Genomic DNA, 63,058 nt, shown 5'->3' with positions numbered 1-63,058 from the left:
TTCTTTTACGATATTGACCTTCAACTTTAGGACTAATGGCGTGCCAAATGCCAATTACGTACCTGCGCTCAAACCGCGAGTACTCTGCGTGCTTTTTGTAATTCGGAATATGTTTTTTTTTTTTTTAAGAATATTGTACTTGCAACATGTAAAATAACAAAAAAATATATATATATATATACATATACATATATTGAAATTATAATAGAAATTAAATGTGTTACAGCTTAAATATGAAAATTTAGAATATCTAAATACAATAATTTAGGCTGCGTTTGGCTAAATATTTTTATTCATATTCTGGACCGGATTCTATAGATAATGTTTGTTTTATTATTTACACAATACTGTCCTGATAATTCAATCCTGACAAAATTTTTTTTTGACCATTATAGTTTGCTTTTTCACTTTTCTTCACTGCTTCACCATTTCACTTTCTCAGTATCCATTACCAGCTTCGTGCTTCACTTCTCAGTTTGCATTACCGTTTTCAATGCTTCACTTTCTTAGTATCCATCACCACCATTTCAGTTTCTGATAATCCATTACTAGGTTTAGTGCTTCACTTCCCAGTTTGCATTACTGTAACACCCCACTTGAGGTACGTAGTAAATTATGTTGTATGTGTGAATGTTTATTGTTTTGCTCTTATTTGAGATGGTATATTGTTAATATTGTTTGGTTAGCCCTTGGTGGAATGGATGTATTGGTTTGGTTGAGTGGTTGCCCTGAAATTGTAAAGACTTGGCGAAATCTTGGTGTTACAGACTTCGCCAGGGTGAAGAATAATCTTTGCCGTGGCGACGAGGTTCTGCAACCAAAGAGGTAGGTTCTGTAATTTTTCATCGGGGCGACGAAAGAGTCTTCGCCGCGGCGAAGAGCCGAATAAAACGTGTAGTGAGTTTCTAGAGAATTCTTTCCATAGGGGCAAAATGAGCTTTCTACCCTTAGTTAGCAGGAAAAGTGGGGAGTAAAATGTAAGAGAATTTTATAGAAAATATGTTAGAGTGGGGGTGTGATTGTAAGGATTGAAAGGATAAAGATGACATTTTGAAGAAAGAGCAAGGGCAATATGGGAATGAATGAATATATTTTGAGCTAAAAAGGGTTGAAGTTTCACAAACCCTTCATTCATTCTTCTTCCACCGCCTCTTCCGTTCTCCATTTCCTCTCAACTCTTCTTTCAATCTTTCAAGGATTTTTGAGGGGTTTTTAGTTGGATCTTGGTAGAAAATCAATCTAAGGCATCCTAAGGTAAGGATTCTTGCTTTAGATGTTAAATTTTGCATATATTTGTACATTGAAGGCTTATGGTTTTATTGTGCAAAGTTGTAGAGAAGAGACAAGCATTTAAAGGAAAGGAAAGTGCAAGTGTGATCTCTCCATTGCAAGGGAAGTAAATCCATCCCAAGTTGAAATTGAGAAATCTTCTGAGTAAAGATTAAGTAGAGATTTATATATGCATGCATATGTTAAGCTATTGAGAAATTGGGTTGAGATGAGTATTTGTTTTATGGTTGTTGATTACACTTCATTGATGAGAAGTGTTAATATGTGATGAATATGTAGTAATGAGAGGATGTAGTTGAGATGAAATTGGAGGAGATTGATAAATCTATTTGGAAGTGTTATTTTATGACAGGGATTATAATTTTGTGAGGGAGTTTTCTCCCATTTTGGATGGTTCAAGAAAGGGATAGAACCATAGATAAAGTAGAGTTTATGTTTGCACATTAGTTGTTTGATGAAATGCCTAAGAAAATCATGAGTAGTAACTTTAATTCTTGCAATATTGCATGTTGGCATTTCATGAGTGCATTAGTGGAGAAAATTAATTGTGCATTGAGAAGTGGCTTGAGAAAGAGTAGGAAACTATGTGTATGCACTACTCTACTCTAAGAGTAGAGAGAATGAGAAAAATACTAAACATGGGTCGGTGCTTTGTGATCTCCATCCGATAGTGATGAGAAATGGGTTGGTGCTTTATGATCTCCACCAAACAGTTACGAAAAGCAGGTTGGTGCTTTGTGATCTCCACCCGAAAGTCACGAAGAGTGGGTTGGTGCTGTGTGAACTCCACCCTGCCGTGCCTCCGGTAAGATGAGGCCGTGACATATAGCAGATAAGAGAGCTGTGGGAAAGAGAAAATAAATGAGATTAGAAAAAAGTGTAAGGAAAGAATTAAGAGAAAGAATTACGGGGACAATCAAGTAGAGGATTTACTTACTGAGCATTATTTTGTGCTCACCCTATTGTTTTCTTTGTGGATACATGATCTAGGTGATAACGCGGTTGGATGGGCATTGGCAAACGAGGAGCAATAGCTACACTGTCCACTGTTTTAATGGCATTTTGTAAATGATAAAGTTATTTTGTATAAAGAATGTTTATATGTAATAAAAGAAAATTTGGGTCCATTTACTTTTGCTAATATACATTATCCTACTTGATATATTTCTATGAGTACTCTAGTATAAAGCAGTCATTACAATTACCACCATTTCACTTTCTAGTATCCAGTACCAGCTTCAGTGCTTCACTTCTCACCGTGAACCCGTAAATCCCTCTGTCACAAACCCACATCCTAACCCAACGTGAACCCACCGTCAACCCACCACCGTGAATCCACAAATCCCTCTGTCACAAACCCATCGTGAACCCACCTCAGATCCTCAACCGTGAACCCGAAAATAGATCTGTGACACACAAACCCACCGTGACCCGATCTGTCACACACAAACCCATCGTGACCCGATCTGTCACACACAAACCCACCGTTACCTGATCTGTCGCAAACCAACCCATCGTAACCCGATCTGTCACAAACCCACACCCCAATCACACACAAACCCACCGTGACAGTGACCCGATCTGTCGCAAACCCACACCCCGATCACACACAAACCCACCGTGACCGTGACCCGATCTGTCACAAACCCACACCCCGATCACACACAAACCCACCGTGACCGTGACCCGATCTATCGCAAACCCACACCCCGATCACACACAAACCCACAGTGACCGTGACCCGATCTGTTGCAAACCAACCCACCCTGATCACACACAAACCCAACGTGACCGTGACCCGATCTGTCACAAACCCACACCCCAATCTGTCACAAACCCACCTCAGATCTGTGTACAAAGGGATGTTGTTTTGCGTTTTTTATTTGTTTGGCACGAATGGATTGTGAATGGGTTTTTGTTTTATTTGGCAATTGCACATGCATGGATTGTGAATGCATTTTTGTTTGGCACGGGAATGATTTTTTTTTGGTTTAATACGTTTTTGTTTTATTTGGCACAGGCATGAATCCTAATGCGCTTTTTTTTTTTTGGCATAGAAATTAATTGTTTTTTTGTTTAATAATTTATTTTTTATTTGGCACAGGCATGAATCCTTTTGAATGCGTTTTTGTTTTGTTTGGCACATGAATGAATTGTTTTAATAAGTTTTTTGTTTTGTTTGGCAGGTTTTTAATCTCGTGTACACACATGGATCCCTTTAATTATGTTTGATGTTTATCTGTCTCAGAGAAGGGAAAGAGACCTGCGAAGTATCCAAATCCAGTTTGTAAGTTTCTGTTTCCTATTTGTTTTCAAGACACCGAGACGCTATTTTTTTCATTTTTTTTTATTGGAAATAATTTGTGTTAATACTGTTTTTTTCTTTTCATTAATCCTTTTAATGAGCGACTTTAATAATGCGTTTTGTAATTGGTTGACTCAAATATTTTATTTGGATTTCACTAATTGATATATTTGTTCTGTAGATTCGACATCGTTCTTTAATCGTAACCAGAAATTACGCTCATATGCATAGATGTCAGCATAATTTGTCTCGACGTCGTAGGATTGATTATTACTTGCAGCAGAGGTGAAAGTTTTGACGTTTTTCTAGACTTGGAGTTCGTCATACACCCTGTTGGTCGACATTGTCTGTATCTTCCTGCATTGACGTCTTCAAGCAGTGTCGGATCGAACGAGGTATAAGTTTATATGTGTTTAGTTGATTACGTTAACATGTGAGTATTATATTGTGTAATGTGCTTGGTGATTCGTATGGTGCCCCAATGTTGGTTGTCCCTCACTGTACTGTCCTTAGATAAGTGATTTTGTGGCCTGGTCTGCTGAGATGACCCACAAATTTCTGGTCCTGTTATCTGAGCGGGCCAAAACTTCACATGGTACTGCAATAAAAACAGCTGATTACCAGGAAACGTTGGAAGACATATCATCATTGGCTGGCAGGAGACTCAACATCACACAATTAACCTCTAAGTTCTTTCGCCTGCGAAAAGTTTATCAAGCATGGCAGAAATTGTTGCAACACACGGGGTTCGGGTGGGATCAGGAGTCACAAAGTCCAACGTGTCCCGTTGAGGTTTGGCAAGAATATATCAAGGTAAATTTTCATATTTTTTAACTAATATTATTCAACGACATCGTAAATGTATGCATTTTTTCGAACTACTAAATATTAATATATTATTCTTTTAACTTACCAACAAAACTCACTGGCGCAATAATTTTACCACAAGGGACTTACTCACAAGGAGCTTTATGAAATAATATTTGAGAAGCAAACTGCCACTGGAAGATATGCGTACACATCTACATCCCAATCGGTGGAGACATCCAGTTATTCCAATCCCGGTGCGGTTCCTATGGATGATAGCGACTTTGAACTTGATCCTGATCGGACGACAGGGAAAAAATGGCCAAACACATCTAGCCATGGAAGAGCAAGAAATAAGAGGCACAGAAGCGGCCAGGGACAATCAATTGCGGATGCCATTTTTAGCTTGACGGACAAGCTTGCGGAGAAGCGGACTATGGGATCGAGGGCTGGCAATCGCAGTGTAGATGAGAGGGAAGAAGAGAACAACATTGCTCCATTTGATCCTTTTTCCATGAGCAATTGTATTGACATCATGACTGCCATGCAAGTACCGACATAGTTTTACCTGCTGGCTGTCACATACTTATATGAAAATCCAGGGTGGCGGGAGATATTCGTGAAACTCCCACTGGAGGAAAAGGCTAACTGGATTTATAACAATTTTCCCAATAATAAGTAGATGACACTATATTTCATAATTGTTTGGCAACAATTTTGTATGCGTCAGTGGGCAGTTGTCATTACAATTACAATTGATAACACTACTGTATGAACTTATTTATGTGATATTACATGTGTAAACACCATTTTCGATTGTCATTACAATTAAATATTGACTGTTATATTTTGCTAAGTAGTAAAACAACTGTTAATTGTTGATAAATGTGTTACAAATGTGTATTTAAATGGCGTCGTCTAGCCATACAGGAAGAAGACGATGTGCTATAGATGAGAGGGATGAAGAAGAAATACTGACAGATGTAGCTGTTGCACTCTACGGTGTTGCCGCGTTAGAAGCAAGTGGGCGTGAACCATGACATACATCTGTATTGACTGGTCATCAGTACATGTTGGAAGTACTCAACGGTCATCCTGACAGGATCTATGACAAGTGCCGCATGGACAAAGACTGTTTTACATTGTTATGTGATTTTTTGTCCGATCAAGGCAGATTGCAACCAGCCAGGAGGACGAGTTTGGAAGAACAAGTTATGATATTTCTAACAATCGTTAGAAAAAACGAGACAATCAGAATAATGATGGAGGATTTCCAACATTCGGGTGAGACGATCTCTAGACATGTTACCGCAGTTTGCGACGCTATATGTGAGTTGAAGACAAAGTTTATCAGACCACCTGACTTCAATGATGTTCCATGAAAAATATCAGCCAACAGAAAATATTATCCTTTCTTTAAGGTATTGCTTCATTATGTTTGCTATTAGTAGATAGTTAAGTTCATTGTGTTATTAATTTTTTTAGTAGGTTAATATTAGTAAAATTCAATTTTCATGATAGGACTGTATTGGAGCCATGGATGACACACATGTATACACTTCAGTTCCACGTGAATTTGCCGATAGGTACCAAATTCGTAAAGGATTGATGTCACAGAATGTAATGGCTGTATGCGACTTTAACATGATGTTCATTTATGTCGTTACTAGATGGGAAGGATCTATGCATGATTCAAGAGTTTTAAATTCAATTATTGACGATCCTAATTCTGGATTCCCACATCCTCCACCAGGTATAAGTATTTTCTTGACGTATTATAGCGTATTATCTCCATTGTTGAGGCCCTGTAATTCAAATAAAATGTCTGATATTATTATAGGGAAATACTATTTGGTTGATGCGGGGTATCCAAATAGAGATGGGTTCCTCGCCCCTCATAGGCGAGTGGCTTACCATATTTCTGATCACCGCCGTAACCGAAGGGGGTCACAAGAGTTGTTTAATTACAGACATGCTTCACTCCGCAATGTTATCGAGAGAACCTTTGGTGTTTTGAAAAGACAGTTCAATATTCTAAATAGAATGAACAATTACCCGCCGGACAAACAAGGGAAGATTGTTATGGCATGTTGTGTACTTCATAATTTTATCTGAATGTACAATATGGACGACCGTATCTTCGAACAAACCAATAATAGTACGGGTAATGAGCAAGTATATTATGATCGTCAAAATGGGGCAGAATATGACCGAAATGGAGAAGGACCGAGTCAACCGCAATAAGGTATTATAGACAACATGATGACTGTACGGGATAACATAACGAATGCACTGTGGACGGCACAGTGGACCATGTCATAGTTGTTAATGGAGTATACATGTAATAATGATTGTAAGAGTTATAATTAGTACTTTTATCATATATGTATTAATGTGATGTTTTTAAACAGTTGGATTAGTACTTGAAATTAATATGAATTTTTGTTTTTTAATATCTACGGGTGACAAAATTACCAATAAAATATTTAGTATTATTAAAATATAATTTGATAAGTTATATATATAATAATACATTATTTTAACAAAATGCAACAAAATATTATATTAATAAATCATTTATAAAAAATATATTAATCAAATATTCAACACAAATATCAAAGTCAAAATACTTTACCAAACACATATTCTGCAAATTCTATTCTCATAATCATAATCGTATCTAACTGTCTAATATTATCCCCAAAATTTTATCTAAATAATAAATCAAACGCACACTAACATATTATAAGAATTTTTATACATTTTAAAATAGTGTTACAAATACTGGAAGAATTTCGAAATCCGTATTAAAAATGAATTGAAGTTTCCAGAAAAAAGAGTAATGCTAGCCTTCAAAGCTTGGCGGTCTGACGGGCCTAGTCCTTACCCGGTTTAGGTCGGCTCTTGCTTGCCTCCTCCCGCTCTCTGTAGTATAAATTCCTAATCCCATTCGATCAACTACCTGCTATTTCTCACGAAATTTCTTGTTTAAGCCCGTTACCCTACTTCAAAGCTTCCTTTCTCTCCAGGTAATTTTCGCTTTCTCATTCGTTTAACTAGAAAAACTGTTTCAGTTTTTATTGGGTTTACTGAGAAATACTGCTGATATTGATGCAATTGTATTTTTTTAAGCTTTTCTGAAATCTTGTAGTTTCCATTCTGCTTTGTAGAGATTAACATTTACTTATTCGTGATGCTAAGAAATTGAATGTTGGTTTCTTTTCCTTTTTCTTATATGTTTGTTAGTAATCTGACGGGGCACTGGTGATTAACATTATTTGCTATAAATTGTGAAGTTAATGAAATTAAGCAAACGAATGAGAGGGGAAAGTGAGCAATTTCCGATAGTACAATGACACTTTGATCAAATTTTGTCAAAAGTTAGTTCTCGTTGAGAAGTTTTGTTTGTTATCCTTACGAATCATTCAGTTATTCATTTTTTTGGATATTGTAACACTTAGTTATTCTCATCGATTGTATTGGTATCTTTTCGAACCTTATTATTATGAAATCATTTTCTGATCTTTTCCTATTCTTCTTTGCAGGATCTATTGGTGATTAAGATTGAAGTCATTACCTTTTACTTACAGTTTAATTTATGGGTGATATCACGGATGATGTATCATTGTTGGGTATCCCTGTGCCAGTTGATGTCCTCCAGCCATTATTAACTGCTGCGAGCTCATCTTCTTTGAAAGAAACCCTAGAAATTCTTGTAGAATCTTCTAGAACTGGAGTTGGCCGCTCTGACCTTGCTTCCAAGAATATCCTTCCAACAGTCCTTCGGCTTATTCAATCTATCTGCTATGCCTCTTGTCGTCAATATCTTTTACTATCATTGAAGCTCCTTAGAAACCTCTGTGCTGGAGATATTACCAATCAGAATTTGTTTATTGAGTGCAATGGAGTTGGAGTTGTTTTAACAATTCTGAGGTTTACAGGACTTGATTCGGGTGCAGATTGCGGGATCGTTCGTATGGCTTTACAGGTTTTGGCAAATGTTTCGTTGGCTGGTGAAAGACATCAGCGAGCTATTTGGGGTCTGTTCTTTCCAAATGAGTTTGTCACTCTTGCTAAAGTACGAAGCCAGGAGACTTGTGATCCATTGTGTATGGTTATATATGTGTGTTGTGATGGCAGTGCTGGATTGTTTCCGGAGTTATGTGGAGAAAAAGGGTTGCCTATTATGACAGAAATTTTGGTCACAGCTTCTTCAGGTACAATGAGCTTCAAATTGCATTTTTCTTAGTCTCCATCCAGTTTTGTTTTAATGGTGTTTGTAGTTAGCTACCGATAAAGTAAGTACTGATTACCTGTATTTTCTTCTTTGTCTCACCAGTTGGTTTTAAAGAAGATTGGTTGAAGTTACTTGTTTCAAGAATATGTGTTGAAGAAATACATTTTCCTCTATTGTTCTCCAACCTATACCAAGTCAGTGCCCCTGTGCAACTTGAAGATCCTAACTTAATAGATAATACCTTTTCTACAGAGCAAGCTTTTCTTCTGAGAATTGTATCGGAGATAGTGAATGAACGAATTGAAGAAATCATTATTCCCATTGACTTCGCATTAAGTGTTCTAGAAATGTTTAAGAGATCTATTAGGGCTGTTGATTTTTCCTCAAAGGGCAAGTTCAGTCTTCCAACGCCCTCTTCCGCAATCAATGTTCTTGGATACTCGCTCACAATTTTAAGAGATATCTGCTCATTGGAGGGATTTGCAGGTTCTAGTTCTGAGGGTTCTGTTGATGTTGTTGATACACTAAAATCCTCTGGACTCATTGAATTGCTCTTATGTTTACTTTGTGACCTCGAGCCTCCAGCAATAATCAGGAAAGCTATGAGACTGAGTGAGAATCAGGATGGGACTAGCTCACACTGCTACAAGACCTGCCCCTACATGGGATTCCGGAGAGACGTTGTTGCTGTAATTGGCAATTGTGTGTATCAAAGAAAGCATATACAAGATGAAATTAGAGAGAGAAATGGGGTTCTATTGCTACTACAGCAGTGTGTTACTGATGAAGATAACCCATTTCTAAGGGAGTGGGGCATTTGGTCGGTTAGGAACTTATTGGAAGGCAATGCAGAAAACCAACAAGCAGTAATAGATTTGGAGCTTCAAGGGTCTGTTGAAGTGCCTGAACTTGCTGGACTTGGTCTCAAAGTGGAGGTGGATCAGAAAACACGACGTGCAAAGCTTGTAAATATTTCATCAAAAAAGTTCAAAGAATAATTTTCCTTCTTTCAGGCTAATTAGATGATTTATACTGATCTCCATTACACCTCCTACATTAATTTGATGGTTGCTTGGTTTCATTTTCAATCTCCTACCAGAAGACTTCTACTTTGCACACATTTAATCTTTTCTTGAGTATTGGCAACGGAAGTTTCTACAGTGAGGCATTTAATGTGCAAGATGGAACGACAAGCAGGACATTGAGGCAGGGGTTTCATTTGTTCCAAGTGAGAACTTGGAGGGTTACTTATATAGGGTGTGTTTGGTTGGGAGTAATCCCCTATTAATAAGGTATGTTATTTTATATTATTTGATTATCACGTTTGGTTGTCAAGTAATATAAGATTTCGGTAATCTTCCGAAACCAATAGTAATTACTATTGGTAATATAATTACCTCCATTTTCTTAGGTATTTTAAGATTATTTGGTAATCTTACTTTTGTTACCCCTTAAGGTGCATTTGGTTCAAGGAATGTTATATTATTGGAAATGTTATATTAATGAAAAGATAGATTACCTTAAAGATTACTAAAAATATTTAGGGAAATATGTTTGGTTAGGTTGGAATAAATTAGTGGGTATGTTATATTGATATGTTTGGTTCGGAGGTAAATGAATGAGTATATTATATAGATTACTAAATTGTCCTCCTTTTAAAATATCAATATAATAATAATAATTATTATTATTATTTGAATCATTTATTTAAACTCCTACATTTGAAATTTTACTAAAACACTCAAGTTATATAAAACTTTAATTTGTAGCAAAATCACCCCACCCATCTTATGCTATTGCCGACAACTAGCCACCAACGCTAACAATTGTTAGAATTACTCACGATCAATCGGATTTGGCCGATCGTGTGTCGGTAAGGTTGTTTTCAGTTGGCTATGAAAATGTTAGATCTTTGGTCGTGATTTGACTGTTTTTGGCTAGATGGTCGAAAATAGCTAGATCGATGCATGGCTGGCCAGAACTAGCTGACTCTGCATTGATATGCCGGTCGTCGTCGGTCTTGGGTGATTGGGGATATTTTGTGAACTTATAATTTTATTTTATTAATTTTTTTTTTTTTTTTTTTTTTGTGGCTAAGGTGTTTTAGTTAAATTCTTAAATATATGGGGTATGAGCTAATGGTTATTTTGTAAATATTTGAGGGGAATTATGTTCAAAATGATATTTAATTAATGATAAAATAAGTATAAAATCAAATTATCTTGGTAATCTTTTAATAACATTTCCTAATAAGGTAATTCGATTACTCTATATATTACCAATGGTAAATACTATTTGCAATAAAAAATTATTATAATATTTTATTACTTGCAAACCAAACAAGAAAATCTTCAAAATTAAATTAAGATTATCGGACTAATCTTATATGACACTTAACCAAATGCATCCTTATTAATAAAATTTTAAGACAATAATACCCTTGTTGTCTAAATAGTTTATAATAAATTTATGGACAATTTTAACCTCATATTCAGGATTTTTAAGACAGAACTACCCTTGTACTTCAATCAAATTACCCAAGACCATAGCCACCACCTTAGCCATCCAAGATTTTCATCGGCCATTAGCCCCATCGCCGATCGCCATCGGAAGTCAACGAAATGGGGCACAGTCGACCATATCTAGTCGGTTTGGCCAAATTTATGGTCGTGAAGCGGTCCCTGGCCAAAAACGACTTTGTCGGCGCATGGCTGGCCAGATCTGATAGGTCATGTGCCATTTCGACGACTGTCGGTGGTGGCTGGTGATGGTGGCTGGCTTTCGACAGTGGCTTGGGGTGATTTTGTTATAAATTAAAGTTTTATATGGCTGGGGTGTTTTAGTAAAATTTCAAATGTAGGGGGTTAAAAAAATTATTCAAAAAATAATAATAAAAATAATATTTAAAAAGGAGGGCAATTTAGTAATATATATAACATACCCACTAATTTATCATTCTAACCAAACATATCAATATAACATAAACTACCTCTAGGTAGCTTGAGGGTTCGTTTGTGACTCTTGGGTATATTACTCAAAATGTTATTAGTTCGAATCTCACGACTACTGATAAGAGGTAGTTATTGGAGGCTTATCTGACCATTAACTTCAAGGTCCTAAGGGACTAGTTCAGGTGTGCGCAAGCTGACCCGAGCACCTTCGGATACCAAAAAAAAAAAAAAAAAAAAAAAAAAATATATATATAATAATATATATATTTTTTTTTTTTTTTTATTAATATAACATTTTCAGTAAATACAACATTCTTTTAACGAAATACTCTCAAAATCTTTAACCGTGGATATGTTTTTTCTACTTGTACACTTGAATTATTTAACCAGAACTTTGATGTAAGGCACAACAAATGAGAGACGGTTACGCTTGAAGCTAAACAATGTCTTATTTACTGCTTTTTGATTAATGATTACTCACATTGTATAATCTCACCTATTTTGTTGAATCTATGGGAGTGATTTAACATTCAGTGAAATTTCTTATCATTTTTTAGAACAGAGTAAACGACATGTTCCCACCCAAAGATTAGCAAAAATTTAAGTTCCCACACCTGGTTTCATTTATCTCATATTCTCACCCTTAAATTAACACCATTAATGATTTTTGGGTTCTAATACAATATGGAGAGTATTATTGCAAAACTATCCTTACAAATAAATTAGTAAATTACTTTTTAACCCCAAATAAATTTGGATTTTTTCGGCAACCGCAAGGGAGGGGAAAATCGTGAGAAAAGGCCTAAATCTGACCAAGGCGGACAAGGCTAGGAGATGGATGGGTTTTGTTTGGGATGAGTGGGGGAAGGTAGTGGTGGTGACAGTGATGTCAAACGACACTAGAATATGGTTAGATCTGGATTTTTCCGGCAGCTGCGAGGGAAGGGAAAATCGTGGATAGAAGGCTCAAATCAAGCGAAAATGGAGGCGGACGTAGCTGGGGAATGGATAGGTTTGTCAGGGATGAGTGGAGGAAGCTAGTGGTGGTGGCGGTGATGTCAAATGGTGCCAGAATCTGAATAGATCTGGGTGTTTCCAATAGCCGCAGGGGAGGGGAAAGTCACGGAGAAAAGGCTTAGATCTGGCCAAAATGGAGGTGGACGAGGCTGGGAGATGGATAGGTTTTGTAAGGGATGAGTGGAGGAAACTAGTAGTGGTGGCGATGATTTCAAACGGCATTGGAATCTGGCTAAATTTTGATTTTTCTGACAGTCGGTAGGAGGGAAATTGTCAGAAAAATCAAGGAGAAAATATTTAGATTTAGCCAAAATGGAGGCGGACGAGGCTGGGGGATGGATGAGTTTTGTTGGGGATGAGTGGGGGAAGCTAGTGGTGGTGGCAGTGATGTCCAGCAGTGACGGAATTTGGCCAGATCTAATTTTTTACGACTGTCGCGAGGGAGAGAAGTGATGAGGGGTGTTTGTGAAAGAAATTTGAGATGTAAAGGGTTATGTTGAAATTTTTATTTTGATTTAAGATTCAATGCAATCCAAATTACCATTTTACTGTTTTTACGTTAGAGTAAATAATTTTCTTTTAATTTAAGGGTGAGAACCTAGAATAAATAAAACTAATGATGGAAACTTAAAATTTTGCTACTCTTTAGGTGGAAACATGTCGTTTACTCATTAGAACATTTTATATTTCACATAACTCATAACTACTTTTAGGTGATGATATGCTTATAAGTAATGCTACAATCTAGATTTTTGAGGTATAATTTGATTATGATTTCCCAGAGAATAATTAAACAATTTTTGAAATTAAATCGGAAAATGATTTAACAAATATTCTTCAGTTGGTGTAAAATACTAAAATGTACCAGTCTAGTTCTCGTTGAGAAGTTTTGTTTGTTATCCTTACGAATCATTCGGTTTTCATTTTTTTGGATATTGTCACACTTAGTTATTCTCATCGATTGTATTGGTATCTTTTCGAACCTTATTATATGAAATCATTTTCTGATCTTTTCCTATTCTTCTTTGCAGGATCTATTGGTGATTAAGATTGAAGTCATTACCTTTACTTACGTTTAATTTATGGTGATATACGGATGATGATCATTGTTGGGTATCCCTTGCCAGTTGATGTCCTCAGCCATTATAACTGCTGCGAGCTCTCTTCTTTGAAAGAAACCCTAGAAATTCTTGTAGAATCTTCTAGAACTGGAGTTGGCCGCTCTGACCTTGCTTCCAAGAATATCCTTCCAACAGTCCTTCGGCTTATTCAATCTATCTGCTATGCCTCTTGTCGTCAATATCTTTACTATCATTGAAGCTCCTTAGAAACCTCTGTGCTGGAGAATTACCAATCAGATTTTTTTATTGAGTGCAATGGAGTTGGAGTTGTTTTAACACATCTGAGTTACAGGACTTGATTCTGGTGCAGATTGGGATCGTTCGTATGGTTTACGGTTTTGGCAATGTTTCGTTGGCTGGTGAAAGACATCAGCGAGCTATTTGGGTCTGTTCTTTCCAAATGAGTTTGTCACTCTTGCTAAAGTACGAAGCCAGGAGACTTGTGATCCATTGTGTATGGTTATATATGTGTGTTGTGATGGCAGTGCTGGATTGTTTCGGAGTTATGTGAAAAAAGGGTTTGCTATTATGACAGAAATTTTGGTCACAGCTTCTTCAGGTACAATGAGCTTCAAATTGCATTTGTCTCCATCCAGTTTTGTTTTAATGGTGTTTGTAGTTAGCACTGATAAGTAAGTACTGATTACCTGTTTTTCTTCTTTGTCTCACCAGTTGGTTTAAAGAAGATTGGTTGAAGTTACTTGTTTCAAGAATGTGTTGAAGAAATACATTTTCCTCTATTTTTTCTCCACACCTATACCAGTCAGTGCCCCTGTGCAACTGAATCCTAACTTAATAATAATACCTTTTCTACAGAGCAAGCTTTTCTTCTGAGAATTGTATCGGAGATAGTGATGAACGAATTGAAGAAATCATTATTCCCATTGACTTCGCATTAAGTGTTCTAGAAATTTAAGAGATCTATTAGGGCTGTCGATTTTTCCTCAAAGGGCAAGTTCAGTCTTCCAACGCCCTCTTCGCAATCAATGTTCTTGGATACTCGCTCACAATTTTGAGATATCTGCTCATTGGAGGGATTGCAGGTTCTAGTTCTGAGGTTTCATTGATGTTGTTGATACACAAATCCTCTGGACTCATTGAATTGCTCTTATGTTTACTTTGTGACCTCGAGCCTCCAGCATAATCAGAAAGCTATGAGACTGAGTGAGAATCAGATGGGACAACTCACACTCCTACAAGACCTGCCCCTACATGGGATTCGGAGAGACTTGTTGCTGTAATTGGCAATTGTGTGCATATCGAAAAGCATATACAAGATGAAATTAGAGAGAGAAATGGGGTTCTATTGCTACTACAGCAGTGTGTTACTGATGAAGATAACCCATTTCTAAGGGAGTGGGGCATTTGGTCGGTTAGGAATTTATTGGAAGGCAATGCAGAAAACCAACAAGCAGTAATAGATTTGGAGCTTCAAGGGTCTGTTGAAGTGCCTGAACTTGCTGGACTGGTCTCAAAGGAGGTGGATCAGAAAACACGACGTGCAAAGCTTGTAAATATTTCATCAAAGAAGTTCAAAGAATAATTTTCCTTCTTTCAGGCTAATTAGATGATTTATACGATCTCCATTACACCTCCTACATTAATTTGATGGTTGCTTGGTTTTCATTTTCAATCTCCTACCATAAGACTTTACTTTGCACACATTTAATCTTTTCTTGAGATTGGCAACGGAATTTTCTACAGGGAGGCATGTAATGTGCAAGATGGATGAAAAGCAGGACATTGAGCAGGGGTTTCATTTGTCCAGTGAGAACTTGGAGGGTTACTTAGTGTGTTTGGTTGGGGTAATCCCCATAATGGTAAGGTTATCTTATATTACTTGATTATCACGTTTGGTTGTCAAGTAATATAAGATTTCGGTAATCTTTGAAACCAATAGTAATTACTATTGGTAATATAAAGTAATTATATTCTATTTTTTAGGTATTTTAAGATTGTTGATAATCTTACTTTTTTAACTTACCCCTTAAGGTGCTTTGGTTCAAGAATGTTATATTATTGGAAATGTTTTATAATGAAAGATAGATACTTTAAAGATTACTAGGAATATTAAAAAATGTGTTTGGTTAGGTTAGAATAAATTGTGGTATGTATATTGATATGCTTGGTTGGGAGTAACCTGGGTGGTTGTCGGTACAGGTGGGGTCCAAACGGTACGCCCAATAGGGTTGAGGTATACGGTCCAAATATGGATCCATACCCTACCCTATACGTCCACCTAGTTACACCCCTAAAATTCCTGCAATTTTAATTTAGTGTACATTTTTGGTAACTATAACATTGCTGATTCATTTGAGATCGTTAATTGCATGTAAATCTCATCCAGTTATAAAATTGTAGAACTTTTTGGTTTATAACATCCATAAATTCCAAATTAAGCAACTATTGCAACCAATCAGACCATGATACCTCAACTGGGATTCATTGTATAACAAACTATTTTTGGAGACATTTCATTCATGATAAACGCTTACTAAGTAATTCAGTCTTCATACACTAAAATGCAAATTAAAGAAGCTTAAAATCTATGTACATTGCTCGACAGCTTATCAAATTGCATTAATCTCAATCTCTCCACATACTAAAATACAATAAAAATAAAGTATTAACAATAGCCTTTGGATAGGCCAAGCAAAACCAGCACACAACGCAAGAGCAGCAACTGAAAAAACCCAGACACAGCAGCTCAAAAGCACCACGGGAGGCCAGAAATAGCCTTCACACACCACAAACCAGCTCACAGACGGCAGCAAACAAGACACCAACACAAAAGAACGGCATACACAGCATAAAGAAACTACTCCCAACCTATGTTACAAAAAAGAACAAACAGGAAACAACTAGCAAAAACCCAACACCCGAAAGAACCTATAGTAGGCAAGATTACCGAAAAAACCCACTATACCATTAAACAACATAGGGCAAGGACAGCAGCAAAAAAAAGCCAAACTCAAAATGACCACAGCACTCCAAAAACTTCCTTCCAATGTTTTAAAACTCGCCCGGCCCGTCGTTGAACCGACTCGGAAGCTTTAACGGGCTGGGTTTATTTTTTCCTATTCATCCAATCTCTAGGATTTCGCCAATGATTGGCGAACAATTAACTGTCGGAATGTTGGGGCTTTTGAAGAGCTATTTCCGTGAATGTAATGTGTTGAAAGATTTGATTTCCTGTGAGTAAATCGACGGAAATCGAACAAAACTGGCAACGGCAATGATGAGATTTTTCGGCAATTTACGAGGCTACCGGGGTGGGGTGAGGGGGTTTTGGTTGGGAAGAAAAGGGAGTAATTCTGGGTGATGGGAAGGGTTGTGTTTGCCGGAATCGATGGATCGGCCTGAATGCCGACGTTGACGTCGGTGAGATCTGGCCGAAATCGAACCTATTTCGGCCAGATCTTAGTTATATTTGATGGAAATGGGCTCAAGGGACAATTGGGGTTGCATCTGGGGTGTCCCGCCGCAATCAGTCGTCGGTCGATTTGCAGTTGGGGTGTGTTTGATAAATTTAAAACTTTGGGGACTTATCAAATTTTTAGGGGTATATCTGCTGAATTTTAAAAATTTTTGTCAACCGTTCAACCTAGGACCCAGAAGCTTTGCCGTGTTTCATCCGGGTTGGGTTTTAAAACATTGCTTCCTTTCTACCAGAAAGGAACCCACAACATCCCAAGGCACACCCAAAGAACACACACAACACAACAGCGCTCCCAACCAACCGAAAACCAACTGAGGGAAATCAAAGCCAAAGAGATCCTCTAGAGAGCCCTCCCTAAAACCAAGTAGACACCATCTCTACTCTCAACACCACTCCCTGGAAAGAGATAAAGGGGAACTTTACAAGACACAAAGGCTGCACACAAATCCCTAAGCAACACTTGCCAACTAACCCACACACCCAACAATTTCTTTCTGGGAATGGGAATGACAGACTGGATGAATGAATCAGGTGACTGCCTTACTAATGGGTGATGACTGACGAGTGACGATTAATCGAAGACTGATCAGAGATTGAGAGCGGAAAGAATGTTTGTTGATTCGTGAAGATTGAGAGGCGGGCGCGAGAGAGATGAGAGCAGAGCAGGGCAGCCAGGCACAGAGAGATGAGTTAGGGCAATTAGTGGGTCACTTTTTGGTTTTTACCATTTGCAAAAATGGGTACCGCGGGTTCACCCCAATAACCCGTAAGGTATACGGGTCGGGTCGGGTACAGTCCATGAAAAAGGGGTTCAATTTTATTGACCCATACCCTATATTTTTTATCCGGTATTGGCCGACCTGCAGGTTTGGACCCTTTTGTCAGGTCTAGTTGGGTAAATTGATGAGTATGTTTATAGATACTAAATTGTTCTCCTCTTAAATATTAATATAATATTTTTTATTATTATTTTTTTGAATCCTTTTTTTTAAACCTTTACATTTGAAATTTTGCTAAAGCACCCCAGTTATAAATTTTATTTGTAGCAAAATCATCCCACCCACCCTATGCCACTGCTGACAACTAGCCCCCACTGTTGGCAGTCGTTAGAATGACACACAACTGATCGATTTGGCTGGTCTGTGTCGGTAAGGTTGTTTTCAACTGGTTATGAAAATGTCAGGCTCCGTTTGGTTCACATTCTTATCTTTTTAAAATATAGTTTGAAATAAGTAAAATTAGATGGGTATACGATGTAATTTAGAAATTAACAAAAATACCCCTCTATGTTTGTTTATTTACTAAACACCTCTATAATAAAACATAAAATTAATAAAAACACCCCAACCCACCCATTAAATACAACAACTGCCCACCCACCATTGGAGGGTGGCTGGAGTCGTCGTATCGGCTCACAACCGACTGGATCTGGCCGGTCGTGCACTGATATGGCCTTTTCCGGCCTGATCCACGTGGATCTGGCCATTGATGGCCAGATCTAGCTGCATTTGGTCGTCAACGACCGCCAAAGATACGTTCATCGTTGACGGCTAGCTACGGCTAAAGATCTGGCTGTTAACAGCAGATCTTTGATCGGAAAAGCAAGTCGGCGCACTACTGGCCAAATTTAGCTGGTAGTGTGCCATTATACCAGATTTCGACCGCTTCCGGCAATGGTGCTGAATCTGGTAAATGTGGGTTGCTGTGGCGTTTTTGTCAATTTTAAAATTTTTTTGGGCGTTTAGTTAATTAACAAATTTAGGGTTTAAAAGAAATTAAATAATATAGAATAATATTTTGAGAATAAGAGAACCAAAGACCATTTTCTGTTTAACTTTATTGGAAAACTAGATAGTACTTTAAAGAGTGTACCAAACGGAGCCTCAAATCTTTGGCCGTGATTTGACTGTTTTGGCCAGATCGTCGTGGATCTGACCATTTTCGGCCTTCGATTGGTCAAAATAGCTAGATCATGCACGACTGCCAGACCTAGCCGGTTGTGCATTGATATGGCGGTTATCGGCGGTCTTGGGTGGCTGGTATTTTGTTAACTTATAAATTTATTTATTTATTTATTTTTTTGTGGCTAAGATGTTTTAGTTAAATTCTCAAATGTAGGGTGTGGGCTAATGGTTATTTGGTAGATATTTGAGCAATTGTTTTCAAAATGATTTTAATTAAGGACAAATAAGTATAAATTTTTTTTTATTCATTTTTCCTTTGTCTCTTTCAACCTAACACAACTAATAGCGCACAAAAGCAAATTTGACTATTTGATAAATTTTCTACAATAACAAAACCGCTCCAAAATCCATCCTTAATCTCACAAAATCTTAAAAACCGAAGATTCTTATCACAAAATTTTTCAATATTTTCAAGATATCTCAAATTACGTTAGAATCTCTAGCAAAGAACCAGAGTCTTCAACTATACTGACCACAGTCATTATAATAAAATAAGAATCTAAAATTATTCTAAACAATAGCAATAAATATAATATTCCAAGCTCTTCATAACAAAACTAAACAAGCAAAGTAATTTTTCTGCAAAATTGAATATATCGAGGGAAAAAAAAAAAAAAAAGGAACAACAAGCAACTAAGCGAGTTGAAAAACTTTACTTGTAAATCGGATCAGCATCACCGGCACTAGCGTGAAGAGAAGGAAGCAAACAAGAAAGTGTAAGAAAAAGAGCAATCCAATTGCGGTTAGCCATCCAAATCGTGGAAAGTTGAAGTCAACAGAGTAAGGTTTCAAGATTTCAACATAATCAACCCCGGCGATGAAGGCTGGAGCAAGTAAGTGATTGAGTTTGTTCCATAAAAGGAGAGAGTCGAGTTAGAGGATTGGCCCAGTGGTGGAGAGAAGATAGAGCAGAGGTTGAGGTGAGGTGACTGGTGAGTCAGTACGAGTTATGGGAGTCTTGACTCTTTTATGAATTGTGAGTATGATGGGGCAGGGACCAGAATCTCGTGAATAGCTGATCTCAGAAACGATTTGCGAGAAGACACGTGGAGTTGAAGATGCCAGGATTCTTTTACGATATTGACCTTCAACTTTAGGACTAAGGGCGTGCTAAATGCTAATTACGTACTTGCGCTGAAACCGCGAGTACTCTGCGTGCTTTTTGTAATTCGGAATATGTTTTTTTTTTTTTTTTAAGAATATTGTACTTGCAACATGTAAAATAACAAAATATATATATATTGAAATTATAATAGAAATTAAATGTGTTACAACTTAAATATGAAAATTTAGAATATCTAAATACAATAATTAACATATTAAAAGAATTTTTATACATTTTAAAAGGCTAAACGACTTATACCTACCAAAGGTTGGGTGAAACGATGATTGGTATCCAAAAAGTTTCAAAACGATAAACAAGTACCTTTCGTTAGTGAAAAGACTAGAATACATTTTGAGAAATATTAGTCTATTTTTTTAATTACATTTAGACCGCTTAAGTTTATTAATTCCATCAAATACCCCCATAAAAAGTTTAAAAATTAACAAAAGCACCTTCACCCATCCATACTTGCCAGATTCCGACGGCCACCGGTGGTAGTAGCCAGAATCTGTCACAACACTTTTCGCCACCACCATAAATGGCTGATAATTCACAGATCTGACATTTTTCGGTCAGATCCATGACCAGATCTGACGTGAAAAGGCCAGATCTGGTTGGAAATTGACAGCCAAAGAAATGACCATCGTTGACTGTCAATGACGGCCAAAGATGGAGTATTGCTGCCGTTGACGGTCAGATCTGGCCTAAAAAGGCCAGATCGGTGAATTATCGGCTATTTCCAATGGTAGCGTAGACCGCTGTGACAGATTCGGTGGTAGCTGAAATCTGACAAGTATGGGTGAGTGCACTGAGTAGGGGTCTTTTTGTTAAGTTTTAAACTTTTTTTAGAGGGGTATTTGATAAAATTAATAAACTTAAGGGGTTTAAAGTAATTAAGAAAATAGACTAATATTTCTCAAAAGGTATTCTAATCTTTTCACTAATAAAAGTACCTATTTATTATTTTAAAACCTTTTATTATTTTAAGGTACCAATCATCATTCGGCAAACCTTGGATAGGTGGAACTGTAGAAGTCGTTTTCCGCATTTTAAAATAGTGCTACAAATACTGGAAGAATTTCGAAATCCGTATTAGAAATGAATTGAAGTTTCCAGAAACAAGGGCAAAAAAATTGGCGGTCTGACGGGCCTAGTCCTTACCCGGTTTAGGTCGGCTCCTGCTTGCCTCCTCCCGCTCCCTGTACTCTGTAGCATAAATTCCTCATCCCATTCGATCAATTACCTGCTATTTCTCACGAAATTTCTTGTTTAAGCCCTTTACCCTACTTCAAAGCTCCCTTTCTCTCCAGGTAACTTTCACTTTCTCATTCGTTTAACTAGAAATACTGCTGATATTGATGCAATTGTATTTTTTTAAGCTTTTCTGAAATCTTGTAGTTTCCATTCTGCTTTGTAGAGATTAACATTTACTTATTCGTGATGCTAAGAAATTGAATGTTGGTTTCTTTTCCTTTTTCTTATATGTTTGTTAGTAATCTGACGGGGCACTGGTGATTAACATTATTTGCTATAAATTGTGAAGTTAATGAAATTAAGCAAACGAATGAGAGGGGAAAGTGAGCAATTTCCGATAGTACAATGACACTTTGATCAAATTTTGTCAAAAGTTAGTTCTCGTTGAGAAGTTTTGTTTGTTATCCTTACGAATCATTCAGTTATTCATTTTTTTGGATATTGTAACACTTAGTTATTCTCATCGATTGTATTGGTATCTTTTCGAACCTTATTATTATGAAATCATTTTCTGATCTTTTCCTATTCTTCTTTGCAGGATCTATTGGTGATTAAGATTGAAGTCATTACCTTTTACTTACAGTTTAATTTATGGGTGATATCACGGATGATGTATCATTGTTGGGTATCCCTGTGCCAGTTGATGTCCTCCAGCCATTATTAACTGCTGCGAGCTCATCTTCTTTGAAAGAAACCCTAGAAATTCTTGTAGAATCTTCTAGAACTGGAGTTGGCCGCTCTGACCTTGCTTCCAAGAATATCCTTCCAACAGTCCTTCGGCTTATTCAATCTATCTGCTATGCCTCTTGTCGTCAATATCTTTTACTATCATTGAAGCTCCTTAGAAACCTCTGTGCTGGAGATATTACCAATCAGAATTTGTTTATTGAGTGCAATGGAGTTGGAGTTGTTTTAACAATTCTGAGGTTTACAGGACTTGATTCGGGTGCAGATTGCGGGATCGTTCGTATGGCTTTACAGGTTTTGGCAAATGTTTCGTTGGCTGGTGAAAGACATCAGCGAGCTATTTGGAGTCTGTTCTTTCCAAATGAGTTTGTTACTCTTGCTAAAGTACGAAGCCAGGAGACTTGTGATCCATTGTGTATGGTTATATATGTGTGTTGTGATGGCAGTGCTGGATTGTTTCAGGAGTTATGTGAAGAAAAAGGGTTTGCTATTATGACAGAAATTTTGGTCACAGCTTCTTCAGGTACAATGAGCTTCAAATTGCATTTGTCTCCATCCAGTTTTGTTTTAATGGTGTTTGTAGTTAGCTACTGATAAAGTAAGTACTGATTACCTGTATTTTCTTCTTTGTCTCACCAGTTGGGTTTAAAGAAGATTGGTTGAAGTTACTTGTTTCAAGAATATGTGTTGAAGAAATACATTTTCCTCTATTTTTCTCCAACCTATACCAAGTCAGTGCCCCTGTGCAACTTGAAGATCCTAACTTAATAGATAATACCTTTTCTACAGAGCAAGCTTTTCTTCTGAGAATTGTATCGGAGATAGTGAATGAACGAATTGAAGAAATCATTATTCCCATTGACTTCGCATTAAGTGTTCTAGAAATATTTAAGAGATCTATTAGGGCTGTCGATTTTTCCTCAAAGGGCAAGTTCAGTCTTCCAACGCCCTCTTCTGCAATCAATGTTCTTGGATACTCGCTCACAATTTTGAGAGATATCTGCTCATTGGAGGGATCTGCAGGTTCTAGTTCTGAGGGTTCTATTGATGTTGTTGATACACTAAAATCCTCTGGACTCATTGAATTGCTCTTATGTTTACTTTGTGACCTCGAGCCTCCAGCAATAATCAGGAAAGCTATGAGACTGAGTGAGAATCAAGATGGGACTAACTCACACTCCTACAAGACCTGCCCCTACATGGGATTCCGGAGAGACATTGTTGCTGTAATTGGCAATTGTGCATATCGAAGAAAGCATATACAAGATGAAATTAGAGAGAGAAATGGGGTTCTATTGCTACTACAGCAGTGTGTTACTGATGAAGATAACCCATTTCTAAGGGAGTGGGGCATTTGGTCGGTTAGGAATTTATTGGAAGGCAATGCAGAAAACCAACAAGCAGTAATAGATTTGGAGCTTCAAGGGTCTGTTGAAGTGCCTGAACTTGCTGGACTTGGTCTCAAAGTGGAGGTGGATCAGAAAACACGACGTGCAAAGCTTGTAAATATTTCATCAAAGAAGTTCAAAGAATAATTTTCCTTCTTTCAGGCTAATTAGATGATTTATACCGATCTCCATTACACCTCCTACATTAATTTGATGGTTGCTTGGTTTTCATTTTCAATCTCCTACCATAAGACTTTTACTTTGCACACATTTAATCTTTTCTTGAGTATTGGCAACGGAAGTTTCTACAGTGGGAGGCATGTAATGTGCAAGATGGAATGAAAAGCAGGACATTGAGGCAGGGGTTTCATTTGCTCCGAGTGAGAACTTGGAGGGTTACTTATATGTGTTTGGTTGGGGGTAATCCCCCATTAATGAGGTAATGTTATCTTATATTACTTGATTATCACGTTTGGTTGTCAAGTAATATAAGATTTCGGTAATCTTTTGAAACCAATAGTAATTACTATTGGTAATATAAGAGGTAATCTGATTATTTCTATTTTTTTAGGTATTTTAAGATTGCTTGATAATCTTACTTTTGTTATAATCTTACCCCTTAAGGTGCGTTTGGTTCAAGGAATGTTATATTATTGGAAATGTTATATTAATGGAAAGATAGATTACTTTAAAGATTACTAGGAATATTTAAAAAAATGTGTTTGGTTAGGTTAGAATAAATTGGTGGGTATGTTATATTGATATGCTTGGTTGGGAGTAGACCTGGGTGGTTGGGTCAGGTACAGGTGGGGTCCAAACGGGTACGGGCCCAATATGGGTTGAGGTATACGGGTCCAAAATATTGGATCCATACCCTACCCTATACGGGTCCACCTAGTTACACCCCTAAAATTCCTGCAATTTTAATTTAGTGTACATTTTTGGTAACTATAACATTGCTGATTCATTTGAGATCGTTAATTGCATGTAAATCTCATCCAGTTATAAAATTTGTAGAACTTTTTGGTTTATAACATCCATAAATTCCAAATTAAGCAACTATTGCAACCAATCAGACCATGATACCTCAACTGGGATTCATTGTATATACAAACTATTTTTGGAGACATTTCATTCATGATAAACGCTTACTAAGTAAATTCAGTCTTCATACAACTAAAAGAATGCAAATTAAAGAAGCTTAAAATCTATGTACATTGCTCGACAGCTTATCAAAATTGCATTAATCTCAATCTCTCCACATAGCTAAAATACAATAAAAATAAAAGTATTAACAATAGCCTTTGGATAGGCCAAGCAAAACCAGCAACACAACGCAAGAGCAGCAACTGAAAAAACCCAGACACAGCAGCTCAAAAGCACCACGGGGAGGCCAGAAATAGCCTTCACACAACCACAAACCAGCTCACAGACGGCAGCAAACAAGACACCAGAATAGCCAGTAAAGAAACTACTCACCAAGACCTTATGTTAGCAAAAAAAGAACAAACAGCTAGGAAAAAACCTAGCAAAAACCCAACAGCCCAGGAGAAGAACCTATAGTAGGCAAGATTACCGAAAAAACCCACTATACCATTAAACAACATAGGGCAAGGACAGCAGCAAAAAAAAGCCAAACTCAAAATGACCACAGCACTCCAAAAACTTCCTTCCAATGTTTTAAAACTCGGCCCGGCCCGGTCGGTTGAACCGGGACTCGGAAGCTTTAACGGGCTGGGTTTAATTTTTTCCTATTCATCCAATACTCTAGGATTTTCGCCAATGATTGGCGAACAATTAACTGTCGGAATGTTGGGGCTTTTGAAGAGCTATTTCCGGTGAATGTAATGGTGGTGAAAGATTTGATTTCCTGTGAGTAAATCGACCGGAAATCGAACAAAACTGGCAACGGCAATGATGAGATTTTTTCGGCAATTTACGAGGCTAACGGGGGTGGGGTGAGGGGGGTTTTGGTTGGGAAGAAAAGGGGAGTAATTCTGGGGTGATGGGAAGGGTTGTTGTTGCCGGAATCGATGGGATCTGGCCTGGAATGCCGACGTTGACGTCGGTGAGATCTGGCCGAAATCGAACCTATTTCGGCCAGATCTTAGGTATATTTTGATGGAAATGGGCTCAAGGGACAATTGGGGTTGCATCTGGGGTGTCGCCGCCGCTAATCAGTCGTCGGTCGATTTGCAGTTGGGGTGTGTTTGATAAATTTAAAACTTATGGGGACTTATCATAATTTTTAGGGGTATATCTGCTGAATTTTAAAAATTTTTGTCAACCGGTCAACCTAGGACCCAGAAGCTTTGCCGTGTTTCATCCCGGGTTGGGTTTTAAAACATTGCTTCCTTTTACTACCAAGAAAGGAACCCACAACATCCCAAGGCACACCCAAAGAACACACACAACACAACAGCGCTCCCAACCAACCGAAAACCAACTGAGAGGAAATCAAAGCCAAAGAGATCCTCTAGAGAGGCCCTCCCTAAAACCAAGTAGACACCATCTCTACTCTTCAACACCACTCCCTGGGAAAGAAGATAAAAGGGGAACTTTACAAAGAAACAAAAGGCTAGCACACAAATCCCTAAAGCAACACTTGCCAACTAACCCACACACCCAACAATTTCTTTCTGGGAATGGGAATGACAGACTGGATGAATGAATCAGGTGACTGCCTTACTAATGGGTGATGACTGACGAGTGACGATTAATCGAAGACTGATCAGAGATTGAGAGGCGGGAAAGAATGTTATGTTGATTCGTTGAAGATTGAGAGGCGGGCGCGAGAGAGATGAGAGGCAGAGCAGAGGCAGCCAGGCACAAGAGAGATGAGTTAGGGCAAGTTAGTGGGTCACTTTTTGGTTTTTACCATTTGCAAAAATGGGTACCCGCGGGTTCACCCCAATAACCCGTAAGGTATACGGGTCGGGTCGGGTACGAGTCCATGAAAAAGGGGTTCAATTTATTAGACCCATACCCTATATTTTTTATCCAGGTATTGGCCGACCTGCAGGTTTGGACCCGTTTTGTCAGGTCTAGTTGGGAGGTAAATTGATGAGTATGTTATATAGATTACTAAATTGTTCTCCTCTTAAAATATTAATATAATATTATTTTTATTATTATTTTTTTGAATCCTTTTTTTTAAACCTTTACATTTGAAATTTTGCTAAAGCACCCCAGTTATATAAAATTTTAATTTGTAGCAAAATCATCCCACCCACCCTATGCCACTGCTGACAACTAGCCACCACTGTTGGCAGTCGTTAGAATGACACACAACTGATCGGATTTGGCTGGTCGTGTGTCGGTAAGGTTGTTTTCAACTGGTTATGAAAATGTCAGGCTCCGTTTGGTTCATCATTCTGATACTTTTTAAAATAATAGTTTGAAATAAGTAAAATTAGATGGGTATTACGATGTAGATTTAGAAATTAACAAAAATACCCCTCTATGTTTGTTTATTTACTAAACACCTCTATAATAAAACATTAAAAATTAATAAAAACACCCCAACCCACCCATTAAATACGAACAACTGCCCACCACCATTGGAGGGTGGCTGGAGTCGTCGTATCGGCTCACAACCGACTGGATCTGGCCGGTCGTGCACTGATATGGCCTTTTCCGGCCTGATCCACGGTGGATCTGGCCATTGATGGCCAGATCTAGCTGCATTTGGTCGTCAACGACCGCCAAAGATACGGTCATCGTTGACGGCTAGCTACGGCTAAAGATCTGGCTGTTAACAGCCAGATCTTTGATCGGAAAAAGCAAGATCGGCGCACTACTGGCCAAATTTAGCTGGTAGTGTGCCATTATACCAGATTTCGACCAGCTTCCGGCAATGGTGACTGGAATCTGGTAAATGTGGGTTGCTGTGGCGTTTTTGTCAATTTTTAAAATTTTTTTTGGGCGTTTAGTTAAATTAACAAATTTAAGGGGTTTAAAAGAAATTAAATAATATAGAATAATATTTTGAGAATAAGAGAACCAAAGACCAATTTTCTGTTTAACTTTATTGGGAAAACTAGAATAGTACTTTAAAGAGTGTACCAAACGGAGCCTCAAATCTTTGGCCGTGATTTGACTGTTTTTGGCCAGATCGTCGTGGATCTGACCATTTTCGGCCTTCGATTTGGTCGAAAATAGCTAGATCGATGCACGACTGGCCAGACCTAGCCGGTTGTGCATTGATATGGCGGTTATCGGCGGTCTTGGGTGGCTGGGGGTATTTTGTTAACTTATAAATTTATTTATTTATTTATTTTTTTGTGGCTAAGATGTTTTAGTTAAATTCTCAAATGTAGGGTGTGTGGGCTAATGGTTATTTTGTAGATATTTGAGGGCAATTGTGTTCAAAATGATATTTAATTAAGGACAAAATAAGTATAAAATCATATTATCTTGGTAATCTTTTAATAACACCTCCTGGCAATCGCTATCGGAAGTCAACGAAATGGGGCACGGTCGGCCATATCTGGTCGGTTCGGCCAGATCCATGGTCGTGAAGTGGTCCATGGTCGAAAACGACTTTGCTGGCGTACGGCTGGCCAGATCTGGCAGGTCATGTGCCATTTCGATGACTGTCGGTGGCAGCCGGTGATGGTGGCTGGCTTTTGACAGTGGCTTGGGGTGGGTGGGGGTGATTTTGTTACAAATTAAAGTTTTATATGACTGAGGTGTTTTAGCAAAATTTCAAATGTCGGGGGTTAAAAAAATTATTCAAAAAATAATATTTAAAAAGGAGGGCAATTTAGTAATCTATATAACATACCCACCAATTTATCCTTCCAACCAAACATATCAATATAACATAAACTACCTCTAGGTATCTTGACGACTCGTTTGTGACTCTTAGGTGTATTACTCAAAAAGTTATTAGTTGGAATCCCACGACTACTAATAAGAGGTAGTTACTAGAGGCTTACCTGACCATAATTTAGTGGACTAGTTCAGGTGTGCGCAAGCTGACCTGGACACCCGTAGATACCAAAAAAAAAAAAAAAAAAAAAAAAAAAAAAAAAAAAAAATATATATATATAATATATATATATATATATAATATATATATAATATAAAAGGGTAATCTATCTTTTATTAATATAACATTTTCAGTAAATACAACATTCTTTGAATGGAATACTCTCAAAATCTTAACTGAGGATATGTTTTTTCTACTTGTACACTTAATTTAACTAGAACTTTGATGTAAGGCACAACAAATGAAGATGGTTACGCTTGAAGCTACAACGTCTTATTTACTGCTTTTTGATTAATGATCACTCACATTGTATAATCTCACCCATTTTGTTGAATCTATGGGAGTGATTTAACCTTCAGTGAAATTTCTTATCATTTTTTAGAATAGAGTAAAACATGTTCCCACCCAAATTAGCAAAAATCTAAGTTCCCACTCCTGGTTTCATTTATCTCATATTCTTACCCTTAAATTAACACCATTAATGATTTTTGGGCTCTAATACATATGGAGAGTATTATTACAAATACCCTTACAAATAAATTAATATTTACTTTTTAACCCCAAATAATTTGGGTTTTTCTTGCAACTGCAAGGAGGCAAAATCGTGAGAAAAGCCCTAGATTTGACCAGGCGGACGAGGCTAGGAGATGGATGGTTTCGTCGGGGATGAGTGGGGGAAGGTAGTGGTGGTGATAATAGTCAAACGACACTGAATCCGGCTAGATCTGGATTTTTCCGATAGCTGCGGAGGAGGGAAACCGCGGATAAAGGCTCAGATCTGGCGAAAATGGAGCGGACGAGCTGGGGGATGGATAGGTTTGTCGGTGAGTGGAGGAAGCTAGTGGTGGTGGCGGTGATGTCAAATGGTGCCAGAATCCGAATAGATCTAGTTGTTTCCGTAGTCGCGGGGAGGGGAAAGTCACGGAGAAAAGGCTAGATCTGCCAAAATGGAGGTGGACAAGGCTGGAAGATGGATGGGTTTGGTAAGGGATGAGTGGAGGAAACTAGTAGTGGTGGCATGATTTCAAACGGCGTTGGAATCTGGCTAAATCTAGATTTTTCTGACAGTCAGTATGAGGGAAAAATCACGGAATAGATTTAGATTTAGCCAAAAGGGAGCGGATGAGGCTGGGGAGGTGAGTTATGTTGGGATGAGTGGGAAGCTAGTGGTGGTGGCAGAGATGTCCAACAGCGATGAATTCGGCCAGATCTAATTTTTACGACTGTCGCGAGGGAGGGGAGCGATGAGGGGTGCTTGTGAAAGAAATTTGAGATGTAAGGTTTATGTTGAAATTTTTATTTTTATTTAAGATTTAATGCAGTTCAAATTACCATTTAACCCTTTTTACATTAGATTAAATGTTTTTCTTTAATTTAAGGTGAGAATCTAAAATAATGAAACTAATGATGGAAACTTAGGCTTTTGCTAATCTTTGGTGGGAACATGTCGTTTAGTCATTAGAACATTTTATATTTCACATAATTCATAACTACTTTGAGGTGATGATATGCTTATAAGTATGCTATAATAGTATAATCTAGATTTTTGAGGTATAATTTGATTATGATTTCCCGGAGAATAATTAAACAATTTTTTAATTAAATCGGAAAATGATTTAACAAATATTCTTCAGTTGGTGTAAAATACTAAAGTACCAGTCTGGCAGATCAGAGAAAAAAATTCTCTCTAATGATTTTTACTTCCATCTCTTCCTACGGTGCCGTTTAGACTATTCCCAACAACAACTGCTCACGGGTTTGTCATGCGAGTATTTTAGTTATTACGTACGGTGGTTTCTTACTTTATTACAAGACCGTTAGCGGTCCGGAACGACGCACGCTTTTTTCCTTGTTTCCTCGTTAGTTTCAACATAATCTCTCCGCGTGTGTTTACAGTGAAGAGGAGCATCCATGGCCACCGCTACCACAACTCCCCTGCTCCTTCTCCGAATCACCCCACTCGCCTTCCACCTTCAGGCCGCTACGCGCTCACCAAACCTCCTAGACTCTTTCGAACTTCTCCTGTCCGCCAATCCCGTGGTTTCCCGCCAATTCTACGCACAAAATTCACACACAAACGTTCAATCTCGTTGCTTACGTCCCTGGACCCGCTTCTGACCCGATCGTCAGTGAGCCCGACCTGAGGCTCCATGAGTCGGATTCGCGGACTGAGAAATTCAATCACCTCCGAACTTGATTACTTGGGGGCTGTTATGGAGTCTGTTAATGAGCACAAGCTGAGGTTAGGTCTCTCAGTTTTGACTCTCGTTGGTGGCACCACGTGTACTCTTTCTATGCCCATATTTTCAGGTACGACTGGGAGATTTTTCTAAACAATTGAGAGAAATAATAGGAACGAAATTTTGGGGGTTGCTTTTTATTAGTATGTGATTAGAAAAGGATTTTTAAAAATTAAGATTTAATACCAAATCTGAATTGATTTTAATTTTGAAAACAATTTTTGTGAGATAAAATGTCATTTCTCACTTTGTGAAAACATTTTAAATGACTTGTATTAGATCTGTATTCCTTCTAGTTTAATCTTTGGTGAGTTGCTTGTAGGGCGGTTTTTTGAAGTGCTAATAGGCGCGAGGCCAGAGCCTTGTGGAGGTTGCTGAGTAAGGTTGGACTACTGTACGCACTGGAGCCAATCTTCACTGTTATTTTGTTGTAATATGAGCACAGTGTGGGAGAATGTTATGTCTATAGTTAGAGCGCAGATTTTTAGAAGAGTATTGATTCAAAGGTAAAATGATTTATCCTATTTATTTGTTATCAATTTTCAAGTTTTTGTTGTAAACTACATGGCTTCTTGAATATCTTTTTTCTCTTATGATCCAGCGGAGTTTTTTGACCGATACAAGTATGAGACTGTTTTATATCTTTCTTGCTTTTAGTAAATGTGAATACTGGTTAGCTCAACAGGTCGGTTAGGATACTCTGCTGGTTGATATGGCAAAGAAGAATTAAAAATGACTAACTTAAATGTGATTTCTCACTGAGGAGACTATTTGACAGTTGTCTCTATTATTTGATGAAATCTTTTGTGTTTTCTGCTTCTGCTCTAGGTTGGAAACTCAGTGGTTTGTTAACGTCTGATTTAGTTTCTCTTAAAGATCTTGTCAGTGAGAACATTTCAAAGATCGTGGATTTCGGGCACTTTCTGAGGCAAGCCACTCTATATTAAGCGAAGTGAGCTTTGTACTGCCTACAATTAATCATGTAGTTAATTATTTTCCACGTGATGGATACAATTTATCTTTCACATCTATGTAGCATAATTGCCGAACTCTTGTTCAGGCTGGTTGCTAATTAAGGCTCTGTGCCTTATCATGTCTAGGAGATTTCAGTTTTTATTTGGCATTCTGTTACCATTTGTTATACATGGTCTTTATATCTCCAGTATTCTTTGCTCTTTTAGGTTGTTGGCACAATATGCATCTATTTGCTCTAGCCCCTCAGCTTGCACCAATTCTGGGCCTACTGATGCTTACTGTGTCTGTTTTAGTCGGTAATTTCCTCTCTTGAGTTTTCAGTTTAATTATATTAGCTTTTTCATGCTTAAAGTGAATGCTACCATCTTTATAAGCCTGTAAAATATTTTTTTTTTCCTAAATCTGCATTTATCTTTCTATTGTTTTCCTGTAATCTTACATCATTAGAACAACTTGCATTAAATGTTATGTAGTTATATGGATTATTACAGAGGTTCAAACGTTTTAAGTTTTTAATTTCATTGTATCTAATTTCTCTCTTGAAATTTGAGATCACAGTGTCCACTGTCCCAGAACCATCACTTTTTTTATGGGATTGTGGCAACACTTAGGATCTCTCTTCTGTAATCATTTTTTCTCTTAGGCATTGTTGCAAAAAATAAGATGTAATCTTGCATACAGCCTGTTTCTTCCAACAGAAAACTCAACTTTTGTCTAGTAGTAGTTACTTCATGATCATATACTCTAATTTGGAACATTCATACCATAACTTTGTCTATTTCATGTTTTATTATCTCTGCTAATTTGTAATAATCTCAAGCTGTATACAACGATCAACTGTGCCTATTTTTAAGGCTCATGGAATGCTCAGCATCTATGTCTGATTGGTGGCAGAAACTTTCTCTGCTATTCGACTGTAAGTACTTTAAACTCTTGCTCTTTACCTATATATGTATTTGTAATTGTAGATTTCTTATTAGGATTTGTTATAAGTTACAAGGTCCAGGTGTTAATTATATAGACCACCATCGTCTGGCTTTTTTAGTTGGGCTGTAATGAAGGCTTGGATACAGAGCTGATATTTATTAAATTATAGGTAAGATCGTTTGGTGGTGAAAAGCGACAAATGTTAATGTTCGTACCAGGTAAGTTGTTGTATTTTGGATTTTTTTTTTTCATTTTAACAATATATACTAAAATTCTTCATTTACATACTATAATTGTGGAAATATCAAACTTCTTCAATACAATTTGCCTTTATTTAATGGATTTGGCAGGTTCTTGCTTATCGGAATGTGGCATAAAGCTTGGGACTTCAATCTTTGAATGAATCTTTGACTAGAGTAGCCTATATATTCTCTGTTGGCTTTTATTCCCTTGGAGGAAGCAAAGTGAAGGCGGTGACACTTCTAGCTTGTGAATCATTTTCTCCATCCATTTCAGTTGGTTAATTTTAATCTGAAATCAGTCTGCTTTTCCCTGCCTTACATTCTTATTCTAAGTTTTTAATACTGATAGTATGAAATAGGTTAATGCATCGGACTTTGAATAATATCCATTATTTATATTAGGGTTCACTTAGTGCTTAGTTTAAGTGGCGTATTGCATCAAATCCTCTTGGGGCCTCCTACGTGCATATGCATGTGGGCTAAGGGATTTTTAGGTATCAATAATACTACAATTGCATTTGTATCCAAGTGAATGTAATAGCTATTGTAGCACAATTTGAGTAATAGAAGATGTAGTAATGAATAACTTACCAAATTAATTGTTACATTATTTATGATCCAACTTTAAGTGTACTCTCACTGTTTTAGGTATTAAAAAAAAAAAAAAAAAAAAAATAGAGTATTGCATCGTTTCTATTTGCATAGAAATCTTAGAAGAATACAAAGATACTTCTCTCTACCTCAGCATCTGCACTTGCTTATTTTTCACAATTCTAAATTTTAGGATTATGGTTCTCTATATAGAAGATGCCATGGTCCCTTGTCTAATGATTTTCTTGATTGTTTTTTCAACCCTACCAGTTTCTTTATATCTTACTGATTTAGTTTGTAATTCTCTATAGCTTCCATATGACCACTACTGAAGCCACTTTAAATCCATTTCCCTACAGCAAATTACACAGCTACATATATATGCTGATCAAACACTCTTTCTTTCAAGTATTAAAGGGAAAAACTTAAACTAGCAAAATGAAAGTCACAAGCCAAGTTAGAATTTTAACCTTGTATCTTGTGGTCTGCTCATACATTTATTTCTCTCCCCTTTGTCTTGAATGTTCCGAGTCTTGCGGGGGAACTCTCTGTTGGAACTGGCTCTTTTTATTGGATACCTTTCACACTAACCTTTGCGGTAAGTTCTGTCTGCATATCCTTTGCTTTTGCTTGTCAATCTATGTTACCTGATCTAATGCATCTGTCAGGTCCAGGACTGGTTAATACATTTGGAGATTTACGTGGAACTTTGCTGCTGTTGAGAGGATTAATTCTGTTTTATCTGGAACAGAAGTTGATGAAGCACTTGCTTTTGGACTGGATAGAGAAATCCAGCAAAAAGAATTGAAAGATGAAAATATAAATTGTTTCTATCCAATGACTCAATTGGAAAAAATCAATATTCAAATATGGATTACATGTCAGCTTTAAAATCAGCAAGCAATGCGTGTACTGTTGCTTGGTCTGGTGATGTTTGCCTTGAAGGTATCTTTGATGAAGTTTTGCATAATTTATCGGATGCAAATATCACTGCTTGATTTAGTTGATGCATGTTGATATTTTTATTTCACTTCCTGTATTGTGATTTGGTTATTACATGGACTGAGTGTATTCTCACTATCCTCCATATGAGTTACTTAACTCTTGTGAGATAACATGTAGTATTTGTTAAAATTTGAATGAGGTTATTTATACAAGTAAACAGAATTAAAACTTTAAGATTGAACTTATTGATTTCACCAACTCTTCCTGCTATCACAACTTTTGAATAAAATTAAATAAGCTAGCATTAGTACAGAAGCTTGACTTTGGAAGTTCAATTGATTACAAGCTATTTAGTTGTTATCTTCAATTTGTTTTCAGAGTACAAGTTTCCTTTCTCTTTCCCTTTCACCTTCCTTCCGTTTGGGAAATAGCATCTATTAATCAGCCAAATGTTTATGTAATTATGGGACAAAGGTTTTAGAATGATTGCTTTTGATATGCATTTATTGTACTGGTGCCAACTGAATACTTGTTTTGTCATGCAGATGTGCACTTTTCTTATCCGTTGAGACCTGATGTTGAAATTCTAAGTGGTCTTAATTTGACACTAAAATGTGGAACTGTGACAGCTCTGTTGGCCCAAGTGGTCGCGCAAAGTACAATAGTCACAGCTGTTGGCGCGTTTCTATGAGGTTTTAGTAAACTTTAATTTCTGATTTTGTAATGTAAGTTCTTTTTGCTCGTCATAGATGTGAGATTTTGTGCTCTAGCTGATTTCTCATTGTTGCAGCCACAAGAGACGTAAACGTTAGTGGAGAGGATGTCCGGACTTTTGACAAGAGTGAATGGGCTCATGTTGTCTCCATAGTAAACAAGTAATGTCTAACCCCTTGGCTGCTATTTCTGTATCAATTTTGTGCGAGGGTTTTTTTCTTATGCTTCCAGTTAATATGGCTTATACTTCATCAGTCATTAATGAGATACCCACAACTAGATTAGTTCACATCGAATACGTGTTTATGCTGGATGTTTGTGTTAATTAGTTCTAATGCAAAGCATTCGTGTAAATCTATCTTTGTGACACAGCACAGCACAGCGAAATCAGGTTCAGTTCATTCAGGAACTTAGGAGGATTTTTTATCTTGGCATGTAGTATTTTTCTATAAAATCTGTTTACTGATTATTCTCTAGAATGCATAGTTTGTTGGGATCTGATGCTTAGTAGTCTTTTTGGCTGAGGCTTGTTTTTTCATTCATTTGATATTTATAGTGCTGTGTTTCTCAAAGTTGAATTATAATGATACAGGAACCTGTCCTTTTTCCGTGTCTGTTGGTGAAAATATTGCATATGGGCTTCCAGATGATAATGTATCCAAGGATGATATTATAAGAGCAGCCAAAGCAGCAAATGCTCATGAGTTTATAATTTCTCTTCCTCATGTCAGTCTTCCAAATCTGAATTCGGTAATATACTGCTAGTGCTGTGTTTGTTTTTCTGATGCATTTCTTCTTTTATGGATTAAAGGGCTATGACACACTAGTTGGATCGTGGAGGTCTTTTGAGTGGAGGCCAGAGACAGGTAATGTAATGAGGCTTTGAGAGAGAGATGTTTTGAGAGAGAAAGCAGTGATTTACTCTTTTTGCTTTGATCTTCAGAGAATTGCTATTGCTAGAGCTCTACTGAAGAATGCCCCAATACTGATTCTTGATGAGGTGAAGTTTCATTTCTTGTTTGTTTCGTGCTTAGTAGTATTATTTTTTTTTTTTATGAAAGCTTTCTTATCGTGACACATGGCACAGTGACAGTATTAGGCCCATTCCTGTTTAGTTATTTTAGCATGTCCAACAAATGCTGTTCTCTGCTACAGGCTACCAGTGCACTGGATGCAGTTAGTGAACGCCTGTCCAGGATGCTCTGAACCATCTTATGAAGGGCAGGACAACATATGATTGCTCATAGATTAAGCACAGTTCAATGCGCACCAAATGTGCACTTTTTTCTGATGGTAGGGTTGCAGAGCTGGGAACTCATTTCGAATTGGTGGCTAAGAAGGGTCAATATGCTTCTTAGTTGACACTCAACGGCTGGCATTTGAGTGATAATGAATTTGCTATAAGAAAAGAAAGCAGATCATTTGCCAGATATAGCGACTGACAAATGCAACACTAATGTGAGTTCTAGAAGTGATTTTCATGTTGCTTCTCTATAAATTATGGCATTGGTCATCTTTCCTTTCCTTCTTGAATACTCTTTCATTCTTGCAAAGCGATTCAATTATGCCATTGGGAAATGAAAAAGGGCCAGAGATTAAAGGAGAGTTTGGAAATTCCAAGCAGGCAAAGCTACATAACATTTCTTTTCCTATGTATTTTAGGTGGGGGTGTTAAATGATAACTTATACTCAATTTAACGGCAGATTTTGTTGTAAACAAAAACTTTTTGAATATTTTACACAATTTAAAGCTTATAGTTGCTGTGATAAACTGCAATAATTTTATAAAGACCGCACAACCTTCTCTCATAACCCTTCGCGTGACAGCTCGTAATTGTCAGCTTGTAAATGAGTTTAACCTGCTTGCTATGAGTCATGTATACTCATTTGCTATTACGAACTGCCAGTGGGAGTTGTAAGAAAAAGTTGTGAACTAGCATTACTCTTTCATATGTTGCCGTGGCCTTTTCCCCAGTATCTGTGTCACTTAAATGCCATCGCGGAGCATAACCACAGAATTTATACTACAGAAGGTTGGATTTTAAAATCTTTAACAAACGGAATTGAAGCATTGTTTTGCTTTCTGATTTGTGTCTACATATATTTTCACTGTGTGATTATCAGGAAATAAATGTAGAATCTGCATGATTTTACATTTTGAAACGTTTTAAGAAAGGGTAATGAGAGCATTTAGGTTGGCAAGGCACTCAGTTTGGAAGGCTAAGGAAAGTATCCATGAAAGATCATCAATAGGCTCCACGGTTGCCACCCCCACCAATCTACACTTCCCTTCTTTATCCAACCTCTCCCCTCTTCCACTTCTGATTTTTCCCTTTGACTCCTCGGATGTAAGCACCGTCTTCACCAGCAACGGAGGCGCTCTATAAATACTTCCCACAGAAAACCAGAATTTGGCCGTGAATTCAAGATCAACCTACAAATTACAAATAAATATAATGGATAGAATTCTGAACCTCATTCCTGAAGAGTATAAAAAGGATAGAAAATCATTATTTATTTATACCACTATTTTACCTGGCCAGATTCTTGGTTGATGCTTCCATGAAAGAGTTCAGGGACAATATCAATCTTTAGAAATGGTGGCAAAGGCAATCCACAAGAACTTAGTTGTTCCACTGTAAGTGGAAATAAGAGTTTTCAGGTCGAAAGAAACTGAAATTTCTGGTGTGACATCACCATCTTTGATATTTTTGTACCAGCCCAGTTCCAGTTCCACCTTGTGCGTCATATTCAAAGTCGGGATATCTGGAAATGCCAAGGTTGCAAGCTCCAAAGTCTTGAAGTTAATGGTATAAACATCAGTTTTCGGCAACTGAGTTTGAGTAGTTGTGGTGGTAGCGGAAATGGGTTGTTCTTGGCTAGGATTGTAAGAAGAGAAAGCAAGTGTGTTGATTCTATAACTTGTTTTCTTGAGGTGAATTGGCATAGAATTGGAGGATTTGAGCAGTTTATCTACAAACCCATTTGTGGAGAATCTTATTTTTGAGTTCTATGAAGAAAATATTTTAGTTGTTACTATGGTGACTCAGTGCATGCGAAGTAACCAATCAGAAGCACAAGTTTAAAGGATATGAGGCTGGTTTGTATTTGATCATGGACCTTATCTTTCATTCGAAAGATCTTGTTACAGTAACTGACGGATGCATACATTTTGTGTGCAATCGATGCTTGATAGTTGACATGTGTAAGGACCATAAAAATGAGCGATACTTAGACACCGGAAATGGGATCGAAAATTTGCACCGAAATACGTGGCCCTGGACTCGGACGTCGCCACATAGGACACGATAGAAAACTTCCGTAATGGATAGCTGTCCAACATTTTCGGAGTATGAACGACCATTCATTCAGGAATAGACGACAGTCCATAACAAATATTTAAAAATAAACTAAAACAATGGACCACTGTCCAAATACTAGGGACACATCCATTAATATAAACGACCGTTCAAATAAGCACACTAATGGATGCCTTTCATCTAATGTGACGACCGTCCACAATAGATGGACTGGCATCCTTTAGTGTTAAATTTTTTTTTTTTTTTAATAAGCACACTAGATGGACGCCTTTCATCTAATGTGGACGACCGTCCACAATAGATGGACTGGCATCCATTTAGGTTTTTTTTTTTTTTTTTTAAAAAAAAACAAAACTTAGATGATGCCAGTCCATCTATTTGACGGTCGTCTTTTTTTTTTTTAAAAAAAAAAAACAAAACATTAATGGACGGCCATCCCTATAAAAGAACGACTATCCACAATAGATGGATTGCCGTCCTTTATGTTTCATTTCTAAAAAAAAAAAAAAAATTAAAACAAAACATTAGATTGATGATAGTCCATCTAGTGTGGATGGCCATCCTTATAAAAGGGACGGCTGTCCACAATAGATGGACTGGCATCCATGTAGTGTTAAAATATTTTTTATAAAAAATAAAAACAAAACATTAGATGGACGGACGCTAGTCCATCTAATATGAACGGCCGTCCCTTTTATAGGGACGACTGTCCACAATAGATGGATTGGCGTCCATAAGCAATCTAATTTTTTTTTTTTTAAATAAAAACAAAAAATTAGATGGACTCCAATCCATCTAGTGTAAAATGGACGGCCATCCACAAGAGATGGACTATCGTCCATATTATGTTAAAATTTTTAAAATTTCAAAAAGTTTCCATTTTGTTTAGGGATTTCAAAACTTGCAGAAGAAACGCTGAACAGCGCCGCCGTTGAAGCCACACTACCTGCCGTCGTTGAAGCCACATTATCTGCCGCCGTTATTCACTTCTTCATCGTCATCGTCTGGACTCCGGCTGTGAGTATTTTTTTGTTTAGGATGATTTGAGAATTTTTTACTTCATTTCTGATTCAATGAGGAAGAATTAAACAATTGCTCTATAATGATAATAGAATGTGTATAGTGATCTAAACAATCGTTCTATCATGGGATGGGGATCTAATTAGAGTAACTTTGTGGATGGTGCTTGTTCTCTTTCCCCTAATGTTTAGATGAGGCTTGGACAATACTATGTTTAGATGATAGTTTTCATACAATCCAATTATGTTGGAGGTTTCTGTGAGAATAAAATGTTATGACATTGTGTTTACTATGGTATTTTATTGAGCCTATCACCTGAAAACTTGGCAATCCGTAAGGTGCCAGTTACTTATGTTGATGCATTCTTGGGTATTTGTCTTGGTATTCTATCGTTTCACATAAAATTGGTGCTTTAGTGGGTGCTTTAGTGGCTGGTTTTTGTATGGTTCAGACAGTTTACCAGCCTTAATCATTTCATCCTGAAATGTAGAATACTTTACAATCATACAAAGGAAGTCGCAGGTGGTTGGTTTACAATCATACATGGGTGCTTCAGTGGTTGGTTTTTGTATGGTTCAGACAGTTTATTTAACTGGCTTATACTAACATTCCCTTTTCATTTAGCCATTATGATTATAGTGTTAAGAGGATGTAAAAAAGCTATGATTAGCCAAGCTTTTCTGTTGTTTCGGTTTAGCCTTTTCTAGGTTTCCTTAGCTATTTTTGAATTTTTGTTATAAAATCCACTAACTGTGGTTCAATCCTTTTACCAAATTATGTGTCTCCTCCTGACCCTAATGACATAAAACAAAAGGCTTTGAAGTGGTGGCAAAGTGCAAGTCACAGGAGATTGCCTATATTTTCGAAATTGCATGGCTTCTACATTATATTCAGAGTTTAATTTCACATTGATCTTGATAGCATAAGAACAAAGTAAACTTATTGATAAAGCTCGGCAGAAACGCATGTGCACTTGGAGAATGTCCCTATCTGTGCATGTGAATTGTTTTAATATGATACAGTGGAGGGAATTCTTCTAGAGAATGTCTATTTGTGCCTTCATTAATCTTTGGTGAGTTTGCTTGTAGGGCGGTTTTTTGAGTGCTAAAGGCGCGAGGCCAGAGCCGTTGTGGAGGTTGCTGAGTAAGGTTGGACTACTGTAGCACTGGAGCCATCTTCACTGTTATTTTTGTTGTAATATGAGCACAGTGTGGGAGAATGTTATGTCTATATTTAGAGCGCAGATTTTAGAAGAGATTGATTCAGAAGGTAAAATGATTTATCCTTTATTTGTTATCAATTTTCAAGTTTTGTTGTAAACTCATGGCTTCTTGATATCTTTTTTCTCTTATGATCCAGGCGGAGTTTTTTGACCGATACAAGGTATGAACTGTTTATCATTTCTTGCTTATTAAGTAAATGTGAATACTGTTAGCTCAACAGGTCGTTAGGATCTCTGCTGGTTGATATGGCAAAGAAAATAAAAAGTGACTAACTTAAATGTTAGATTTCTCACTGAGGAGATCTATTTGACAGTTGTCTCTATTATTTGATGAAATCTTTGTGTGTTTCTGCTTCTAGGTTGGAGAACTCAGTGGTTTTGTTACGTCTGATTTAGGTTCTCTTAAAGATCTTGTCAGTGAGAACATTTCAAGAGATCGTGGATTTCGGCACTTCTGAGGCAAGCCACTCTATATCAAAGTGAGCTTTTTACTGCCTACAATTAATCATGTAGTTAATATTTTCCATCGTGATGGATACAATTTATCTTTCACATCTATTAGCAAATGCCGAACTCTTTTTCAGGCTGGTTGCTAATTAAGGCTTGTGCCTTATCATGTCTAGGAGATTTCATGTTTTATTTGGCATTCTGTTCCATTTGTTATACATGGTCTTATATCTCCAGTATTCTTTGCTCTTTTAGGTTGTTGGCACATATGCATTCTATTTGCTCTACCCCTCAGCTTGCACCAATTCTGGGCCTACTGATGCTTACTGTGTCTGTTTTAGTCGGTAATTTCCTCTCTTGAAGTTTTCAGTTTAATTATATTAGCTTTTTCATGCTTAAAGTGAATGCTACCATTCTTTATTAAGCCTGAAATATATTGTTTTCCAAATCTGCATTTTCTTTTATTTGTTTTCCTGTAGATCTTCCATCATTAGAACAACTTGCATTAAAATGTTATGTGTTATATGGATTATTACAGAGGTTCAAACGTTTTAAGTTTTTTTAATTTCATGTATCTAATTTCTCTCTTGAAATTTGAGATCACAGTGTCCACTGTCCCAGAACCATCACTTTTTTTATGGGATTGTGGCAACACTTAGACTCTCTTCTGTAATCATTTTTCTCTTAGGCATTGTTTGCAAAAAATAAGATGTAATCTTGCATACAGCCTGTTTCTTCCAACAGAAAACTCAACTTTTGTCTAGTAGTAGTTACTTCATGATCATATTACTCTAATTTGGAACATTCATACCATACTTTGTCTATTTCAGTGTTATTATCTCTGCTAACTTTTGTATCTCAACTGTTCAACACGATCAACTGGTGCTATTTTAAGGCTCATGGAATGCTCGGCATCTTGTCTGATTGTGTGGCAGAAACTTTCTCTGCTATTCGGACTGTAATTCTTTAAACTCTTGCTCTTTACCATATATAGTTTGTAATTGTATTTCTTATTAAGGATTTGTTATAAGTTACAAGGTCCAGGTGTTAATTATATAGACCACCATCGTCTGGCTTTTTTAGTTGGGCTGTAATGAAGGCTGGATACAGAGCTGATAATTTATTAAATTATAGGTAAGATCGTTGGTGGTGAAAAGCGACAAATGTTAATGTTCGGTAGCCAGGTAAGTTGTTGTTTTTGGATTTTTTTTTTCATTTTAAACATATCTTACTAAAATTCTCATTTACATAGCTATAATTGGAAATATCATAACTTCTTCAATACAATTGCCTTTATTTAATGGATTTGGCAGTTTCTTGCTTTCGGAATAGTGCATAAAGCTTGGGACTTTCAAATCTTTGAATGATCTTTGACTAGAGTAGCCATATATTTCTCTGTTGGCTTTATTCCCTTGGAGGAAGCAAAGTGAAGGCGGTGGCACTTCTAGCTTGTGAATCATTTTCTTCCATCCATCAGTTGGTTATTTTAATCTGAAATCAGTCTGCTTTTCCCTGCCTTACATTCTTATTCGTTTTTAATACTGATAGTATGAAATAGGTTAATCATCGGACTTTGAATATATCCATTATTTATATTGGGTTCACTTAGTGCTTAGTTTAAGTGCGTATTGCATCAATCCTCTTGGGGCCTCCTACGTGCATATGCTGTGGCTAAGGGATTTTTAGGTATCAATATACTACAATTGCATTTTGTATCCAAGTGAATGTAATAGCTAATTTGTAGCACAATTTGAGTAATAGAATGTAGTAAGTGATATAACTTACCAAATTATTGTTACATTATTTATGATCCAACTTTAAGTGTACTCTCACGGTTTTAGGTAATATAAAAAAAAAAAAAAAAATAGAGTATTGCATCGTTTCTATTTGCATAGTCAATTAGAAGAATACAAAGATACTTCTCTCTACCTCAGCATCTGCACTTGCTTATTTTTCACAATTCAATAAATTTTAGGATTATGGTTCTCTATATGAGAAGATGCCATGTCCCTTGTCTAATGAATTTTCTTGATTGTTTTTTCAACCCTACACAGTTTCTTTATATCTTACGATTTAGTTTTGTAATTCTCATAGCTTCCATATGACCACTCCTGAAGCCACTTTAAATCCTTTCCTCGCAGCAAATTACACAGCTACATATATAATGCTGATCAAACACTCATCTTTCAAGTATTAAGGGGAAATACGTAAACTAGCAAAATGAAGTCACAAGCCATTAGAATTTTAACCTTGTATCTTGTGGTCTGCTCATCATTTTTTTCTCTCCCTTTGTCTTGAATGTTCCGAGTCTTGCAGGGGACTCTCTGTTGAACTGTGGCTCTTTTATTGGATACACTTTCACACTAACCTTTGCGGTAAGTTCTGTCTGCATATCCTTATGCTTTTGCTTGTCAATCTATGTTACCTGATCTAATGCATCTGTCAGGTCCAAGGACTGGTTAATACATTTGGAGATTACGTGGAACTTTTGCTGCTGTTGAGAGGATTAATTCTGTTTATCTGGAACAGAAGTGATGAAGCACTTGCTTATGGACTGGAGAGAAATCCAGCAAAAAGAATGAAAGATGAAAATATTAAATTGTTCTTATCCAATGACTCATTGGAAAAATCAATATTCAATATGGATTACATGTCAGCTTTAAAATCAGCAAGCAATGCGTGTACTGTTGCTTGGTCTGGTGATGTTGCCTTGAAGGTATCTTTGATGAAGTTTGCATATTTATCGGATGCAAATATCACTGCTTGATTTAGTTTGATGCATGTATATTTTTATTCCACTTCTGTATTGTGATTTGGTTATTACATGGACTGATGTATTCTCACTATCCTCCAATATGAGTTACTACCTCTTGTGAGATAACAGGTAGTATTTGTTAAAATTTGAATGAGGTATTTATACAAGTAACAGAATTAAACTTTAAGATTGGAACTTATTGATTTCAACCAACTTCCTGCTAATCACAACTTTTGAATAAAATTTAAATAAGCTAGCATTAGTACAGAAGCTGACTTTGGAAGTTCAATTGATTACAAGCTATTATTGTTATCTTCAATTTGTTTTCAGAGTACAGTTTCCTTTCTTTCTCTTTCCTTCCCCTTCCTTCCGTTTGGGAATAGCATCTATTTCAGACAAATGTTTAGTGTAATTATGACAAAGGTTTTAGAATGATTGCTTTTGATATGCAATTTATTGTACTGTGCCACTGAAATACTTGTTTTGTCATCAGATGTGCACTTTTCTTATCCGTTGAGACCTGATGTTGAAATTCTAAGTGGTCTTAATTTGACACTAAAATGTGGAACTGTGACAGCTCTAGTTGGCCCAATGTGCGGGCAAAAGTACAATAGTACAGCTGTTGGCCGTTTCTATGAGGTTTTAGTAAACTTTAATTTGATTTTGTATGTAGTTCTGTTTGCTCGTCATAGAAGTGAGATTTGGTGCTCTAGCTGATTTCTCATTGTTGCAGCCAACAGAGGACGTATACCAGTTAGTGGAGGATGTCCGGACTTTTGACAAGAGTGAATGGGCTCATGTTGTCTCCAGTAAATCAAGTAATGTCTAACCCCTTGCTCTATTTCTGTATCAATTTTGTGCGAGGGTTTTTTTCTTATGCTTTCAGTTAATATTGGCTTATACTTCTCAGTCATTAATGAGATACCCACAACTAGATTAGTTCATCGAATACTGTTTATGCTGGATGTTTGTGTTATTAGTTCTAATGCAGAAGCATTCGTGAAATCTTCTTTGTGACACAGCACAGCACAGCGAAATCAGTTCAGGTTCATTCAGGAACTTAGGAGGATTTCTTTATCGGCATAGTAGATTTTTCTATAAAATCTGTTTACTATTATTCTCTAGAAGGCATAGTTTGTTGGGATCTGATGCTTAGTAGTCTTTTTGGCTGAGGCTTTGTTTTTCATTCATTTGATATTAATAGTGCTGTGTTTCTCAAAGTTGAATTATTAATGTACGGACCTGTCCTTTTTTCCGTTCTGTTGGTGAAAATATTGCATATGGGCTTCCAGATGATAATGTATCCAAGGATGATATTATAGAGCAGCCAAAGCAGCAAATGCTCATGAGTTATAATTCTCTTCCTCATGTCAGTCTTCCAAATCTGATTCGGTATATATCTGCTACGTGGTGTTTTGTTTCTGATGCTTTCTTCTTTTATGGATTAAAGGGCTATGACACACTAGTTGGTGACGTGGAGGTCTTTTGAGTGGAGGCCAGAGACAGGTAATGTAATGAGGCTTTGGAGAGAGATGTTTTGAGAGAGAAAGCAGTGATTTACTCTTTTGCTTCTTCAGAGAATGCTATTGCTAGAGCTCTACTGAAGAATCCCCCAATACGATTCTTGGAGGTGAAGTTTCATTTCTTGTTTGGTTCGTGCTTAGTAGTATTTTTTTTTTTTTTATGAAGCTTTCTTAATCTTGACACATGGCACAGTGACGTATTAGGCCCATTCCTTGTTTAGTTTTTTTAGCATGTCCAAACAAATGCTGTTCTCTGCTACAGCTACCGTGCACTGGATGCAGTTAGTGACGCCTGGCCAGGATGCTCTGAACCATCTTATGAAGGGCAGGACAACATAGTGATTGCTCATAGATTAAGCACAGTTCAGAATGCGCACCAAATTGCACTTTTTTCTGATGGTAGGGTTGCAGAGCTGGGAACTCATTTCGAATTGGTGGCTAAGAAGGGTCAATATGCTTCTTTAGTTGACACTCAACGGCTGGCATTTGAGTGATAATGAATTTGCTATAAGAAAAGAAAGCAGATCATTTGCCAGATATGCTGACTGACAAATGCAACAACTAATGTGAGTTCTAAAGTGAATTTCATGTTGCTTCTCTATAATTATGGCATTGGTCACTTTCTTTCCTTCTTGAATACCTTTCATTCTTGCAAAGCGATTCAATTATGCCATTGGGGAAATGAGGCCAGGAGATTATAAGGAGAGTTTGGAATTCCAAGCAGGACAAGCTACTATACATTTCTTTCCTATGTATTTTAGGTGGGGGTGTTAAATGATACTTATTACTCAATTTAACGGCAGATTTTGTTGTAAACAAAACATTTTTGAATATTTTACACTTATAAAGCTTATAGTTGCTGTGATAAACTGCAATAATTTTATAAGACCGCACAACCTTCTCTCATAACCTTCGACGTGACGCTCAATTGGTCAGCTTGTAAATGAGTTTACCTGCTTGCTATGAGTCATTATACTCATTTGCTATTACGAACTGCCAGGTGAGGATTGTAAGAAAAATTGTGAACTAGCATTACTCTTTCATATGTTGCCGTGGCCTTTTCCCCAGTATCTGTGTTCACTTAATGCCAATCGCGGAAGCATAACCACAGAATTTATACTACAGAGAGGTGGATTTTAAAATCTTTAACAAACGGAATTGAAGCATTGTTTAATGCTTTTCTGATTGTGTCTACATATATTTTCACTGTGTGTTATCAGGAAAAAATGTGAATCTGCATGATTTTACATTTTGAAACGTTTTAAGAAAGGTAATGGAGCATTTAGGTTGGCAAGCACTCAGTTGGAGGCTAAGGAAAGTATCCATAGAAATCATCAATAGGCTCCACGTTGCCACCCCAACCAATCTACACTTCCCTTCTTATCCAACCTCTCCCTCTTCCACTTCTGATTTTTCCCTTTGACTCTCTGATGTAAGCACCGTCTCCACAGCAACGGAGGCGCTCTATAAATACTTCCCACAAAACCAGAATTTGGCCGTGAATTCAGATCAACCTACAAATTACAAAATAAATATAATGGATAGAAATTCTGAACCTCATTCCTGAGAGTATAAAAAGATAGAAATCATTATTTATTTATATCCACTATTTTACTGCCAGATTCTTGGTTGATGCTTCCATGAAAGAGTTCAGGGACAATATCAATCTTTAGAAATGGTGGCAAAGGCAATCCCAAGAACTTAGTTTTTCCACTTGTAGTGGAGGAATATAAAGAGTTTTCAGGTCGAAAGAAACTGAAATTTCCGGTGTTGACATCACCATCTTTGATATTTTTTGTACCAGTGCCCAGTTCCAGTTCCACCTTGTGCGTCAATTCAAAGTCGGGATATCTGGATGCCAAGGTTCAAGCTCCAAGAGTCTTGAAGTTAATGGTATCACTAGTTTTCGGCAACTGATTTGAGTAGTTGTGGTGGTAGCGGAAATGGTTTTTCTTGGCTAGGATTGTAAGAAGAGAAGCAAGTGTTTGTTATTCTATAACTTGGTTTTCTTGAGGTATTGGCATAGAATTGGAGGATTTGAGCAGTTTATCTTACAACCCATTTGTGAGAATCTTATTTTTGAGTTCTATGAAGAAAATATTTTAGGTTGTTACTATGGTGACTCAGTGCATGCGAAGTAACCAATCAGAAGCACAAGTTTAAAGGATATGAGGCTGGTTTGTATTTTGATCATGGCACTTATCTTTCATTCGAAAAGATCTTGTTCACGTAACTGACGGAGCATACATTTGTGTGCAATCGTGCTTGATAGTGACATGTGTAAGGACCATAAAAATGACAGCGATACATAGACACCGGAAATGGGATCAAAATTGCACCGAAATACGTGGCCCTTGTGGACGTCGCCACATAGGACACGTAGAAAACTTCCGTAAATGGATAGCTGTCCAACATTTCGGAGTATGAACGACATTCATTCAGGAATGACGACAGTCCATAACAAATATTTAAAAATAAACTAAAAATCAATGGACCACTGTCCAAAATCTAGGGACGAACATCCTTAATATAACGACCGTTCAAATAAGCACACTGATGATGCGCTTTTCATCTAGTGGACGACCGTCCACAATAGATGGACTGGCATCCATTTAGTGTTAAATTTTTTTTTTTTTTTAAATAAGCACACTAGATGGACGCCTTCATCTATGTGGACGACCGTCCACAATAATGGACTGGCATCCATTTAGTGTTTTTTTTTTTTTTTTTAAAAAAAAAAACAAAACATTAGATGGATGCCAGTCCATCTATTGTGGACGGTCGTCTTTTTTTTTTTTTTAAAAAAAAACAAAAACTTAGATGGCGCCATCCCTATAAAGGAACACTATCCACAATAGATGGATTGCCGTCCATTTAGTGTTAAATTTATAAAAAAAAAAAAAATTAAACAAACGTAATCTATCTTTTTATTAATATAACATTTTCAGTAAATACAACATTCTTTGAATGGAATACTCTCAAAATCTTTAACTGAGGATATGTTTTTTCTACTTGTACACTTGAATTATTTAACTAGAACTTTGATGTAAGGCACAACAAATGAGAGATGGTTACGCTTGAAGCTAAACAACGTCTTATTTACTGCTTTTTGATTAATGATCACTCACATTGTATAATCTCACCCATTTTGTTGAATCTATGGGAGTGATTTAACCTTCAGTGAAATTTCTTATCATTTTTTAGAATAGAGTAAACAACATGTTCCCACCCAAAGATTAGCAAAAATCTAAGTTCCCACTCCTGGTTTCATTTATCTCATATTCTTACCCTTAAATTAACACCATTAATGATTTTTGGGCTCTAATACAATATGGAGAGTATTATTACAAAATACCCTTACAAATAAATTAATAAATTACTTTTTAACCCCAAATAAATTTGGGTTTTTCTTGCAACTGCAAGGGAGGCAAAAATCGTGAGAAAAGGCCTAGATTTGACCAAGGCGGACGAGGCTAGGAGATGGATGGTTTCGTCGGGGATGAGTGGGGGAAGGTAGTGGTGGTGATAATGATGTCAAACGACACTGGAATCCGGCTAGATCTGGATTTTTCCGATAGCTGCGAGGGAAGGGAAAACCGCGGATAAAAGGCTCAGATCTGGCGAAAATGGAGGCGGACGAAGCTGGGGGATGGATAGGTTTGTCGGGGATGAGTGGAGGAAGCTAGTGGTGGTGGCGGTGATGTCAAATGGTGCCAGAATCCGAATAGATCTAGGTGTTTCCGTAGTCGCGGGGGAGGGGAAAGTCACGGAGAAAAGGCTTAGATCTGGCCAAAATGGAGGTGGACAAGGCTGGAAGATGGATGGGTTTGGTAAGGGATGAGTGGAGGAAACTAGTAGTGGTGGCAGTGATTTCAAACGGCGTTGGAATCTGGCTAAATCTAGATTTTTCTGACAGTCAGTATGAGGGAAAAATCACGGAGAATAGATTTAGATTTAGCCAAAATGGAGGCGGATGAGGCTGGGGGAGGATGAGTTATGTTGGGGATGAGTGGGGGAAGCTAGTGGTGGTGGCAGAGATGTCCAACAGCGATGGAATTCGGCCAGATCTAATTTTTTACGACTGTCGCGAGGGAGGGGAGCGATGAGGGGTGCTTGTGAAAGAAATTTGAGATGTAAAGGGTTATGTTGAAATTTTTATTTTTATTTAAGATTTAATGCAGTTCAAATTACCATTTTACCCTTTTTACATTAGATTAAATGTTTTTCTTTTAATTTAAGGGTGAGAATCTAAAATAAATGAAACTAATGATGGAAACTTAGGCTTTTGCTAATCTTTGGGTGGGAACATGTCGTTTAGTCATTAGAACATTTTATATTTCACATAATTCATAACTACTTTGAGGTGATGATATGCTTATAAGTAATGCTATAATAGTATAATCTAGATTTTTGAGGTATAATTTGATTATGATTTCCCGGAGAATAATTAAACAATTTTTGAAATTAAATCGGAAAATGATTTAACAAATATTCTTCAGTTGGTGTAAAATACTAAAATGTACCAGTCTGGCAGATCAGAGAAAAAAATTCTCTCCTAATGATTTTTACTTCCATCTCTTCCTACGGTGCCGTTTAGACTATTCACAACAACAACTGCTCACGGGTTTGTCATGCGAGTACTTTATTAGTTATTACAGTACGGTAGTTTCTTACTTTATTACAAGACCGTTAGCGAGTCCGAGCAACGCACTCTTTTTTCTTTGATTCCTCGTTAGTTTCAACTTTCAACATAATCTCTCCGCGTGTTTTTACAGTGAAGAGGAGCATCCATGGCCACCGCTGCCACAACTCCCCCGCTCCTTCTCCGAACCAATCCCACTCGCCTTCCACCTTCAGGCCGCTACGCGCTCACCAAACCTCCTAGACTCTTTCGAACTTCTCCTGTCCGCCAATCCCGTGGTTTCCCGCCAATTCTACGCACAAAATTCAACACCAAACGTTCAATCTCGTGTGCTTACGTCACTGGACCCGCTTCTGACCCGATCGTCAGTGAGCCCGACCTGAGGCTCCATGAGTCGGATTCGCGGACTGAGGAAATTCAATCACCTCCGAACTTGATTACTTGGGGGCTGTTATGGAGTCTGTTAATGAAGCACAAGCTGAGGTTAGGTCTCTCAGTTTTGACTCTCGTTGGTGGCACCACGTGTACTCTTTCTATGCCCATATTTTCAGGTACGACTGGAAGATTTTTCTAAACAATTGAGAGAAATAATAGGAACGAAATTTTGGGGGTTGCTTTTTATTAGTATGTGATTAGAAAAGGATTTTTAAAAATTAAGATTTAATACCAAATCTGAATTGTATTTTAATATTTGAAAACAATTTTGTGAGATAAAATGTCATTTCTCACTTTGTGAAAACATTTTAAATGACTTGTATTTAGATTCTGTATTCCTTCTAGTTTAATCTTTGGTGAGTTGCTTGTAGGGCGGTTTTTTGAAGTGCTAATAGGCGCGAGGCCAGAGCCGTTGTGGAGGTTGCTGAGTAAGGTTGGACTACTGTACGCACTGGAGCCAATCTTCACTGTTATTTTTGTTGTAAATATGAGCACAGTGTGGGAGAATGTTATGTCTATAGTTAGAGCGCAGATTTTTAGAAGAGTATTGATTCAGAAGGTAAAATGATTTATCCTATTTATTTGTTATCAATTTTCAAGTTTTGTTGTAAACTACATGGCTTCTTGAGATATCTTTTTTCTCTTATGATCCAGGCGGAGTTTTTTGACCGATACAAGGTATGAGACTGTTTTATCATTTCTTGCTTATTAAGTAAATGTGAATACTGGTTAGCTCAACAGGTCGGTTAGGATACTCTGCTGGTTGATATGGCAAAGAAGAATTAAAAAGTGACTAACTTAAATGTTAGATTTCTCACTGAGGAGATCTATTTGACAGTTGTCTCTATTATTTGATGAAATCTTTTGTGTTTTCTGCTTATAGGTCGGAGAACTCAGTGGTTTGTTAACGTCTGATTTAGGTTCTCTTAAAGATCTTGTCAGTGAGAACATTTCAAGAGATCGTGGATTTCGGGCACTTTCTGAGGCAAGCCACTCTATATTAAGCGAAAGTGAGCTTTGTACTGCCTACAATTAATCATGTAGTTAATTATTTTCCATCGTGATGGATACAATTTATCTTTCACATCTATGTAGCATAATTGCCGAACTCTTGTTCAGGCTGGTTGCTAATTAAGGCTCTGTGCCTTATCATGTCTAGGAGATTTCATGTTTTATTTGGCATTCTGTTACCATTTGTTATACATGGTCTTTATATCTCCAGTATTCTTTGCTCTTTTAGGTTGTTGGCACAATATGCATTCTATTTGCTCTAGCCCCTCAGCTTGCACCAATTCTGGGCCTACTGATGCTTACTGTGTCTGTTTTAGTCGGTAATTTCCTCTCTTGAAGTTTTCAGTTTAATTATATTAGCTTTTTCATGCTTAAAGTGAATGCTACCATTCTTTATTAAGCCTGTAAAATATGATTTTGTTTTCCTAAATCTGCATTTATCTTTCTATTGTTTTTCCAGTAGATCTTACATCATTAGAACAACTTGCATTAAAATGTTATGTAGTTATATGGATTATTAACAGAGGTTCAAACGTTTTAAGTTTTTTTAATTTCATTGTATGTAAGTTCTCTCTTGAAATTTGAAATCACAGTGTCCACTGTCCCAGAACCATCACTTTTTTTATGGGATTGTGGCAACACTTAGGATATCTCTTCTGTAATCATTTTTTCTCTTAGGCATTGTTTGCAAAAAATAAGATGTAATCTTGCATACAGCCTGTTTCTTCCAACAGAAAACTCAACTTTTGTCTAGTAGTAGTTACTTCATGATCATATTACTCTAATTTGGAACATTCATACCATAACTTTGTCTATTTCATGTTTTATTATCTCTGCTAACTATTGTAATAATCTCAAGCTGTATACAAACGATCAACTGTGCCTATTTTTAAAGCTCATGGAATGGCTCAGGCATCTATGTCTGATTGTGTGGCAGAAACTTTCTCTGCTATTCGGACTGTAAGTACTTTAAACTCTTGCTCTTTACCATATATATGTATTTGTAATTGTAGATTTCTTATTAAGGATTTGTTATAAGTTACAAGGTCCAGGTGTTAATTATATAGACCACCATCGTCTGGCTTTTTTAGTTGGGCTGTAATGAAGGCTTGGATACAGAGCTGATAATTTATTAAATTATAGGTAAGATCGTTTGGTGGTGAAAAGCGACAAATGTTAATGTTCGGTAGCCAGGTAAGTTGTTGTATTTTGGATTTTTTCTTTTCTTTTTAAACAATATCTATACTAAAATTCTTCATTTACATAGCTATAATTATGGAGATATCATAACTTCTTCAATACAATTTGCCTTTATTTAATGGATTTGGCAGGTTCTTGCTTATCGGAATAGTGGCATAAAGCTTGGGACTTTCAAATCTTTGAATGAATCTTTGACTAGAGTAGCCATATATATTTCTCTGTTGGCTTTATATTCCCTTGGAGGAAGCAAAGTGAAGGCGGTGAGCACTTCTAGCTTGTGAATCATTTTCTTCCATCCATTTCAGTTGGTTAATTTTAATCTGAAATCAGTCTGCTTTTCCCTGCCTTACATTCTTATTCTAAGTTTTTAATACTGATAGTATGAAATAGGTTAATGCATCGGACTTTGAATAATATCCATTATTTATATTAGGGTTCACTTAGTGCTTAGTTTAAGTGGGCGTATTGCATCAAATCCTCTTGGGGCCTCCTACGTGCATATGCATGTGAGGCTAAGGGATTTTTAGGTATCAATAATACTACAATTGCATTTTGTATCCAAGTGAATGTAATAGCTAATTTAGTAGCACAATTTGAGTAATAGAATGATGTAATAAGTGATATAACTTACCAAATTAATTGTTACATTATTTATGATCCAACTTTAAGTGTACTCTCACTGTTTTAGGTATATAAAAAAAAAAAAAAAATAGAGTATTGCATCGTTTCTATTTGCATAGAAATCAATTAGAAAGAATACAAAGATACTTCTCTCTACCTCAGCATCTGCACTTGCTTATTTTTCACAAATTCAATAAATTTTAGGATTATGGTTCTCTATATGAGAAGATGCCATGGTCCCTTGTCTAATGAATTTTCTTGATTGTTTTTTCAACCCTACACAGTTTCTTTATATCTTACTGATTTAGTTTTGTAATTCTCATAGCTTCCATATGACCACTACTGAAGCCACTTTAAATCCATTTCCCTAACAGCAAAATTACACAGCTACATATATAATACTGATCAAACACTCAATCTTTCAAGTACTAAAGGGGAAATACGTAAACTAGCAAAATGAAAGTCACAAGCCAAGTTAGAATTTTAACCTTGTATCTTGTGGTCTGCTCATACATTTTATTTCTCTCCCTTTGTCTTGAATGTTCCGAGTCTTGCAGGGGGAACTCTCTGTTGGAACTGTGGCTTCTTTTATTGGATACACTTTCACACTAACCTTTGCGGTAAGTTCTGTCTGCATATCCTTATGCTTTTGCTTGTCAATCTATGTTACCTGATCTAATGCATCTGTCAGGTCCAAGGACTGGTTAATACATTTGGAGATTTACGTGGAACTTTTGCTGCTGTTGAGAGGATTAATTCTGTTTTATCTGGAACAGAAGTTGATGAAGCACTTGCTTATGGACTGGATAGAGAAATCCAGCAAAAAGAAGTGAAGGATGAAAATATTAAATTGTTCTTATCCAATGACTCAATTGGAAAAAATCAATATTCAAATATGGATTACATGTCAGCTTTAAAATCAGCAAGCAATGTGTGTACTGTTGCTTGGTCTGGTGATGTTTGCCTTGAAGGTATCTTTGATGAAGTTTTGCATAATTTATCGGATGCAAATATCACTGCTTGATTTAGTTGATGCATGTTGATATTTTTATTTCACATTCCTGTATTGTGATTTGGTTATTACATGGACTGATGTATTCTCACTATCCTCCAATATGAGTTACTTAACTCTTGTGAGATAACATGTAGTATTTGTTAAAATTTGAATGAGGTAGTTTATACAAGTAAACAGAATTAAAACTTTAAGATTGGAACTTATTGATTTCAACCAACTTCCTGCTAATCACAACTTTTGAATAAAATTTAAATAAGCTAGCATTAGTACAGAAGCTTGACTTTGGAAGTTCAATTGATTACAAGCTATTTAGTTGTTACCTTCAATTTGTTTTCAGAGTACAAGTTTCCTTTCTCTTTCCCTTTCACCTTCCTTCCGTTTGGGAAATAGCATCTATTAATCAGACAAATGTTTAGTGTAATTATGGGACAAAGGTTTTAGAATGATTGCTTTCTTGTTTTGATATGCAATTTATTGTACTGTGCCAACTGAAATACTTGTTTTGTCATGCAGATGTGCACTTTTCTTATCCGTTGAGACCTGATGTTGAAATTCTAAGTGGTCTTAATTTGACACTAAAATGTGGAACTGTGACAGCTCTAGTTGGCCCAAGTGGTGCGGGCAAAAGTACAATAGTACAGCTGTTGGCACGTTTCTATGAGGTTTTAGTAAACTTTAATTTCTGATTTTGTAATGTAAGTTCTGTTTTGCTCGTCATAGAATGTGAGATTTTGTGCTCTAGCTGATTTCTCATTGTTGCAGCCAACAAGAGGACGTATAACAGTTAGTGAAGAGGATGTCCGGACTTTTGACAAGAGTGAATGGGCTCATGTTGTCTCCATAGTAAATCAAGTAATGTCTAACCCCTTGGCTGCTATTTCTGTATCAATTTTGTGCGAGGGTTTTTTTCTTATGCTTTCAGTTAATATTGGCTTATACTTCATCAGTCATTAATGAGATACCCACAACTAGATTAGTTCACATCGAATACGTGTTTATGCTGGATGTTTGTGTTAATTAGTTCTAATGCAGAAGCATTCGTGTAAATCTATCTTTGTGACACAGCACAGCACAGCGAAATCAGGTTCAGGTTCATTCAGGAACTTAGGGAGGATTTCTTTATCTTGGCATAGTAGTATTTTTCTATAAAATCTGTTTACTGATTATTCTCTAGAATGCATAGTTTGTTGGGATCTGATGCTTAGTAGTCTTTTTGGCTGAGGCTTTGTTTTTCATTCATTTGATATTTATAGTGCTGTGTTTCTCAAAGTTGAATTATTAATGATACAGGAACCTGTCCTTTTTTCCGTGTCTGTTGGTGAAAATATTGCATATGGGCTTCCAGATGATAATGTATCCAAGGATGATATTATAAAAGCAGCCAAAGCAGCAAATGCTCATGAGTTTATAATTTCTCTTCCTCATGTCAGTCTTCCAAATCTGAATTCGGTATATATCTGCTAATGCTTATGTTTGTTTCTGATGCGTTTCTTCTTTTATGGATTAAAGGGCTATGACACACTAGTTGGTGAGCGTGGAGGTCTTTTGAGTGGAGGCCAGAGACAGGTAATGTAATGATGCTTTGAGAGAGAGAGAGAGAGAGAGAGAGAGAGAGAGAGAGAGAGATGTTTTGAGAAAGAAAGCAGTGATTTACTCTTTTGCTTTGATCTTCAGAGAATTGCTATTGCTAGAGCTCTACTGAAGAATGCCCCAATACTGATTCTTGATGAGGTGAAGTTTCATTTCTTGTTTGGTTCGTGCTTAGTAGTATTATTTTTTTTTTTTTATGAAAGCTTTCTTAATCGTGACACATGGCACAGTGACAGTATTAGGCCCATTCCTTGTTTAGTTATTTTAGCATGTCCAAACAAATGCTGTTCTCTGCTACAGGCTACCAGTGCACTGGATGCAGTTAGTGAACGCCTGGTCCAGGATGCTCTGAACCATCTTATGAAGGGCAGGACAACAATAGTGATTGCTCATAGATTAAGCACAGTTCAGAATGCGCACCAAATTGCACTTTTTTCTGATGGTAGGGTTGCAGAGCTGGGAACTCATTTCGAATTGCTGGCTAAGAAGGGTCAATATGCTTCTTTAGTTGACACTCAACGGCTGGCATTTGAGTGATAATGAATTTGCTATAAGAAAAGAAAGCAGAGCATTTGCCAGATATAGCTGACTGACAAATGCAACAACTAATGTGAGTTCTAGAAGTGATATTTCATGTTGCTTCTCTATAAATTATGGCATTGGTCATCTTTCCTTTCCATCTTGAATACTCTTTCATTCTTGCAAAGCGATTCAATTATGCCATTGGGGAAATGAAAAAGGGCCAGGAGACTATAAGGAGAGTTTGGAAATTCCAAGCAGGCAAAAGCTACATATACATTTCTTTTCCTATGTATTTTAGGTGGGGGTGTTAAATGATAACTTATTACTCAATTTAACGGCAGATTTTGTTGTAAACAAAAACATTTTTGAATATTTTACACAATTATAAAGCTTATAGTTGCTGTGATAAACTGCAATAATTTTATAAGGATCGTACAACCTTCTTTTATAATCTCTGATATGGTAACTCGTAATTGGTCAGCTTGTAAAGCCTGATCTGCTTGCTATGGGTTATGTATACTCATTTGCTAACTAACTAATTACGAACTATCATGTCGGAAATTATGAGAAAAAGTTATGAGCAGTACTCTTTCATATGTGGCCGTGGCCCTTTCCCCGGTATCTGTGTCAGTTAAATGCCAATCGCGGAAGCATAACCACAGAATTATACTGCAGAAGGTTGGATTTTAAAATCTTTAACAAACGGAATTGAAGCATTGTTTAATGCTTTTCTGATTGTGTCTACATATATTTTCACTGTGATTATGAGGAAATAAATGTAGAATCTGCATGATTTTACATTTTGAAACGTTTTAAGAAAGGGTAATGAGAGCATTGAGGTTGGCAAGGCACTCAGTTGGAAGGCTAAGGAAAGTATCCATGAAGAAATCATCAATAGGCTCCACGGTTGCCACCCCAACCAATCTACACTTCCCTTCTTTATCCAACCTCTCCCCTCTTCCACTTCTGATTTTTCCCTTTGACTCCTCTGATGTAAGCACCGTCTTCACCAGCAACGGAGGCGCTCTATAAATACTTCCCACAGAAAACCAGAATTTGGCCGTGAATTCAAGATCAACCTACAAATTACAAAATAAATATAATGGATAGAAATTCTGAACCTCATTCTTGAAGATTATAAAAAGGATAGAAGTTCATTATTTATTTATATCCACTATTTTACCTGGCCAGATTCTTGGTTGATGCTTCCATGAAAGAGTTCAGGGACAATATCAATCTTTAGAAATGGTGGCAAAGGCAATCCCAAGAACTTAGTTGTTCCACTTGTAAGTGGAGGAATATAAAGAGTTTTCAGGTCGAAAGAAACTGAAATTTCCTGGTTGAAATCACCATCTTTGATATTTTTTGTACCAGTGCCAGTTCCAGTTCCACCTTGTGCGTCATATTCAAAGTCGGGATATCTGGAAATGCCAAGGTTGCAAGCTCCAAGAGTCTTGAAGTTAATGGTATAAACATCAGTTTTCGGCAACTGAGTTTGAGTAGTTGTGGTGGTAGCGGAAATGGGTTGTTCTTGGCTAGGATTGTAAGAAGAGAAAGCAAGTGTGTTGATTCTATAACTTGGTTTTCTTGAGGTGAATTGGCATAGAATTGGAGGATTTGAGCAGTTTATCTTACAACCCATTTGTGGAGAATCTTATTTTTGAGTTCTATGAAGAAAATATTTTAGGTTGTTACTATGGTGACTCAGTGCATGCGAAGTAACCAACCAGAAGCACAAGTTTAAAGGATATGAGGCTGGTTTGTATTTTGATCATGGACCTTATCTTTCATTCGAAAAGATCTTGTTACAGGAACTGACGGATGCATACATTTTGTGTGCAATCGATGCTTGATAGTGACATGTGTAAGGACCATAAAAAATGACAGTGATGCTACAGACACCGGAAATGGGTACTAAAAATTTGCACCGAAATACGTGGTCCTTGATTTGGACGTCGCCACGTAGGACACAATAGAAAACTTTCGTAAATGGATAGCCGTCCAACATTTTCGGAGTATGGACGGCCATTCATTCAGGAATAAACGACGGTCCATAACAAATATTTAAAAATAAACTAAAAATCAATGGACTACTGTCCAAATACTAGGGACGAACATCCCTTTAATATAAACGACCGTCCAAATAAGCACACTAGATGGACGCCTTTCTATCTAATGTGGACGACCGTCCACAATAGATGGACTGGCGTCCATTTAGTGTTAAATTTAAAAAAAAAAAACAAAAAACAAAAAACAAAAAAACAAAATATTAGATGGACGGCTGTCCCTATAAAAGGGACGACCGTCCACAATAGATGGATTGCCGTCCATTTAGTGTTAAATTTTTTTTTTAAAAAAAAAAATTAAATTAAAACAAAACATTAGATGGACGATAGTCCATCTAGTATGGATGTCCATCCTTATAAAAGGGACGGATGTCCACAATAGATGGACTGGCGTCCATGTAGTGTTAAAATATTTTTTATAAAAAAATAAAAACAAAACATTAGATGGACGCCAGTCCATCTATTGTGGACAGCCGTTGGCGTCCATAAGCAATCCAATTTTTTTTTTTTTTTTAAAAATAAAAACAAAAAATTAGATGGACTCCAGTCCATCTAGTGTGGATGGCTGTCCATTTTATATGGACGGCCGTCCACATGAGATGGACTGCCGTCCATATTATGTTAAAAATTTTAAAATTTCAAAAAGTTTCCATTTTGTTTAGGGATTTCAAAACTTGAAGAAGAAACGCCGAACAGTGCCGCCATTGAAGCCACACTATTTGCCGCCGTTGAAGCCACATTATCTGCCGCCGTTATTCACTTCTTCATCGTCATCTTCTGGACTCCGGTTGTGAGTATTTTTTTGTTTAGGATGATTTGAGAATTTTTTACTTCATTTCTGATTCAATGAGGAAGAATTAAACAATTGTTCTATAATGATAATAGAATGTGTATAGTGATCTAAACAATCGCTCTATCATGGGATGGGGCTCTAATTAGAGTAACTTTGTGGATGGTGCTTGTTCTCTTTCCCCTAATGTTTAGATGAGGCTTGGACAATACTATGTTTAGATGATAGTTTTCATACAATCCAATTATGTTGGAGGTTTCTGTGAGAATAAAATGTTTTGACATTGTGTTTACTATGGTATTTTATTGAGCCTATCACCTGAAAACTTGGCAATCCGTAAGGTGCCAGTTACTTATGTTGATGCATTCTTGGGTATTTGTCTCAGTATTCTATTGTTTCACATAAAATTGGTGCTTTAGTGGGTGCTTTAGTGGCTGGTTTTTGTATGGTTCAGACAGTTTACCAACCTTAATCATTGCATCCTGAAATGCAGAATACTTTACAATCATACAAAGGAAGTCGCAGGTGGTTGGTTTACAATCATACATGGGTGCTTTAGTGGTTGGTTTTTGTATGGTTCAGACAGTTTCTTTAACTGGCTTATACTAACATTCCCTTTTTATTTAGCCATTATGATTATAGTGTTAAAAGGATGTAAAAAAGCTATGATTAGCCAAGCTTTTCTGTTGTTTCAGTTTAGCCTTTTCTAGGTTTCCTTAGCTATTTTTGAATTTTTGTTATAAAATCCACTAACTGTGGTTCAGTCCTTTTAACAAATTATGTGTCTCCTCCTGACCCTAATGACATAAAACAAAAGGCTTTGAAGTGGTGGCAAAGTGCAAGTCGCAGGAGATTGCCTATATTTTCGAAATTGCATGGCTTCTACATTATATTCAGAGTTTAATTTCACATTGATCTTGATAGCATAAGAACAAAGTAAACTTATTGATAAAGCTTAGCAGAAACGCATGTGCAATTGGGGAATGTCCCTATCTGCGCATGTGAATTGTTTTAATATGATACAGTGGAGGGAATTCTTCTAGAGAATGTCTATTTGTGCATGTCAAAAGTTATTTAATATGATATAGCGGAGGGAATTCTTGTAGTGTCTATAACACTTTTGTAGTGTTCAACATTGCTTGAATTCCCGATGGCTTACTCAATAGTCTTCCATGGAATTTAACCACCTGAACTCCCCTTCCTGAAACAAAGCCATTACATCTTATCATGAAAAGAAACAGAAATCATGTCTGTTTCAATAGCATAAAACTCAGAGCTTCAATAACATGAAATTGTTTGTGTCTGTTGTAATTATATTGAAAGACACAGCACAAACACTTGAAATTGTAGACTCTGAACAAGCAAACAAATATAAACTTCAAACATGATTTTTCATTATACTTGTTTTTTTTTTAATATCTGCAGAATTACTTATGAATATGTTTTTTCCAGGAAGTTGCTGGTTTTAGAAGAAAGCAGAAAATGGTAAGAGCAAAAAACACAACCATTCCTCATGGAGGCACATCGTCATCTGGAGTCCATGCAACATAAAAAGCAATACAAAGGGATGGCGAAAAGAGATATTTGTCTTGAAAGAAGTTTGGATTTAGGATTTATAACAAGTTTAGGTTTAGGTGATGAGATTAATGGTTGGATCCGTAATTTGAAGTGGGACCAGTTGGTGAGTATTAGATATGACAGATATAAGCATTTGATTTATGAGTTTTTTAGTAGTTTGGAAGTTTTGGAGACAGGTATTGATGATTTTCCGGCATATACAATGTTTTTTAGATTAAAGAATCAGAATTGTGTAGTGAGGCCACATGACTTAGCAATCTGGATAGGGATTGATTTTGAAGGTTTGGATAACGTATCCAGAACGTGGGATTCCAAACATGTTTGGACGGATGTTTTTGGAATAGGGGTTTATCATCCATATAGGTGTAAATCTACAAAGTTAAATAATCCTGCCATGAGAGTTTTTCACAGATTTTTGACTTTCACATTTAATGGTAGGAAAGAGACAAATGGAATTGTGACAGTCAAGGATTTATTGTTGATGGAAGCAGCAATAACAGGGAAGCAAGTAAATTCAGCAAAGTTATTGATTAAAAAGTTGGGAGAGATTAAAGTAGAAAAAGGAGAAATTTATTGGGAGATGCTTGTTACGCTAATATGTGAGAAGTTGGGTTTAGAGATCACCCTTTCAGATGAAGTCAATAAGATAACATTTTCTGCAAATAATTTGTTGGGGAATGTCACATTGTGTAAAATGGGTTTGATTAAAAAGAATGTATCAGGAGAATGGTTTCTAATTAGAGATGAAATGGAGGAAGAGGCAACGGTTCAGGAAGGTGTCCCTGTTCTAGAATGGGAAAATGAAGGACGAGTCTATGTGCACAAAAGAAGAAGAACGAGTATTGAACCTTGATCTTCTCAGAATGTAAAAGAAATGTCTTCTCATACCTTAGATGAAATAGTAAGCAGATTTGATCAGATCGAAAGGTTTCAAGAGGAGAGTTTTTCACGTTTTGAGAGGAAAATGCAGGAACAACATCATTAGTGCAAAGTGATTTCAACTCGTTCGCATCAAGAATAGAAGAAACGGTTGACATCCTTGGGGAACGCATGATATAAATATCCAACATGATGAAGAAATTGTCACCAGCCTCCTCCTCCTCCAGTCAGCCTCCACCCCCTATACTATGATGAAGAACTTTTCAATAACCTCCACCTTCTCATCATCCTTAGGGAACACACTATGAATGTTAATTGTCATTATGTGTAGTTCAAATACTAAACTGTATGTACGCAAATATGTTAATTAATAAAGTTTGATTTCACAAGATGTTCTCAATTAGCTGAACTTCTCCAATATCATATGAATGTTAATTCTCAGTATGAATGTTATGTACAAAGATTATATTTGCCACAGTATCATATCATTAATTATTGTTCAATACATATCTGAATGCTCATGTATATGTAATCCTAAACATACCAAAAGACATATCAAAATTAAAATCTCAAATGAAATGTAAAATAATATATACTGAAACAATAACACTACTCTTACAAAGAAGACTTTACAAAGTGACGTGGCAATGCCACATAATCTGACACATCATCAATTGCCACATAATCTGACACGTCATCAATTGCCACGTCATCATAAAATATTTTATCAAATATTTCAATCTTCTTCTCCACACTTTCTCTTTCGCGCTCTTCTCCATCACCGTTTTTGGCACTGCTTTGCTAACTGCTCTTCTCCATCTCCATTGCTCTCTTCATCTTCGCGCTCTTCTCCATCTCCTTTCTTCATCTTCATCACTCTTCTCCATCTCCATCGTTGTCTTCATCTTCATGCTCTTCTCCATCTCCATCGCTATCTTCATCTTCGCGCTCTTCTCTATCGCCTTGTTCTCTAGAAGCTGCTGAGAGGTAATCTTCATTTTCCTTCAATAAAATGTTTTGGACATTTTCTGGTGTGAAGCTAACTTATTTCTTAACTCAGAGGTTGGAACTTGGACGTTGATATGGAGAAAGATTCTTTGTTGCATTGAGGACGGTAAGTGGTCTTTTGCCCTTGGTTGAAATAGCATTTGATTTAGACCTAAGGCAGTGCTTTGCCATTATTTGAAATAATGTAGTTGTGCAAGATATTCTAGTCTATTACTGTGGTCT

General features: G+C 36.8%; 4 protein-coding genes and 4 pseudogenes across 6 annotated transcripts; 6 read left to right on the top strand and 2 right to left on the bottom strand.

The window, feature by feature from the left end:
- Window positions 1–7,726: 7,726 nt before the first annotated feature.
- Window positions 7,727–9,708, top strand: LOC116138994 (ataxin-10-like). Its single transcript, XM_031424671.1, has 3 exons — window positions 7,727–7,782; window positions 7,948–8,619; window positions 8,742–9,708. The coding sequence occupies exons 2-3, from the start codon at window positions 8,001–8,003 to the stop codon at window positions 9,635–9,637; spliced, it is 1,515 nt and encodes a 504-aa protein (XP_031280531.1). The 5' UTR covers window positions 7,727–7,782; window positions 7,948–8,000; the 3' UTR covers window positions 9,638–9,708.
- Window positions 9,709–13,703: 3,995 nt separating this feature from the next.
- Window positions 13,704–15,271, top strand: LOC116138957 (annotated as a pseudogene).
- Window positions 15,272–21,336: 6,065 nt separating this feature from the next.
- Window positions 21,337–23,803, top strand: LOC116138975 (ataxin-10-like). Of its 3 annotated transcripts, XM_031424648.1 has the most exons (4): window positions 21,337–21,546; window positions 22,029–22,561; window positions 22,640–22,700; window positions 22,817–23,803. In XM_031424648.1, the coding sequence occupies exons 2-4, from the start codon at window positions 22,082–22,084 to the stop codon at window positions 23,710–23,712; spliced, it is 1,437 nt and encodes a 478-aa protein (XP_031280508.1). In that variant the 5' UTR covers window positions 21,337–21,546; window positions 22,029–22,081; the 3' UTR covers window positions 23,713–23,803. The 3 variants fall into 3 exon arrangements, with proteins under 3 accessions (XP_031280508.1, XP_031280506.1, XP_031280507.1); XM_031424646.1 differs by having other exon boundaries at window positions 22,029–22,700; XM_031424647.1 differs by lacking the exon at window positions 21,337–21,546 and adding an exon at window positions 21,815–21,863 and having other exon boundaries at window positions 22,029–22,700.
- A 6,965-nt stretch (window positions 23,804–30,768) lies between these two features.
- On the top strand, window positions 30,769–36,579 carry LOC116138970 (annotated as a pseudogene).
- Window positions 36,580–37,281: 702 nt separating this feature from the next.
- On the bottom strand, window positions 37,282–38,139 carry LOC116138956 (annotated as a pseudogene).
- A 2,577-nt stretch (window positions 38,140–40,716) lies between these two features.
- Window positions 40,717–46,013, top strand: LOC116138955 (annotated as a pseudogene).
- A 4,217-nt stretch (window positions 46,014–50,230) lies between these two features.
- LOC116138969 (ABC transporter B family member 28-like) lies at window positions 50,231–56,945 on the top strand. The gene is made up of 16 exons (XM_031424639.1): window positions 50,231–50,672; window positions 50,928–51,115; window positions 51,211–51,234; window positions 51,440–51,541; window positions 51,797–51,887; window positions 52,427–52,527; window positions 52,711–52,761; window positions 52,899–53,027; window positions 53,946–54,008; window positions 54,080–54,359; window positions 54,917–55,065; window positions 55,166–55,255; window positions 55,694–55,828; window positions 55,913–55,969; window positions 56,078–56,134; window positions 56,294–56,945. The coding sequence occupies exons 1-16, from the start codon at window positions 50,270–50,272 to the stop codon at window positions 56,528–56,530; spliced, it is 2,157 nt and encodes a 718-aa protein (XP_031280499.1). The 5' UTR covers window positions 50,231–50,269; the 3' UTR covers window positions 56,531–56,945.
- A 211-nt stretch (window positions 56,946–57,156) lies between these two features.
- Window positions 57,157–58,249, bottom strand: LOC116138992. The gene is made up of 2 exons (XM_031424669.1): window positions 57,699–58,249; window positions 57,157–57,594 (listed from the first exon to the last, which is right to left on the bottom strand). The coding sequence occupies exons 1-2, from the start codon at window positions 58,155–58,157 to the stop codon at window positions 57,328–57,330; spliced, it is 726 nt and encodes a 241-aa protein (XP_031280529.1). The 5' UTR covers window positions 58,158–58,249; the 3' UTR covers window positions 57,157–57,327.
- Window positions 58,250–63,058: the final 4,809 nt, after the last annotated feature.

Source organism: Pistacia vera, unplaced genomic scaffold, assembly GCF_008641045.1.
Source record: "Pistacia vera cultivar Batoury unplaced genomic scaffold, PisVer_v2 Contig345, whole genome shotgun sequence".
Taxonomy (NCBI): domain Eukaryota; kingdom Viridiplantae; phylum Streptophyta; class Magnoliopsida; order Sapindales; family Anacardiaceae; genus Pistacia; species Pistacia vera.
Note: the sequence above shows the minus strand (reverse complement) of the source record. Positions and strands in the feature narration are given on the sequence as shown.

Bases quoted from the DNA above. Each gene is read 5' to 3' on its own strand.
- LOC116138994 (XM_031424671.1), top strand. From the start codon at position 8,001: ATGGGTGATATCACGGATGATGTATCATTGTTGGGTATCCCTGTGCCA. The intron at 8,620-8,741 runs GTACAATGAGCT...TTGTCTCACCAG, and splicing joins TTTGGTCACAGCTTCTTCAG to TTGGTTTTAAAGAAGATTGG.
- LOC116138975 (XM_031424646.1), top strand. From the start codon at position 22,082: ATGGGTGATATCACGGATGATGTATCATTGTTGGGTATCCCTGTGCCA. The intron at 22,701-22,816 runs GTACAATGAGCT...TTGTCTCACCAG, and splicing joins TTTGGTCACAGCTTCTTCAG to TTGGGTTTAAAGAAGATTGG.
- LOC116138969 (XM_031424639.1), top strand. From the start codon at position 50,270: ATGGCCACCGCTGCCACAACTCCCCCGCTCCTTCTCCGAACCAATCCC. The intron at 51,116-51,210 runs GTAAAATGATTT...CTTATGATCCAG, and splicing joins GAAGAGTATTGATTCAGAAG to GCGGAGTTTTTTGACCGATA. The intron at 52,528-52,710 runs GTAAGTACTTTA...ATTAAATTATAG, and splicing joins CTTTCTCTGCTATTCGGACT to GTAAGATCGTTTGGTGGTGA.
- LOC116138992 (XM_031424669.1), bottom strand. From the start codon at position 58,157: ATGGGTTGTAAGATAAACTGCTCAAATCCTCCAATTCTATGCCAATTC. The intron at 57,595-57,698 runs GTAAAATAGTGG...TGTAATTTGTAG, and splicing joins TCAACCAAGAATCTGGCCAG to GTTGATCTTGAATTCACGGC.